The 60,948-nt window shown below is 43.0% G+C and overlaps 2 protein-coding genes across 5 annotated transcripts in view; both read right to left on the bottom strand.

Annotated features, from left to right (window-relative positions):
* Positions 1-739: 739 nt before the first annotated feature.
* Positions 740-24,279, bottom strand: IL1R2 (interleukin 1 receptor type 2). Its single transcript, XM_028728152.2, has 9 exons — positions 24,094-24,279; positions 21,314-21,441; positions 20,950-21,208; positions 15,349-15,523; positions 12,801-12,978; positions 11,106-11,171; positions 6,574-6,709; positions 4,615-4,760; positions 740-3,562 (listed from the first exon to the last, which is right to left on the bottom strand). The coding sequence occupies exons 1-9, from the start codon at positions 24,105-24,107 to the stop codon at positions 3,435-3,437; spliced, it is 1,230 nt and encodes a 409-aa protein (XP_028583985.2). The 5' UTR covers positions 24,108-24,279; the 3' UTR covers positions 740-3,434.
* Positions 24,280-34,487: 10,208 nt separating this feature from the next.
* MAP4K4 (mitogen-activated protein kinase kinase kinase kinase 4) overlaps positions 34,488-60,948 on the bottom strand; it is a 137,673-nt gene continuing 111,212 nt past the window's right edge. For 2 of the 4 annotated variants that reach the window (XM_028727931.2, XM_028727936.2), the window contains 15 exons: positions 60,512-60,663; positions 59,400-59,497; positions 57,653-57,661; positions 56,361-56,536; positions 55,083-55,203; positions 53,808-53,999; positions 50,630-50,744; positions 50,016-50,186; positions 49,367-49,510; positions 45,608-45,742; positions 43,330-43,430; positions 41,695-41,844; positions 40,326-40,485; positions 38,450-38,589; positions 34,488-37,649 (listed from right to left, as the gene is read on the bottom strand). In XM_028727931.2, coding sequence (XP_028583764.1) covers positions 37,566-37,649; positions 38,450-38,589; positions 40,326-40,485; positions 41,695-41,844; positions 43,330-43,430; positions 45,608-45,742; positions 49,367-49,510; positions 50,016-50,186; positions 50,630-50,744; positions 53,808-53,999; positions 55,083-55,203; positions 56,361-56,536; positions 57,653-57,661; positions 59,400-59,497; positions 60,512-60,663 — 1,948 coding nt within the window. In that variant the 3' untranslated portion in view covers positions 34,488-37,565. The remainder of the gene's footprint in view (positions 37,650-38,449; positions 38,590-40,325; positions 40,486-41,694; positions 41,845-43,329; positions 43,431-45,607; positions 45,743-49,366; positions 49,511-50,015; positions 50,187-50,629; positions 50,745-53,807; positions 54,000-55,082; positions 55,204-56,360; positions 56,537-57,652; positions 57,662-59,399; positions 59,498-60,511; positions 60,664-60,948) is intronic. The other 2 variants (XM_028727935.2, XM_028727937.2) reach the window with 1 other exon arrangement.

Below are 60,948 nucleotides of genomic sequence, written 5' to 3'. Positions count from 1 at the left end.
GACCATATAACACCAGTCCTGAATGACCTACATTGGGTCCCAGTACATTTCCAAGCACAATTCAAAGTGTTGGTGCTGATCTTTAAAGCCCTAAACAGCCTCGGCCCTGTATACCTGAAGGAGCATCTCCACCCGCATCATTCAGCCTGGACACTGAGGTCCAGCTCCGAGGGCCTTCTGGCGGTTCCCTCAAAGCAAGAAGTGAGGTTACAGGGAACCAGGCAGAGGGCCTTCTCGGTAGTGGCGCCCACCCTATGGAACACCCTCCCATCAGATGTCAAAGAAAAAAACAACTACCAGACTTTTAGAAGACATCTGAAGGCAGCCCTGTTTATGTAAGTTTTTAATGTTTAATGCTGTATCATGTTTTTAATACTCGGTTGGAAGCCGCCCAGAGTGGCTGGGGAAACCCAGCCAGATGGACAGGGTAATCATCATCACCACCACCACCAGCATCATCATCATCATGATCATCATCCAGTCTTCCCCAGCTTGGTGCCCCCCAAATGTTGAGTAATACAATTCCCATCAGCCTCAGCCACCACATGTTGGGTAGGACAGATGGGAATAGCAGTTCAAAACCTCTGAATGCTGCTCTCTACTATTAACAAGGCGTCTGACATGAAACTTTTTTGTGAAAGATAAAACAAAACTTCTAAGTTACCCATTGGGCCCCTTCATTTGTTGTGTTCTGTTTTATCTTTTACCTTCCAAAAGGAAAAGATAATAGAATCTAAAATCATAATTACATACAGAATTTATTGTTTGGAAACATGGTGGTTAACTCAACACAGACAATATCCTTCTGGGGATTACAACAAGGGACAGAAAGCATTGTTACGTTGCTGATCACATCATTTTCTGGAAAGAAGATAATGACGAGCCAAGTCGTTTCTGGAAAATCAACTTGGGTCTGTAATAATATTACATTTCCCTTCCCATTTTCCCCAAAGACAGCTCGTCTACCATGACAGCTGCCTTTCATTCTCTAGCTACCGACCTTTGAACAAAAGCAAAACAAAAACAGAGTCACCTATGGAAGTAATTATAGTTACATATGCCTTCTTTTCTACTAATGTAGAATCATTAAATGAATCCTTTGAAAATGAAGCAACTCTCAGACAGAGGTCACTGAACAAATATGGAGAGGTTTTTGGAAAAGCAGCCAATTTGCGGTTACTATGACATCAGCACCTGGCACTGAAAGAAGGAAGGCTGACTTCTTTCTTTCAGCAAAAGCGTTGCAACACAGATTTTATCTTTGTCCATAGGGTGCAGCTGCTAATCTCAGAACAAAAGCTTTCCAAAGCTTAGAACTACTAGAGCTGGAAAAAAATATCTTGGCTCCCAGACTGTTCCTAAGCCCTTTTTATTTAATGCATACACAGGTAAGACGCTGACAGATCCATACATTATATTCTAGTCACATTAGACACATTTGCCAGCATCCAAATATCTGAGAAACTCATTTCAAGAGAGCTTTTGACAGGTTTAGACAGCGCCTTCCAACGCCGCCTGCTGAACAGCTTTTAGAACTGAGGGGAGATTCAAAGCAGTTTGGAATATTGCGTAGGAAAAAAAGTTCAAAGTTATGAGGACATTCTAACGGGGATTGCACAAACAGTTCTTTTGATTACTGATCTAAGTGTTTTTATTCATTCCACATTAATAGTTTCAAGAAATGAGAGTAGTATTGAATACTCCTATTTGGGAGTGGAGTACTCCTATTCATAAAATGCTGCAATGTGGAGTACTCTTATTCGGGGTCCCTGCAGCTATGCATTTTTACAGAATGCATCATTCCACACCGCCTCCCCACAAGTGTCAGTCAGCCTTCCTTGCCCACTGAGCATGCCCAGTTTTTATTGGGCTGTTTATGGTTTGCCTCCCCCATTGGTCCCTCCCCCCTAAAGTTGTTTGTAGTTTTACAAATCCCAAACCTCCTGATACCCGCCTCTTGTATATGGACAGTGCCATTTTGGCTACCAAAGGATCCTCACTCAGTGGAATGAATTAGATAAAAGTAAATAGGATTAAGTAAGGAATACGTCCTGTCCCATCTTCTTCAAAGCTATTTAAAGGCCCAAACAACTAATGATGGTGCCTGACCTGGGAGCCCCAATAACGTCTAGAGTAGAAGACATAATTTCAAGCGCCAAAGAGATTTGTGGGCCCCTTTCTTCTGCCTGCCATTTCCCCTTCCCAATCTCACTTCCATACATCACTACTGGGAAAACCATGGTTTTAACTATATGGACTTTGTCGGCAAGGTGATGTCTCTGCTTTTTAAGATGCTGTCTAGGTTTATCTTTGCTTTTCTCCCAAGTGAGAGCTGGACCATAAAGAAGGCTGATCGCCGAAGAATTGATGCTTTTGAATTATGGTGCTGGAGGAGACTCTTGAGAGTCCCATGGACTGCAAGAAGATCAGACCTCTCCATTCTTAAGGAAATCAGCCCTGAGGGCTCACTGGAAGGACAGATCATGAAGCTGAGGCTCCAATACTTTGGCCACCATGAGAAGAGAAAACTCCCTGGAAAAGACCCTGATGCTGGGAAAGACTGAGGGCACAAGGAGAAGGGGACGACAGAGGACGAGATGGTTGGACAGTGTTCTCGAAGCTACCAACATGAGTTTGACCAAACTGTGGGAGGCAGTGGAAGACAGGAGGGCCTGGCGTGCTCTGGTCCATGGGGTCACGAAGAGTCGGACACAACTAAACGACTAAACAACAACAACAGCCCCTTCTAGCTCTGTACTTTTCTCCCAAACTAGCTCAATTCCAGTGTCAGAGCCTAGTTGAAGGGATAAAAGACCTGTGAGGATAAGATAGGTGAGGGAGCAGAGGGCTTCACACCCCTGGCCTCACATCCCTTTGGAAGAGCAATATTTGAAGGCATTGGCTTATCATCGTCCTATTTAGTTTGGGTCTAAGAAATCACAATCAGGAATATCGGAAGCTTCCTTATACTGAGTCAGATCAATGGTTTATCAAGCTCAATACTGTCTACACGGACTGGCAGTGGCCCTCTAGGGTTTCCAACAGGGACCTTCCCAGTCCTTCCTGGAGGTGACTTGGACTGAACATGGGGCTTACTTCATGCAAGGCCAACGCTCCACCACTTTAAGAGCCTACTAGATGAGCTATGGCCCTTCTGACATACCTTCTGCTTCTGCAAGGCCCAGCCTTATTTCTGACTAGTGTGAGGAGCCTCAAGCAGCAGATCTGAGAGGTAAATTAACTGGCAACAATTTGCAGTTTATTTCATTAATATATATTTTTACCACCATGGGAAATTACATCAGGCTTTCCTGCCTCTGCCAGCAAAATGTCTTGGGTGATTTTTGTTTTCATCCAAAAGGTTTCTTGATATATTGGAGCAGATTACTGAGCCGTTGGCTTGTTTTTATGCTAAAAGAAGAACATTTTGCCCTTTAGGATTTGGTTGCAATATATCCCCTTGCTGATCTTCTCTTCCAACATTTATGCAGGCACACTCCTCCCGCAATCGCGACAACCAGAGCCACAGGAATGAGTGCCAAGTACCAAGACGTATCACATTCTATAAAAATAAAATAAAAGTTGGTGTCAAGCTTTGCAAAGCCTAAATAAAAAAGTAGGGGTGTTATTTCATAAAGCCCACATATTTCAAATGGAGTATTGAATTCCCAGAAAGGTCATATGACATTTGGGGAAGAAAAATGGAAGAAACTAAGTTAAAATGTTTAACAGCATAAAAGAAGAGCAGCTCTGCTAAATCTGGGGAAATACCATATTGGCCTGAATATAAGCCTCACTCCCCCCCCCCCCCCAATTCAGAAGGGAGAGAGCGAGGAAGAGGAAAGGCCGCCAGCAACACAGTGCGGCTGCCCCACCCCCCACCCCCAGTATGCAGCCAGAAGCAGTGAGGAAGGGAGCGGCTTATATTCAGGTATTTTTTCTTTTTTTCTTCCCCCCCTCCAATTTTAAAGGTGCGGCTTATATTTGGGTGCAGCTTACATTCGGGCCAATACGGTATAATCTTGCCCAATATCCCATTTCCAAGGGAGGCCAGCCATATTTGAAGAAAGTGGATAGGGAGTTCCTTGATCCCTCTTTCATAATACAGTGTACCTCAGGTTACGAACTTAATTTGTTCCAGAGGTCCGTTCTTAACCCAAAACTGTTCTTAACCTGAGGCGCGCTTTCACTAATGGGGCCTCCTGCTGCCGCCGCGCTGCGGCTGCGCGATTTCCATTCTCATCCTGGGGCAAAGTTCGCAACCCGAGGTACTACTTCCGGGTTAGTGGAGTTTGTAACTCGTGGCATTTGTAACCCGAGGTACCACTGTACCTCGTGGAACCACTCTCTCTTAGCCCAACAAACACCCTTATGCTGTCCGAGAATTGTTCCATGTAGCCAAATGCTGTCTACACTGACTGACAGCGCCCCCCAGCCTTTCAAACAAGGGGTTAACCCTAGCCCTATCTTGAGTTGGAAGAATTAGATATTCTCTTTGCAGTTACCAACGCAGCCATGATGCGCAATCAGGTTCTCAACCCTGGTAACATCTTGCAGAGCTGAACCATACATTAACAAGTAGGGCAATAATAGTATTCGTACACAGACACATACCTTGTTGCTTTACTTGTGCTGCACGTATTTCATGCCCGAGACTATTATGGGCAACGCATGTGAAGTCTGTATTGAAGTCAGCTTCTTTCACAGGGTCAAAAATCAAGGGCACCTCAATGTAATTTTCATCATTTTCTACAAGTTCCCTAAAACAAGGAAACAGTAATTTATAGGATCACTTTTTAAAAAAATTGATAGCATTTCAAGAACACTGTAATTTGATTTTATTTTTTTTAAGTCTAGCATTGTGTGGCGGGTGGGTGGCGAGGTGCATAACTATGGGCACAGCATTTTATAGCACATGGGAATACGTTCATTTCACTGCAACACCCTGATTTTGAATATTTTGTATTCAAAATAGTAATAGTAAGAAAAGTGGGTTTGACAGGATCTCAGTTGTAATGCAGTTGTTAGTGTATCAGGGGCCTTCCAGACTGCAACCAGGGTGTTGGCATGCTTAAACTTTTTGGATTTCCCCCAGGAAGGAAAAATACAGATTCAATGGGAGGGAATGTGGGCTGCCATTTTGTTGCCAACAACATCATATGGACCCTGCAAAACACTTGCATGTAGGAGGAGCACCAATCCCACAATAACCACCTGTCTGGAAGCACTTTCAGACTAAAACCAGGACCATGCAGATTCATATTCTCATTCAGCCACGAAGTATACTATGGTGACTGAATCTGCTTGGAATGCGGCTTAAAGGTGAAAATATAATAAATGATGTAGAGAGGAAGCTCCAACCCAAGATAGGAAAAGAGGTATTAGGGACCTCATAGCTACTATAAATAAATTAAGATTTGCAGGGCCTGGTGAACTTCATCCAAGAGTACTAAAAGAACTCGCAGATACAGTCTCAGAGCCTCTGTCTATAATCGTTGAAAATTCTTGGCAAACAGATGAAGTCCCCATGGACTGGAGGCATTAAAAAAGGGAGCGGGAAGAGGAACCGGGAAATGACCGACTGGTCAGCTTGACATCAATACCAGGAATGGTTCTGGAACAGATAATTAAACAGTCTGTCTGTGAACACTTAGAAAAGGATGTTGTGATTACGAAGAGCCAGCATGGGTTTCTCAAAAGCAAATTATGCCGGACTGATCGTATTTCTTTTTTTTTTTATAGAGTTTCAGACTTGGTGGATCAGGGGAATGCTGGGGATGTAGCACATCTTGATTTCAGTAAGGCTTTCGACAAAGTCCCCCGTGATATTCTTGTGGAGAAGCTGGTGAGCTAAATGATGTTACAGTTAGGTGGCTAGCTGGAGGTGATGCCAAAGTGAAGTGTAAGTAAAAAGGTAAAGGGACCCCTGACCTTTAGGTCCAGTCGTGGCCGACTCTGGGGTTGCGGCACTCATCTCGCTTTATTGGCAGAGGGCGCCGGCGTACAACTTCCGGGACATGTGGCCAGCATGACTAAGCCGCTTCTGGCGAACCAGAGCAGCGCACGGAAACGCCATTTACCTTCCCGCCGGAGCAGTACCTATTTATCTACTTGCACTTTGACGTGCTTTCGAACTGCTAGGTGGGCAGGAGCAGGGACCGAGCAACGGGAGCTCACCCCGTCACGGGGATTCGAACTGCCGACCTTCTGATCGGCAAGTCCTAGGCTCTGTGGTTTAACCCCCAGCGCCACCTACGTCCCTTGAAGTGTAAGAGAACTACACAAAAATGGTCGGCCTCATATTGAATTGGGATGGGAGGAGACACAGAGACGCTTCCTTCTCATTGCTGAATCCAAAGCTATGGCAGGGCGGTAGTGGCTAGAAACCAAACAGAGGAGCAAGATCTGTTAATGCTGTGAGCCTTTTCATCTTGTGTATATATGTGTAAATAGAACCACATATCCCAAAGATACTGCCATCTCAAGTGACCTCCATTTTAAAGAAACTAAACCCAAGGTATGTGTTGGCACCTCTCACTGCTCAGAGATGGGGGTGAGCGTAATAATACTTACTGACGTTCTCCTTCTGTAACTCTGCCCTTTTGATAAAGCCTACCAATGTAAGTCTTGTTGGCTAGCCACCAAACCTCAGTATAAAAATGGCTGCTTTCTCCAGTAAGCACTTTGCATATCATTGTCAGTCGAGAACCTAGTTTTAAAAGGAAACATGGAAGTAAGAACAAACAAATGTTGAGTACTATGTTGAGCAATAATGGATATCACCACTCCTTAATTCTTAAGTCTTCTGAAGAGCTCAATACATTCTTATTTCAGCTGACATTCAATGGCCAGGATTAAGTAGGTGAATTTTTGTTTTTATTGCATGCCCTTTGTTTTAATTGTTACCAAATCAGACTCCTTGGGAAAGGTATGTTAGAAACTGAACTAAATAAACCAATAAGTCTACCCAGAGAAGCAATTAGTCATTATTTATCATGTAAATAAATGTAAATGCTTTTAGTAAAACAGGTGGAAGAAGAAAATACAATTCTCACACCACTTCTTCTGGAGTCTGATTACCTATGGACACTTAAAGTGTTGCAAATGTCTTGGTTTTTGGCCCACTTCCAATGCAAATATTGGGCATCCAGTTCAGCACTTGGCATACGCCAGTCAAATATTGTCGTTAAACACCGCATGGTGCCAGCAATGCCACGGTATAGACAGCAGCTTACAATTTTCATATATTTGTAAGATTTATATTCCACTTTTCATCACCAAGAAATTCAGGGTGGGTCACAACAAAAGAAATGTATCACCATTATAAGAGAACAAAGAAGACACTCATGGTGAGTTCTAGCACCTCTTTTTTCTAGGAAAATAGCACTGAATGTCCTAATAAAAAGAATGCTTTAAAAATAGGTAAAAGGTAAAGGGACCCCTGACCATTAGGTCCAGTCGTGACCGACTCTGGGATTGCGGTGGTCATCTCGCTCTATAGGCCGAGGGAGCCAGCGTTTGTCCACAGACAGCTGGTCATGTGGCCAGCATGACTAAGCCGCTTCTGGCGAACCAGAGCAGCACACAGAAATGCTGTTTACCTTCCCGCCAGAGCAGTACCTATTTATCTACTTGCACTTTGATGTGCTTTCAAACTGCTAGGTTGGCAGGAGCTGGGACCAAGCAACGGGAGCTCACGCCGTCGTAGGGATTTGAACCGCCGACTTTCTGATCAGCAAGTCGTAGGCTCTGTGGTTTAACCCATACTTGAGCATTATTTGGCGACATTTGACCAAGCCTTTTTTGACCAATCATCCAGCCTAGTAGGGGAACCAAGAAATAGGTGGATCAGCTCTAGAGCATTGCAATAAACAACTACCACACTCCAGAGCAGCTAACAAGGATCTAATAGAATCAATAAAATGCAACCGACCCCAACAATCTCAAGGCAAAAGTGACGGATAATTGTCCTGGCTGAGTGAAATACCTCCGGCATCCCCTGGATGAGCAACAAGAGCCCACAGAAGCAACATTTCCCAGAGATGCCTGAAGCCTCAAAATAAAAACACTTATTTAGTCAACATCCCAAAAAGAGGAGTTGGAAGAGATCCTGGTGGCCTAGTGAGTTTTTGAGCAGCGTCTGAACAGCTTCTTACAGAATTAAAACAATAAGAGTCAAGCTTGTTTAGCTGATGACCCTTTCTATTTATGCTAGCCAGCAACATGCGGCTTAACCACATCCTTCTTGACTAAGGCAAACATTCCAATAGCCTAGAATAGCATGAGTCACTGTACTTGTTTGCACATGGAATATTTTATTGCTGCAGAGAAGTTTTTGGTTTTTTTAATGACATTTGCTGGATCTCATTCAAAAGCACGGTATCAGCCGGAGATGGCCCTGTCTTCAAAGGGCATTAGGTACAAAATATCCTTCTCCCATGAAGACACAATAAAAATATGTGCTTTGTTTGAAAGGAAATCACTTTCAAACTCGTGCAAATATTTACCAATACCGATCACTTCCTCAACGCTTTTTTTTTTTTTTTTTTGCAAATATGCCAAGTTAGACTTGAGAACACAGTGAACCCTTTGATACATACCATCTGCACTTGTCCGAATGATTACCAAGATGCAAGAAAATTACACATGTTGTTGTAAAATTGTCTGACTGGTGATACAATTTGTTTATAATTAATACAATTTTTTTTTTTTAAGATGAAAAAACAGCCTAGATTTAGTGACAACAGAGGCCAGCCTAGAAACCTACTGCCTATCGATTGCAGAGGTCATGTTGACATCCTCATTTCCTTCTACATTTGAAGACTTGCTCACACAGAATCCATGGTAGCTCACTAGGCTAGGCCCCAGACCATGAGGTTCTTGGTTCAAATTACCCAGAGTCCCTGTAACTTGCATCAATTCTTTTTAGGACCACTTGTATATGTGACCACAAGCAAACATCTCAGATCAGGTTCTGGGCTCCATATCCCTGCCAGCTTTTGACCTCTAGGTTGCCACAATGTGTTATATACATGTGGCTGCCTCTGAAGATGGTTCAGAAACTTCAGCTGGTACCGAATTCAGTCGTTGCTTACCAGGGCAAGATGGTATGAGCATATACAGTGGTACCTTGGGTTACAAACACTTTGGGTTACAAACACTTCAGGTTACAGACTCCGCTAACCTGGAAGTAGTACCTCGGGTTAAGAACTTTACCTCAGGATGAGAACAGAAATCGTGTGGCAGCGGCACAGTGGCAGCAAGAGGCCCCATTAGCTAAAGTGGTATCTCTGGTTAAGAACTGTTTCAGGTTAAGAATGGACCTCTGGAACGAATTAAGTTCTTAACCCGAGGTACCACTGTAATGTCAATCATGGCCTGACTGAAGTGGCTGCCAGTTAGTTTCCAGGTCTGATTCAAAGTGCCATTTTTGATCTATGAAGCCTTAAACTGCTCAGGACTGCAATACTTCAAGGACCGAAGCGGCCTTTTCTGAGGTGGCCCCTTGCTTGTGGAAGACTCTCCCCAGGGAGCCTTGACTGGTGCCTTCATTACATATCTTTAGGGTCCAGGCAAAAATATTCCTCTTCTCCCAAACCTTTGGCTAATTAAACAATATATAGCCTTTTAAAACTGCTCCGGAGGGGGGGGGGCAGACAGTATTGTTTTCTTTTGTTACTACAGTATGCATTTCGGTGTTGTAGTACTGTAAACTACCCTGTGATCCTCAAATGAAGGGCAATATAGAAGTTTAATAAAAATAAAAAGATTTTGGTAGGAGGTCTGGTGAAAACCTTTAATGATGTGAGGGGGGCGCTTTTCCATTTCTTTCGCAAGACTGGTTTATCCAAAGAGCACACACATTCCTACATTTCCGGAATAGCTGTTAAACAGAAGAAATAAGTGTTCCATATTGATGACTTTTCCCCAAGCATATAGAACACTCTTTTCTGCACTACACAAATGTCATCTTTTTTTTCTACTTCAAGTGTCATGCATAGGTTCTCACAACGATATGGACCATATCTTTGACACCATGGTAGAGGAACAAAGTGCCAGGACTTTTTAAAGTGTTGTCCAAAGAAGAAAGGGGCCCCGTTTCTCGAGTCCAAGCAACAAAATGTCTTGGAAATTGTAGTTTGATGAGGGTGACCTGCTAAAAGCTCTAACACCTAGACCCTTAAAGGTAAAGGTACCCCTGCCCGTACGGGCCAGTCTTGACAGACTCTGGGGTTGTGCGCCCATCTCACTTAAGAGGCCGGGGGCCAGCGCTGTCCGGAGACACTTCCGGGTCACGTGGCCAGCGTGACAAAGCTGCATCTTGCGAGCCAGCGCAGCACACGGAAACGCCGTTTACCTTCCCGCCAGTAAGCGGTCCCTATTTATCTACTTGCACCCGGGGGTGCTTTCGAACTGCTAGGTTGGCAGGCGCTGGGACCAAGCAACGGGAGCGCACCCCGCCGCGGGGATTCGAACCGCCGACCTTTCGATCGGCAAGCCCTAGGCGCTGAGGCTTTTACCCACAGCGCCACGCGCGTCCCACCTAGACCCTTACACCACCGCTAGACAGAACTTCAGTTTCAAAAGATCCCTGGATAAGGAGAATTAGAGCCAAAAACCTATTTTCCTGTATTCAAGTTGCTCTTGTTCCATTTGTTTTAAAATACATGGAAGCCGCAGGTGGTTGAGTGGTCACTATGTCCCGCCAGCTGTTTGTTCAATCAAAATCACACCATTCTGGTTTCTGCCCAAGGAACTGGCAAGGAAAAGGTTCAGCTCCTCCATTCCCTTCTTCAGTTTTGAAGACATGAAGGAACAAGGGGGGCAGGGGGTAGAATCATGACAGGACACATTATGTGTAAGTTTGGTTTGGCCCGGTTGGCAAAAGGCTGAATTGTGGATACTCCTCAGGATGCAACAGACATCATTAGTTCTGCCACAATTATAGCAAAGTCAGTAAAGCCACCATTAGCTGTTATTATGGTTGGAACGACTGTAGTACTAAAACCCACTGGTAAGAAATTTAAAACTGAGTTATAATTCTTATTTTGTAACATAATGGTACTTTGTTTTCAGAAACTACTTGACTAAATTGTTGGCCTTACCGAGACCTGCTAATGTAACCTTTTCATTTGGGTAGACAATCACAGGTCGGCTTCTCTTCTTTTGGCCTAGTGAGAGTTTAGAGAAAAGATGTTGCAGAGAATTACATCTGCTTTTCTGATACAGCAATAGTTTATTTACCAGGATAAAGAAATAACTTCTCTCAAAAGAATAAGGCACGGCTGAAATGTAACTGTCATCACCAGAATGAACATCGACCAGAATTCCAGTGCGTTCAGAGATCTTGTCTCTCTCTCTTTCCTCTCTCTTTGCTCTGTGAAATTTTCAGAGGTTCTCAGCTTGTTTAAAATAAATTGAAATGAGGGAAGAATGTGCAGTTCTTACATTGATCTGAAAACACATTAAGCACACTACCACCCCCTGCTGGTCAGCCTGACTAACAGGTAAATTAACATATATTTCTACATTTATTTAACAGAGCAGCAGACAAAGAAACCTGTACAAATTTAAAAATAAAAAGGGGAAAGTGAGATAGATGTATTTATCTACCCTTTCCCACTATTAGTTAAATATTGCATTCCCCGAGCTAATGGAAATCACCTCCCAGGGCTCTCTTTTGGCATAAATTACTCGGTTTTGCAAGCGGAGGCATTTAAGCCACAAGCATTCTACCTCCCACAAAGGCTGCGAATTCCTCACACTTCCACTGGCCACTAGCCAGCGATCTTAGTTCTCTTCTGAAACTATTTCAAGCTCTTATCGGAAGCAAATAGCTGGAATGTTGTGCTGGATAAGCTCGGGGCTTTAGCAATTGGCAGTTGCAATGATGAGAAAGAGTAGGAGTCTTTTCTTTCGCTGCCAAAATACATCCCAGGAAAGCTGTTTAGAGTCAGGACATGCATATTCCGTGCATCTGCAGTTGGGCAACTTTTCTGACCCTGAGGGAGACATTCTTTTGACCTCAACAGAAGAGTGTTTTGGGCTGTGACGATACATGGGGAGAAGAGGGTTACCCATTTCCTTCACATCGGTGACCCCATACAAGAAAATTCAGCCCCACACAGGAGACTCAAAAATACAGTGGTACCTCAGGTTACAGACGCTTCAGGTTACAGACTCCGCTAACCCAGAAATATTACCTTGGGTTAAGAACTTTGCTTCAGGATGAGAACAGAAATCGTGCGGCGGCAGTGAGAGGCCCCCTTAGCTAAAGTGGTACTTCAGGTTAAGAACAGACCTCCAGAACAAATTAAGTTCTTAACCCGAGGTACCACTGTAGCCTTCTTTTGGTGACAACAGAGAACTGTTTTCAAGTCTCAATAACTCCCTGTGGAGCGGTAAGGGGCTAGATGGGGAGGCCCCATGGCTCGCATCTGGTCCATGGGGCATAAGTTCTCCACCTCTGGTCTAAACTGACTGGCAATGGCTCTCCAGGTTTGCAGTCTTTTCCTGCCTTGCATAGAAATGCCACAGATTAAACTTTATTATTATTATTATTATTATTATTATTATTATTATTATTATTATTATTTCGTTTGCATAGCTTGTGTTCTGAGCAATGACTCCTTGCTACGCATATTTCAACAATATGCACATTTGTATAATTGATCCATGTGGAAAATTCAAAGTTTACTTCATGCCAAATTTGTATTTTTTTAAGCAAAAGAAAGTGGATCATCTGTATGTACAGTCCTGCTCATCATTGCGTACTTTAGTAGTTCAAGAGTAAGCATTACCAGTAAGTGTTTCTAACCGAATGGTCCTGGTGATGTTATATTGTCCCGCTTCGTGCCGAAATGTCAGCTGACAAGTATAGTAGCCTGAATCATCCAAGGACACAGAGTTTATGATGAGATAATTTGTGCCCTTCAAAACAGCAAATTTTTTATTGTCAATGTCCAAAGGTATTGAGTCCTAGAAACAAAAAAACAAAAGTACACAAATAAAATGGGCAGCCGAGCATTTAGTAGCGAAATACAATGCTTCAGTGCCAAGAAGTCTTAAGGTGATTTTTTTCCAGTGAATTCTTAATGTCACTGAGCTAGTTTAACATCCATTGATGGCATTTTGGAAAGGCCATGAAACACTGGGAAGACTTTGCAGCAGGGGTCTGATTCCTGACAGATTCCAAAGCAGAAAAGTGCCTCAAATAAGCTTTTTATACACAATGTCCACACAAAGCTTAAATGCCACTGTTTATTACTGTGTACATGAGCACAGAGGATCTTACAGTAAGCACCAGACTCACACCTTCCCCCCCCCTTCTCCCCCCACAGAGTTGGAATAAGAGTTATTTTCATTTCCCACGAATCCTGGTTTATTACATTCAAACCAAGGGCAGTGGTTTAAAACAAGCTCTGACCAGTTTAAAAACAGGCCAATTTAAAAAACAAACAAACCATGGATTATGAAGCTGGCTTCCTTAACTAAGCAGGGTTTGCAAGTGTGACTATTTGGTTTACACTTTGACTCTCTTCAGTTTCCGTGTGGTGCCAGGAAAGGAGAGAGCTCTTTGTTAAAGTCTTGCAATAAGCCACATGGTTACACAATAATGACTAACTGTTGTAGTGGCAGCGTAAGTGGAAAATTCCATATTGTATTGATCAACCAAAGATAGATTAAATGAGGACAAGCCTCCGTTTCTGGTCCATATCACTTTCACATGTGTTCACCCAAAAAACTTTTCCATCCCATATGTGCACTACTGTTTTATTTATTTAGTTATTAAAAATCTGAACAAAAATCAACATTTGGGTGCTTATTCTTAACTGCATTTTCTCTTAAAACATGCATTTTGTTTTCTCTCCGGATATGTATCTTTAAACATGTTCTGATCATTTATATTGAACCGAAAATTATGCCAACAGCATCTGGAGAAGTGTGAGATCTGACGGGCGTGTTCTGATCCACACATTAGTCAGTCCAGGAATTGCAGATTAGGTCAGTTCATATCAGAATGAGCAATGATCAAATTCCTCAGGCAAACCTGATCAAAATGGTTCTCCATCACAAAATCAACTTGGCACGATTCCAGAATAACTTTGTAAAAGGATATTGTGATCCTGGGCTCCACTTTCCATTATTGGCCAGACACTATTATCACTAAATAAAAGCTCATGGTCTAGTCAGTTGCTGACAGACCTGGTTTCTGGTGAAAGGGCTATAAACTACAGATAAATTTAGCAGGGCTCTGCAGGATTTCAGAACTACTGCCCTCCAGTTACCAAGTCATTAGTGTCAAAATTAAATGTGCACCATGTGCACATTCATAATTCAATAAAATTTACACGTGGAAAATGGTTTGATTAGAATTTGGACAGAGTGGATGGCTTTAATCAAGAAAAAAGGAGGAAATTAGTTTTGGTGAACTAAATTAAGTGCTGGGCAGTTCCAAAAGAATAAAATATCCTCAGGCTTTGGACTCACCTTAGCATGGTTCTCTTGGATCAGAACTAATGTTGTATCTAGTCTAGCATTCTGAGTCTAACATGCTTCTGGACATAACCAAGGCACAATGGCAACAACCTTTTCTTTTGGCATCAGTATCTGATGTTCAGGGCTATGCTAAGGTTACCAGATTTTTTCCAATGAATCCAGGGACACTTTTCAGCTTCAGTAGGAATGATAGGATTTTGTATGGGGAATGATTTGTAAATCCGGGGACTGTCCCCGGGAAACAGGGACATCTGGTAACCTTAGGCTATGCTGCCTCTGAACATAAAGAACATTTGGTTTTTTGAAAGAAGAAAAAGTTCACGATGGACCTCTTCTTTGTGAAAACAGCTTGTCATCTTAAATGCAAGTATTCTACAAACAAAGCAACCTAATGAAACTTTCAGGCTATTGTATCAAAGCTTTAACTCAAGAGCACATCTTCAGCACATCTAATCTAAGGTCCTTTTTCAAAGCTACAGCTGATTAATCTGATCCTGGTTAATTTATGTCCCTTGAGATGTGGTTGAACTACAGCTCCCATAATCCTGGACCCCTGGTCATGCCAGCTGCAGATGGTGGAAATCTAGCAACATCTGGAGGACCATAGCAGCCCCGTCCCTGGCCTTAGCAGAGTTGGCCACAATTCAACTAAGATGCCAATTCAAATGAATGGGCTTAGGCATGTCATAGCATAGGACCCTGTGCAATCTCTACCATGCTGTCAACGTCTTATATTATTCTGCCTTTCGTTCTGAGTGCAGTGCAGATGATAGTCCCTTGTGGGTTTGGATACTGGAAGTAAAAGTTCAAATTCCCAAACTGCCATGAAGAAATTACCCATAATAATACCTTGTACCATTTGAGTTCGTAGTTTGTATTCTTTTGTACAAAGCTCGCCAAGGCCGGACAGACAACCTTTCCAGGACTAAATGTGAAGGCCTTCTGGAGATAGGAAATATTTCGAACAGCGCTTTTCTCCACAACTGTGAGATGAACAGACACATCAGCACAGTAAGAAGAATTCCTGTAGGCGGAGGGCAAATGGGCAGGGGGAGAGAAGAAGAAGCACGCCATTCATACACAACAAGGGGAGATTTATCATTGCCCCATAACCCACCATTGCTTTTTATTATTCAGATTTAACCATTTTGAACAATTAAGTACACACAGGACACTAAAATCACCGCCCTCTGAAAAAGCATCTGAAAAAGAGGCTGAGGGAACACTCCACAAGGGAGGGTGTTTGAAAAATGGGTGAGGGACTGCCAGCTCTGCAGGCAAGGGGTGACATAACTGGGCTCCTGAGCCCCACAGGGGTGCTGCAGAAAGAATGTACAGTGGTACCTCGGGTTAAGAACTTTGCTTCAGGATGAGAACAGAAATCGTGCCCTGGTGGCGCAGCAGCAGCAGGAGGCCCCATTAGCTAAAGTGGTGCTTTAAGTTAAGAACAGTTTCAGGTTAAGAACGGACCTCCGGAACAAATTAAGTTCTTAACCAGGGGTACCACTGTAGCTGGTCAAGGGATCTGTGGACTCAGAAAGGCCGAAAACCTCTGCCATATGATGTCAGGACTCGGGAGTTGTCCTGCTTCCTCTTGTGAGCTAAACAGCCAGAACTGAAAATCTGCCTTATTGACTTCAGTATAAAAGGGATCAATAAAGCTATCAGCTGACTTGCACTTAAATGGCAATCTTGGTGAAAATAGGAGAAGCCCAGGTGTTTGAGGGGTACCGATATTGGCAGCACAAGTTTGATCAGGCTGCAGGAATAGGCAGATAACCTTCAGAACAATCCAGTGGCCCTTTCACCAGTGTAAGTGTCACAGAGATAGGATTCACATCAATGCAAGGGCCATTGGGTTGCCATTTAGATGCTGTATAATAGATATGACCTATGACTCCTATGGAGAAACTGCCATGGATACTGGGGACTCAGCTTTGCAGCTGCAAATATAATGCTTTAAGTGTGTTTTAAGAGCATTATACAAATGTGGCACTAGATGGCAATGGTGAGCTTATGGCAAATTCAATATATATTTTCAAAACGTTTTTTTAAAAAAAGCATTTTCGCAGCGTTTTATATGTGTGCGTCTAGATTCCACCAGGGTGTAAGCAAGGAGCAATGCACACTTTGCGTTCCATTGATTTGGTTGTTGTTTTGTTTTGTGTGGAGGGTCTGATGAGGAATTTATGCAGTTGGAAAAATCTGCTTAAAAAACAAATAAACAGTCCTGTAATGCAAAGCCACCATTGAATACAGCTGTGTTGTTGTGTGTTGTTATTTAAAAGCTAGATTAAACATTTAAAATATTTTATCTGAGGCAGAAGAGAAGCCAAGGTCACCAACTGCAGAGAGTATGGATTTTTTTCACTGATGGGGGCCCTTCTTTGGTGTAATGTTTGAAATAGCCCCAGGTTTGTACATTGTCTAAAAGATCCAGCTATATTGATGTGCTATATACAATTCTGGTCTATCTTAATTCTTTTTTTCTCTCTTTTTAAAAAGTAATTGTATGACTGATTTTATGCTGTTCATCACCATATATTTTTTCTTAATATTGGTGGAATATAAGTTAGTTTGCACATAGATTTTCTGTCCTTAGAAGCCCTGACAAAATTGTTGTTTACGGTTCCTTGAGCAAAAGCTGTAACTATTAAACCAGCCTACATTTGTGATAGGGACGCGGGTGGCGCTGTGGGTTAAACCACAGAGCCTAGGACTTGCTGATCACAAGGTCAGCGGTTCAAATCCCCGCAATGGGGTGAGCTCCCATTGTTCAGTCCCTGTTCCTGCCAACCTAGCAGTTCGAAAGCATGTCAAAGTGCAAGTAGATAAATAGGTACCGCTATGGCGCGAAGGTAAATGGCGTTTCCATGCACTGCTCTGGTTTGCCAGAAGCGGCTTAGTCATGTTAGCCACATGACCCGGAAGCTGTACGCCGGCTCCCTCAGCCAATAAAGCGAGATGAGCGCCACAACCCCAGAGTCGGTCACGACTGGACCTAATGGTCAGGGGTCCCTTTACCTTTACCTTTTTATTTGTGATAAAGGGAAGTCCTTTGCAACCTGAGGACCGGGCTGAAAAAGGTGTATGTTGTTCGGCTCATGATTACTTGGCAAGGAACTGCATCTTGGATTTTTCATTCGCACATAATATCTTCCAGATGAATTTGCTTGTGGGATTAATATAGAGGCATTATAATGGAAATGACATTATGAAAGAAAACGACATCAGCCGCTGACTTTTTCACCGAAAAAATCATTTACATATCCTCTGCAATAAGTGACCTCTTTCTGCACGTATGCCAGTCCCCCTGAGGTTTACACTGGAAGTCTTGCATACTTTTCATTGCACATGTCTCTTTCCACTCAGTGCAGTAACTTCTGGTATTAAGTACATTGCAACACCACAGGACACTTGAGCACATCTGTGTTTCTCTACCTTGGGACACTTTTCTGTCTGTGCAAGACTGCTAAAATATTGCACAGAGGTAGTGTAAGAGCTGTTTCGTCACTATCAGGCTCAATAGCATCAGTATCACTCTCAGCAGAGATAATTTATTTTTGGGGGGACATCTTTTCTGTTTATTAGCAATGACCAATGTAAGACATTTGAAAATACAAGCCCATCCCCTTCCATCTTCCGTTTCTTACTGGAGGGCTAAATGTGATCGAAATTCCTTGCAGATGTCACTTTTAGCCATTGACTGCTACAAGGATTACACAAATCCAGATGTTCAAACAGGTGGCAACAGGTGGGACCACAAGAGACCAGTTGTGTCCACTTTCTGCACTCTAGACAGGCTCCCTATTCTAAACACATGCCCTGAACAGACATCACGGACAGTTTAAGGCCAAACCCTGCCAGCTGCTGGTGCCTATCGCCCATGAAGTGGTTTTTTAATTACTTCTTCCGCTTTTTAACAAAATGCAGACACTGAGGCTATAACTTGAGGAGGAAAATTGATGCCGTGGAGGGGAGGTTTCTTGACCTTCCCTTTCCTTGAGCCATTTTCAATAAAAATCACACCCATAAAGATGGAAAGTGTACGTTAGGCTGCCACAAGGCTTCTGCCTGGCTACTTGCATTCATCAAGCCCAGAAGGAAGCTTCTCTTTTCCAACCCCATATCGTGGACTATTCATTAAGTAAAGGTACAGGGACCCCTGACCATTAGATCCAGTCGTGGCTGACTCTGGGGTGGTGGCGCTCATCTCACTATATTGGCTGAGGGAGCCGGCATACAGCTTCCGGGTTATGTGGCCAGCATGACTAAGCCGTTTCTGGCGAACCAGAGCAGCGCACGGAAACGCCATTTACCTTCCCGCCAGAGCGGTACCTATTTATCTACTTGCAGTTTGACTTGCTTTCAAACTGCTAGGTGGGCAGGAGCTGGGACCAAGCAATTGGAGCTCACCCCGTTGCAGGGATTCAAACTGCCAACCTTCTGATTGGCAAGTCCTAGGCTCTGTGGTTTAACCCACAGCGCCACCCGCATCCCGGACTATTCATTAGCCCACACTAAAAACAAAGCAGCACTTAATGTGACCATTAATAACCACAATTGTAACCATTAATAAGTATGCATGGTGCTTTCTAGAGTGATAATGTTAATAATCATCAAAACATTGCAGGGTCTTCAAAGCTCATTTCATGCTCCTCTCCTTGCAAAAGACACAGATGCCCCAAGCTCTTTCCCTCAACTAGTTGCATTTCAGTGAGTGCTTTGCCCTTCCTCTTTCCATACCACCTGCAAAGTACCACATGCATAGGTAAAGGTAAAAAATAGGTAAAGGACCCCAGTCAAAGACGACTGTGGGGTTGCAGTGCTCATCACGCTTTCTGGCCGAGGGAGTTGGTGTTTGTCCACAGTTTTCCGGGTCAAGTGGCCAGCATGACTGAACTGCTTCTGGTGCAACAGGACACTGTGATGAATGCCAGAGTGCACAGAAACACTGTTTACCTTCCCAGCACAGCAGTACCTATTTATCTACTCGCACTGGTGTGCTTTCGAACTGCTAGGTTGGCAGAAGCTGGGACAGAGCAACAGGAGCTCACCCCATTGCGTGGATTTGAACCGCTGCAAGCCCAAGAGGCTCAGTGGTTTAGACCACAGCGCCACCCGCATCCCTCGTAGTGCCAGACATACACAGAGTTCAAGACATCCCCTTGCGGGAGAAACATGACTGTCCTCCTCACTCCACACATGAAACAAGGATGCCAAAGAAAGGAAGCGTAAGTCACTTCCACATTCTACGACCGCCATTTAAAAATAATAATAATAATGTCCAGAGCTGAGGAGCCATATCCTCTTGTGGCTAGGCTTCACATTGTATTTGTGATGGATGTAACATGTTGTTCCTTCTCTTGCAAGGGCTGCACTTCCCTCAGGAACAATAATGCCTGAGTTGGAAGTAGCCACATGATCCAATGCAGATATGCATTATTATAATGCAACACTGACTTTGGGGGAGTTGGTTTTCCCGTGACAGTCACACCAAGCTTCAGTTATAGGATCTGAGCCTTGTTCTTAGTAATGAAAGAATAGTTACACTGAAGCGTGCCCAACTCCTAGGGGCAGAGGGGTCTTTGGCCCCCTCAATATTTGCTGGCAGGGGATCAGGTCCCCTTAATGTTGAGGGGGTGGAGGAGGCCTAGCACAGCACAGTTCACTGGGTGGCTCCTCCTGAGCGTGAGAGAGGAAGCTGTTCCATGTTGGGTTCCCTGCTTGGCCTCTCCCTGAAGATGCGAGTCGCACATATGACATGTATGCATGCCACATGCCACACACACCAATATTGGGTAAAATATGGTACCTTTGGTACACCGAAGTTATGTGGATGAAGATGGCCTCAGATAAGGTAAAGGTAGAGGTACCCCTGCCCTTACGGGCCAGTCATGACCAACTCTAGGGTTGCGCGCCCATCTCGCTTAAGAGGCCGGGGGCCAGCGCTGTCTGAAGACACTTCCGGGTCACGTGGCCAGCGTGACGAAGCTGCTCTGGCGAGCCAGCACCAGCGCAGCACACGGAAACGCCGTTTACCTTCCCGCTATAAAGTGGTACGTATTTATCTACTTGCACTTAAGGGTGCTTTCGAACTGCTAGGTGGGCAGGAGCTGGGACCGAACGACGGGAGTTCACCCCGCCACAGGGATTCGAACCGCCGACCATACGATCGGCAAGTCCTAGGCGCTGAGGTTTTACCCACAGCGCCACCGCGTCCCTGGCCTCAGATACATTGCAGCAAAAAAAATCCAATGCATTCAGTCTCTGCTCTAAAGAGCTCTTACTTCTAGATGTATCTTACCTTCTCCAACACTTGATAAACAGTACCCCAGATCTGTCTTGTAAATCCATTGCCAGTAAGTCTTCAGTGATGCGTCAATACGCATGTTATCTGGTTAACCCTATGTAGCCTAGGCTAACAGTCTTGTGCCTTAGAATGCCTACCTTCGAGTGCAGATATATTCCCCAGAATCCTCACTGGAAGCTGGCAAAAACCAAAGAGCATCATCTTGTAATAGAATTCTTGTTTTTCTGTATCCTGCAGGGATAATCGTTGCTGAACCATTTTTCCCCCAGGTGAGATTCAAGGGCTGATCAAAAGCATCCATATGTTTGTATCTCAAAGGAGGGCATTTGAGGACCACTGGTTCTCCTGCCAGTACAAAAGTGGACCTGAAATGCACGGTGCGATCGTGGCAATTATCTACGTAAAAAAAAAAAAAAGAATGGCTTTGTATTAAAAAGAAGAAGAAAGAAACACTGGAGTGTTCTAAACCAGGACTTGGCTATTGATGGTTACTGCTTTCACCTGCACTTCCCGTACGCTGGATTCTGAAGGCAGAAGTATCCAGTGTATTGGCAATGAAAATACATAAGAGCCTGGGCACCATATTCCGTAGAAAACAGGAAAGAGAAAGATGGGTGACACCTTGGAACCTGTGAATGAGAAGAAGAGTGTCATAACAACAGAAGTGTTCTAAACGAGATGATGACTAAACTACTTTTTTTAGAACAAACTGTTAGGCATGAGAAAAGCCCGCCAGAAATATCTCTTCAACTGCCTGACAGCCTTGTCTCTGGAGCTCCTGAGCTTAAAACTGGGACTGGCATTGCTCCAGACTCTGGTGAAAACATGGATTAGATTCCCTTTACATAGTGGTGGCCAACCTTCTTAACAACTCAAGCCCAGAGTACAAAACAGTGTCTCTGTTGTGGACAGTGAAGTGCATATGCTGTACTGCTCCATCACAAGTGCTTGGAGTAACTTTGCTTCTTATCTATTGAACTTGGGAGCAGATAGTCTAGTACTGGACTGGAAGACTTCAGACTGGATTATGGCATAGATGAACTCATGGGACCCTCCTGTTCCATCCTGAAGTACCACAGACTCCGGCTGACTGTGGCAGGTTTGCCAGGCATGTTCTAAAACCAGGGTGACCAAATTGGTACCTGTCAGATGTTTGGAACGACCCCAAACACCATCTGATGCTCAGCCTGTATATATGTGTGTAAAAAAAACAACAACAACCCTCATATATCACAAAGGCACCACAGCTTCCAATGACCAATGAACCAAGACCAAAGTATTCTACGCTTTTAAAAAAAAAAATGTAAATCACTTTGAGGCTTCTTTTTGTAGTAAGTTGACAAGTAAACATAACAAATCAAAATAAATGTGTTGGCCCCCCCCTGAAGTCTCTCAACACTCGGAAGCTGGGCTGTGTGCAACTGGAGATGAACAACTTAATATGTTGTTCTTAATATGGATTACCTCAGGCATCCATTTTCACCTCAACTTTCTCCACTCCACATTATTTCTCCCAACTGACAGTTGACTGCTCTTCTCTGCTGACTAGAACCACCAGCCAACCAAAGTCTTATTGTTTTCCAGACCAATCAAAATGAATTTACGTGATCCAAGCCACATCTACAAATACTAAAAGTGATGATCTCTCTCAGTTTTCAGAATCTGCTGCCAAGCAGCTACTGCTAAACAGGCCTGCAATATAGTAACAGCGCAAGGTTGTGACTTTGACAGTCACACTCTGACATCAGCACAGACCACATAACCTCCCCTCCCGCCAGCACAAAACATACCGGTAATCATGGGCACAACATATATTCATATTTAAGTCCTGTGACCTCCTAAATTCAGGGGACTTAAAGCCAGGTGTTTCCAGTATTGCTTGCTGAAAGGCTTCCAAAACACTGTATTTTAAGCTTGTCATCATCACACAATCTTTTTTGTGCAACCAAAGTTTACTTTAGAAGGGATACTGTTTGCTAAAGAGAGATGGTTCTATTGCGAGCAAACCCAAATCTTTCCTTAGATTATTTATGTATTTAAAGTATGTTTGGGAAAAGACAAAGGAAAGCATGACTTTGGCTAGAACTCAACTTTCAGCAATTTAAAATTATTATTCTGGCTTATTATTCTGGTTTCTTATTGCCGTTTCCTAAACTCCACAGGAAGAAGCTTGCTGAAGGATGTTTGAATTAAGTTCATGGTTACCAACTATTAGGTATCTGAGCACTGAAAACGCATGGTCTACACATTACTCAATACATTTTGTGCAAGTTCATGGTTCCGGTTCCAATCTGAAACGTGAGTCATGTCCTCCAAACCAGGATATAAGCCAAAATAAAAATATGGGAAGTGGGCACACTGTCTTTCTCTAAAATTTAACCTTCTGAATATAGCTGACCAAGCTTTTTCTGTACCATCTAAAGTTCTTCTGGCAGCAACTCCAGCCACTGGCCAACCTTAGCCGCCTAGATTGTGAGAATGATTTTCCTATCCTTGGGGACATCAGGTAGAACCCAAGTCCATTGGCTCCCAGTGAGAGTGATGGATACATGATTGCTTTGGGCAAGGGAAAGGGGGATCTTTCTCTGGTGGGAAAGAGAGATACATGCACAGGGAAATGCTGAGGTGCAAATCAGTCCCCTTTGGCATAAAGTCAAGGGAGAATAGGCAACAGAATGTGGAAAGGGGCCAACAGAACTCTATGTCCTTAGAAGACTAGGAGTACAAAGCCATGTGCCGCAAATCTACATATAGCAGTTTATATGCATGGATGCAAATTTAGACTGACTTCTGTCCTATAAGCAAAGTTGCAAAAGCAGGAAGGGGCAGCAGATCCAGGGCTAAGAGCCCCTGGACCACCCACTAAAACACCCCACAGTGGGTGGTTTTAGTCCTGAGTTTTTGGAGTGGGCATTGTCCATTTACCTCTCAGCAGAACAGACACATTGCCACCCATTGCCCCATGCTGTAAACCGACCAATGTTGACTATATTTCATGCCCTTCATGCATGAAAACAAAAACAAAACCTCATGGAAGTCTTTCATTCCTTGACAAAAGGTTTCAATTTTTAGTCATATGGAATCTACAGAGTTTTACTTCACCAAATATAGTTCTGTGAAGACCTCTGCATACATATTATAGTCAATAAACAGTTGCGAGAACCATCAGCACTCATATGCTTGGTCCATTAGCTCCCCCGCCCCTACTTTTGAACAAACAATCAAACTGTCCATGCTTTTTTTTACTCTGCTATCTCCACAAAGAAGCATTTCACACTTACCCAGATCTCTCCATCTTTTGTCTTGGAACTTTTCAAAGAGCTGTAAAGTACTTTATCTTAATGGAAGAGTCTCAGCAGATGGACTTATATATATCTATATATATCAGAAAAACTTACGAAAACTTTCCCAAGTTGCCCAATTCTGATTTGTCAGAACAAAAGAGGTATGAGGTACACCTTTCCAGCGTTTCGAGGCTATGGGGAACAAAAAAACCCAATACTTGTTCAAAGCAAGGGGAAGTGACTTCCTTTTTTATGACGCTGTTTCTTTCCAGTGGAGGGAAAAACTTGCAATTAACCTCAGACAACAAAAGTCATTTTGCTGTTGCCAATCAGTTAACAATGTTAGCATTTGTAGGGCTGTCAGACAGGAAAAAAGAAATTAAGTTGATCTTCTATGTTATAACCATCAACTGGTTGCATTATTAATTTTTTTATTATTCATTAAATTTCTGTACCACCTTTCATGAGAAGACCACAGGATGATTTACAATATAAAAACACAAACATATGTAACAAAGTAACAAAGCAAAAACACCCACACAAGTTAAAAGGCCATAGATTGTTTAATTAGCCAAAAGCCTGGGAAAAGAGAAATGTTTTTGCCTGATGCCAAATATATATAAATATATATGAGGAGAGCATTCCACAAACAGGGAGCCGTTTAAAGCTTTATAGGTCAAAACCAGAATTGGGCCCAGAAACTAATTGGGAGCCAGTGCAGTCAGGTCAGGAATGGGATTATATGCTCATACCATCTTGGCCAGATGAGCAAACTGGCCACTGATTTCTGCACCAGTTTCCAAACTGTCTTCAGAGGCAGCCCCATGTATAACGCATTGCAGTAATCAAACCAAAGCTTAGACAGCAGGCTATGCTTTTCTAGATAGGGTGCCCAGCTGAAGCTGATGGAAGGCACTCTATGCCACTGAGACCACCTGAGCCTCAAGTAACAGCAATGGATTCCAGATATATACCTGCTCCTTCAGAAGAAGTATAACCCCATCAAGAGCAGGCTATCTTGCATCTATCCGGTCTAGGGAGCTGTTCACTAACAGTGCCTCAGTCTTATCTGGATTGAGCTTCAGTTTATTGGCTCTCATCCAGTCCATCACCAAGGCAAGACAACGGTCCAGCACATCCACTGCCTCACCTGCAGATGTAAATGAGTAGAGCTGTGTGCCACCATCATATTCTTGACAACCTACTCCAAAACTTCAGTTGACCCCCACTCAGCAGTTTCATGTAGATGTTAAACAGCATAAAGAATAAAATCAAACTCTGAGGAACCCTACTTTGAAGGCTCCATGGGTCCAAAGAGCACTCTGCAACCATCAGGCTCCGGAAATGACCATTGAAGTCAGACTGCAAAGCAGCAGACAGCCACTCCAGAAGGATAACATAGTTGTCGGTACTGTAAACCTCTGAAAGGTCAAGGTGGTTTAACAGGCGCACATTTCCCCCTGTCTATCTCCTGAGGGAGGTCATTATACAGGGAAGCCAAAGCAGTCTCTGTGCCAAAATCAAAGTTAAACCCAAACTGAATCGGATCCAGAAAACTGGTTTCCTCCAAGACCGCCTGGTACCAAAAACAAACAACAGATATGCTCTTTTGAAATACTGAAGAATACGAGGTAACTTGGCTGTAAACAAATCCCTCAAAACTTACAGTTGGTGTCTGCATAATTTGCCTTGTGTAACCAACCCTACCCATTTTCTTAGTAAAAAGCAACCTTCAACAATGGGAAGAAAAAGTAAAAGGTAACTCCTTCCCTCTTCAAAAAGGTTATAAATTGTCTGCTGTAAGCCAGAAATTAACAGGAAGATTCAGTTTAAGACTTCCTAAGGGGGGGAAATACCACTCCAAATGACTCAGAAATTTGTTCTGTGGAACAATTGTATCCACAGAATAAAGAATTTTATAACATTTTCCTTGTCTAATCTGATTCTGCACCCAGGGAGAAATCACGTAGCTCATTAAACCTCTCTTTCACTCTGTCATGAGCTGTGACTACCTCTGGCATTTATTTGTCATAAGTAATTGCTGCCGTCTGCTTTCCCCACGGACAGGAACATAGGAAGCCTGCCTTATACTGAATTGGGGCACTGGTCCATCTAGTATTGTCTACAATGGCTGGCAGAATAACATTAGAGCAGCCTGCTGGGCCAAGCCAATGGCCTGTCTGCTGCAGCATTCTCATAGTGGCCAACCACAAGCAGCTCTCCAGGGTTTCAGACAGGGGACATCCAGCTAGTGATGGGGGAAGAATTGTATGCTATTTACATTTAAAGGCAACTCTCTCAAAACTGCAGATTTCAAAACCGTATGAGAACCAAAGCACAGTCATCCATGAAAATTTGAACTTATCAGAATCTTGCAGGGCAGTTCTCCACCAAGCAATGTTTACTCCAATGCATATATCAGGAGAAAACATGCATTAAAAAACTGACAGTGAAAATAACATGCAGAATGCATATTAGCATTGCTTGTAAAAACGTTTGCTGCTTTGCATGTGTCTGTCTAGTCCCTGAACAGCCTGAGCCACGAGTGTGCATGGTCTCAGCATCCTCAAGCAACTGGATATAACTGGTCCAAAACAAGGGGAGGGTTTTCATTATGTGATAGCAGCTGGAACTAATAAAAAGGAAAGTGAACAGGCTAACTAGTCTGAATTCTCCCAATAATGAATGCTTGCTAGATCACTAAAATTTAAAATAGCCTGATTTCTGGGGAGTGTATATTTTAATTGGCTGGTTAAATGATACATGCATATTATTCACAAATTAAAGATCTATGACAAGCATTCATAATTTTATCCACTGTTTGCAAAAACATATGCACAATAGTGCTGGTATAACTCAAGTTGAGACCAGTCAGTGATCAGGTGGTCTCTGACCTGCAGGTTTTAATGGTGATGAGAAGCAGAAGACTTGAGCTTTCCATATCAGCTCTTAGCAGCTGGTAAGTCTTGGCTGCCTTTGTATAATAGAACAAAGTGAGCAATGTCTTGGAGCATATTAAATATCAGTTTCATGAAAGTAGAAACTTAATTGTGACAGGCAAAAGCAGGGATCAACAAGGTTATAATCTTATGGTGCAAGCTTTATTTTGTAATACAAAATTTATTTTCCTGTTCTTATGGCATTTTCCCTCCTCAGTTCAATGTTCCCAGTTCAACATGTGGTTGGCTGAGTTATTGGTGCTTAGCAAATTCACTGCAGAAGCAACTGATCACCCATTAACCATAAGAGAGTTATGGGAATTCGACTAAAGCTTAACAGGCAAAAATTAAGCAAAGCAAATGATCAGTGAAGGAAGACAGAACCACAATAACATTTCACCTGAGGCAATAAGATTATACCTAGGAACAAAAATATAGGGAAAATACTCATGACTGGGTTGGAGATTTAAAGGCTGGCTCCATGTCAACTTCCCAAAAAGGTCACACAGGAGCTGGGGGAAGAAACATAAGATCCCTGCTGGGTCTGATCCAAGGATCCAGAATCATTTTATTGTCTCTACCTTTATAGTACAGAAAACTTCAGTTAAGCACCATCTGCCCCTTAAGGTAGGATTGTACAATTGGCAAGATGTGTGGCAAGACAATTAAACTCAACGACTCTATATTGGCAAGACAGGATGCAGGGGTATTGCTTAAGTATCCTGCAAAGGTATGTGAGAAGTGTGAGAAGTATTTGTGAGAAATGTAGAGGGAATTGCAGGGGTTAGATGTTACCCAACGGATATTTCTTGGTGGGGGATGTGTCATGCCTATGGGCCCTTAAAACTTAGCACTGATTCAGTGGAAAGAAACTACAAAGGCCAGAATTGTCATCCTTCCTCTCCAACAGCATGACTTCTGTACGTACATAGGAATCCATGGGTTGTATCCAACAAGTTATTTCAGCTGCACAAGGATTTTCACTGGTGCAACACAACTCCCCCTCCCTCTCCTTCCATGCACCCCCAATCTTTTTGTGGTTTTCCCTAACGCTCCATAGCTCGTTTACACAAGTGAGCATGGGGAAAAGTCCTTGCACAAATGGAACAATTCCTTCAATGCAACCCTTTATATTTATTTACCTGGGTTTACAGCCCTTAATTGGAAGAGTACGGTATATTGGATGTATGCAATATCCTTCTGTGGACTTCTTTTTAGTGGGTTGGTTGGACCTACTCTTTCAAATATATTTATGGACGAGCATTTCAGGTTTTGACTTTATTCTTGCTCCTATACTTGGATTTAGTTTTTTGTTGCCACACAGTAAGTCACTTCGAAACACTTTGGTGCAGTGCTTTTTCCCCCCTAAACAAAAGGTTTAGGGGTACTCTCATTTTCCTACTCATATTGAAATACTGCCCCTCAATGAGGCCAAACTTAGATTCACAAACTGTTTAGGGGTGTGTGTACCCCACCCCCGAAAAAAGCACTGCTTTTGTGTAAAGAGGGCAACAAATAAATATAATAAGCTACAATAGTTATCTACAGGATCAGAATTCTTAATAGTGCTGTGCCAAAATTTTCTTCTGTCAATTCATGAGAAACGGAATTGTAGCTGAACATTATCAAAAGGCAGATAAAATGTCAGTGGAATTCTCATGGGTGAGGTGCAGGGTTTTCATTGCACTTACATTATTTTTGAGGTGGGTATTTGTGAGTGGAGTGCTGTTTCTTTCATTCTGCAAATGATGCCTACAGTGGTCTGAAAGGAAGGCTTCCTCAGGTAACTCCTGCTAGGATGCTTTTTTAAATCAACAGCAGTGTGGGCAGCTGGGGAGGCATCAGAATGCCAGAGAAATGTTTAATGGCAAAGGGCAGGGCAAAGGGCTCGGTCCCTGCTTCTGCCAACCTAGCAGTGCGAAAGCAAGTCAAAGTGCAAGTAGATAAATAGGTACTGCTCTGGTGGGAAGGTAAATGGTGTTTCCGTGTGCTGCTCTGGTTTGCCAGAAGTGGCTTAGTCATGCTGGCCACATGACCCGGAAGCTGTATGCCAGCTCCCTCGGCCAATAAAGCAAGACGAGCACCACAACCCCAGAGTTAGCCACGACTGGACCTAATGGTCAGGGGTCCCTTTACCTTTACTCCCTTGACTGCTTGTTAACACAGATCATTGCCAGGTATCAGCTGCTGGATCGAATGTATCATTGCCAAACCTCCTTCCACCTTCAGCAGGTTTGAAGCAGCCCTTTCATTTACCTGTAGGATCCATCAACACATTCTGCAATGCACTGCGCCCATTCAGTTAAAATCCACTGAGATTTGGTGTCTACAGTGTATTTTATTTGCCCAGCTCGTTTAAATTTGACCAAGCTTCTGGTGCAGATAACCAGTCCGTTCTATCTTGCATTTCTAGCCTCTCCCGTATTCTTGATGTGTATGCAGGATCTCTCTCTCTGGAATCTTTGGAGACCCTGATCTGCACAGGAACACATTATCTAAACATGCCTTACCAGATGGGATCCTGGAAATAGCATGTCCCGATGAACTTTTGGAAATATATTGAATCGCTCCCTCTTGAATAAACAAGTTCTGGCCAATGGTATTTTTAGAACAAATGAGGAGAAAGGGATGTGCAATTCTGCAAGAGCAGCAAAGAATTGAATTTCCCACAGTTATTTTGTCCCCCTTTCCCCCCCTTCAATAATATTTTGTGCAGCTGGATTCACTGGAGAATGCTGTCCTGGGCTTTTCAAGCTATGCAGCTTGACAACCTCTTTCATCCCAGAGGGCAAACAATCTTGGCAGAGCGCAGAGTTCCCTGACTAGGAGTGGACTCAAACAGAGTTTTGAAGATTAGAACTAATTCACACAAACCACAGCATTGGGACTGTGTGACAAGGAAATTCTCAGAGGCTGCCCGGCATAATATACCAAGCAGTTTATGTGAAAAGCTTGCCCACTTAGCATTTTCTTCGTGCTGTTTTGTGTTTTGTTGGCACCTGTCTGTCTCAAGAGACAATGGAGTGAGCCTCCAGGGGTGAAGTCAAATTGCTGCATTGGCAGCACCAAGGGGATCTCCTCGGGGCACAAGCCTGGCCCAGACAAAAGACTTCCATCTCAGCCTCACAGATGTGGTCCAAAGGAAAGCAGAACAATACGTTTGGCACCAGCTTGGCTGCAGGAGTTGGCAGGACGAGGCACCATCCAACGGCCTTAAGGACTCCACTCTGGATTTGTGTAGGGTTTATACCAGCGTAATGCTGGTGGTCAACAAAAGAGGTTCAAAGACTCTATCAAGGCAAATCTTTAAAAATGTAGTATAAACACTGACAAATGGGAAACACTGGCCTGCAAGCACTCCAGTTGGAGGACAGCCTTTACCAAAGGTGTCATGGGTTTTGAAGATGCTCAAACACAGGATGAAAGGGAGAAACGCGCCATGAGGAAGGCACACTTGGCAAACCCTCATCATGATCAACTCTTGCCTGGAAACCTATGTCCCTGCTGTAGAAGGACATGTAGAACCAGAATTGGCCTCCACAGTCACTTATGGACTTGCTTTTAAAACTGTGTTTATGGAAGACAATCTTACTCAGCTACGAGTGATCACCAAAGGAGGAGGAGGAGGAGGAGGAGGAGGAGGAGGAGGAGGAGGAGGAGGAGGAGGAGGAAAGAATTCAGCTTTTTCTTCTCCTGAAGATATCCCTATTCAGGGATGCTGAACTGCAGAAGGTAAATTTCTGGCATCACAAATTGTGCTACAATCTTCTGAATAGGACTCAACCTCCCACCATCCTTGAACATGATCCCTGAACAGATTGATGGTAGCTGGAAGCCAAGAAAATCTGGAAGCCAAGAAAAAACAAGTTTCCCACCACTGAATTTTCTGAGTTCGATAACTTGTGCTCCCTTCTCTAGAGCACCTTCTTTCACGTCTGTGAACTCTCGCACTACCCCCTAAAGAATCTCGCAGAGTGGTGACCTTTCTACTGGTGCCCCTATGCTATGGAATGCCCTTCCCTTTACCATATGGAAAGTAGCAACCAGTCATCTCATAAAGACGTATCCATTGACCCAGGTTTTCCCTGACCCATAAGATTGATCTGTGTTTATGTGCTTGAATCTCCTAAATTTTTGTTTTTATACTGCCATTTCATTGGTTTTAACCTGTATTTTTGTTTTAACGAAATTATTAGTATACGCCTACGGCATACCACGTTAAGATTTTTTAAAATATTAGGCGGTTTCTATCTTTAAATAATAAGTTTATTTATTCCATTGTCATAGTTTCTAGCCCTGCAGAATTAAAAATAAATAAATCAGTAAGTGCTATATTCTCGGCATTGCAACCTTAATTTTTGTTATAGCAAGCATATACTTCCCTTCAGCAGACTTCCAAAGGAAAAAGTTCCCAATGGTTTTATAAGTGCAATAAGATTGCTTTCAAAGTATTTTCCTTCTACAGTTTCCTGTATTGTATGAAATACCACCAGATAGTACCAGCGCTTTTACAGGCCCGTTTCCCTTCTAATGATAATCATACAGCTATGGTTGTATAGATTCTTTAGATGGAGTAGCTGCAGCACGTGCTGGGAATTCTGAGAGCAGCATGTGGAACAGAAAGTTACTTTCTCATGCGGAACACGTCCTCCCAATAGTTCATTTTAAGTAAGCATTTCAAAACTGTACCATGTTGTAATGGAACAACATGTCTAAGTGGTTTGCTGGATTAGGAAACAATATTTTACCCAATATTTCAGTCATTTTCCTACTTCCAGGACATCATCCACAGTGGCTGGATTTTTACTTGCATTGGACGTGGGTGGCGCTGTGGGTTAAACCACTGAGCCTAGGGCTTGCCGATCAGAAGGTCGGCGGTTCAAATCCCCACGATGGGGTGAGCTCCCATTGCACGGTCCCTGCTCCTGCCAACCTAGCAGTTCAAAAGCACGTCAAAGTGCAAGTAGATAAATAGGTACCGCTCCGGCGGGAAGGTAAACGGCGTTTCCGTGCGCTGCTCTGGTTCACCAGAAGTGGCTTAGTCATGCTGGCCACATGACCCGGAAGCTGTACACCGGCTCCCTCAGCCAATAAAGCAAGATGAGCGCCGCAACCCCAGAGTTGGCTACGATTGGACCTAATGGTCAGGGGTCCCTTTACCTTTACCTAAGGTTGAAAGATTTACAGACCGTCAGCTTACAAAATTTCAAGGCCTCCAAAGTTCATCAAGTCTAACCCCTAGTCAAAGCTCCTGTCGAGGAAACCAGTGCAAACCAGTTTTGCTTTGACAACGTGTAGGAGAATGGGCAGATCTAACAAGAATCTTAAATTTCAAAAACAGTAAACGTTGCATTTAAATATGTTCAAGAGTAGATCTGTATGTACACAGCTCCACATAAGCACAGGAGATGCGAAAATGATGGCAGATTGAACATCACGCAAGTTTATCTTTGATTTTTTTTTTAAAGAACAAAAAAGAAGCCTTAGGACTGCTAAGATATGCTTGAAAGTATGTGTGCAACATCTGCTGAAGTCTCATAAACGAGAGGTGGCTGAATAAGATTTTGCGGTTGGGACTGGGTTTTCGGTAGTGCCCACAATCAGGAAATCCAGAATTATGCAATAAAAAAATTGCACAATATATACATCTAACTGTATTCTGCTTTTCTTAAGAGCACAATAAATTTACTTTACTGTCAAGTCCATTCAGCCCTTGACAAGGGTCCCTGAAAAATTATACAGCCACGTTGAATTTTAAGGCTATGAAACTGTCTTATGTGGAAGTGAGGCCTTGTTCAGGACCCAGACAGAATCTTAGAAGATAGCTGATGTTGCTTCAGCAACCGACTATCTTGAGTTCTGTCCCAGTTTTAATACCCATCTTCTCTGAAATGTGTCTTTTCAAGCCTGAAGAGGGCTAGCAGTCTTTTACTCCATTGAAACAGGGGAAACTCTGCTTGTACCAGGACTTCTGATGGAAGTCCTCTCAAGCTAGATGTGAAGATGACATTCTTGGGCTGGGGGTACAACGGAACCATGAGACCTTCTTGCTAACTTCTTTTTTCTGGGTTTGGCTGCGTGTGCGGTTCCCCCTCAGAGCCCTCGATCTCACCACCTGAAGAACAGGAATGATCCCAGGGTCATGACAAATGCAAGCATCTTCCACAGAATCCTTGGGCCCAAGACTGAATTGCCACTCAAGCTATACACATTCTCTTTCTCTCTCTCTCTCTCTCTCTCTCTCTCTCTCTCTCTCTCTCTCTCTCCCAGCCTTTTAGGACTGCTAAGGCAGGTGAAATATTCAGCTGTTTCTTGTGACGGTTTAAAGCCAGAGTGCATCTGGGGCAGGGAATTCCATTTGGATTCAGCCGGAACTCAGTTTCAGCACCCCTCAAGTAGGCTCCATTGCCATTATACCAGAACATGGTGAGTTCCGGCACCTCCCCCCCCCCCCCCAGCCTATAAAAATAGGACGAATTAAGGGGCAAGGCTCTCCTCATGGCACACACTTCTCAGTTCTTCCTTGTGGTATCAGAACAACAGTGGTACCTCGGGTTAAGTACTTAATTCATTCTGGAGGTCCGTTCTTAACCTGAAACTATTCTTAACCTGAAGCACCACTTTAGCTAATAGGGCCTCCTGCTGCTGCTGTGCCGCCGCAGTACGATTTCTGTTCTCATCCTGAAGCAAAGTTCTTAACCCGAGGTAGTATTTCTGGGTTAGCGGAGACTGTAACCTGAAGCATCTGTAACCCGAGGTATCACTGTACTGTATGAGCTTCTGATGTGGGTTCGATGGTAAGGATGGTTTGAGGCAGACACCCCTCCAACTTGCCAATTGTATTCCAATTGTATTTAGACTTTCAATGCTTTGTTACTCTTTTACGTGTGTGCAATGTGTGAAGTAGATTTACAACCCAATGTGTGAAGTAGATTTATGGTTATTTCCCAGTTGGCGTTGTTTATTCTGACTTGGTATTCTGGGACATTATTTACGAATCGTTTTGTACCCCGAGTAGTTTTACTTATGAACTACAGATCACATGCCTTTTGCACACAAAACAGTTCCATCTTCTTGTTCCATACTGAACAGAAGAGCACAAGTTAATCACAGTAGTAACAGCAGCAGGTTGTGTGAAAACACCTTGCTAGTATATTTGCATCAGCTCTACTGAAAACTTTGGAGTTGGGCCTTGAAAGACATTGGTGGCCCATTTAATCCAGCTGTGCCATTCTAAATTGTTTCAGCAAAGCTGCACACAAAAAGCTGTTGTGTCTGTGTCTATCTACATAGCGTGTGAGTTTTACCAAGTATAAGATTTACAGAATACAATTTCACCCATGTGCTGCCAAGAGACTGTTGTTTCTTTCACTGCGATTTAGAAGAGCATACACTTCCCCCTTCTAAAGAAAAAAGAAAGTCACTCAAAATACTTCCACATACACAACTAGGTGTCATTTTTTTTCTTTATTTAAGGAAAAATGGGGAGAGGGGGACAGTATTTTATAATACACAAAAGACAAATTAGACAGCACTGCAAAAAGGCTGAGTGTTTCATTGCCACCAGTCTGCTTTGCAGCTCTACAATTAGTAATTTTGTCATTTTTATTATTGTTTAAGCATCTTTATAGTTGGCAGAGTTTGGGGTTGTTATTTTTTTTAAAAAAAATCACAAAAGTGTGTACTGCTACTACTATGAAAACCTAAACCCCACAAAATCACTTCGAAATAAACCATAAATATGTGATGCACATTAGTGTAACAAAACCATTTTTGTAAACATTTTCTCCAACATAACATGTGCATACAATAAAAAATAAAGCCACTGCAGTCATACAGTTAGAATTACTTTGACTTAAGATACAGAAAGTTATTACTTAAAGCTTAAAACTAAACTAGGAGTATTTTTATGCTTCACCAACAGCACTGCTTTAAAAATGGATTTCAACATTTTTTTATGTAGTGGTTTCGTAATACTGATTTGACTTGTCAAGTCAGCCACCCTGGCATTTGTGTGGGGTTTGGGGGCAGCGAGGCGGCTGCCCCACTGAACAAGTCATGCTCCCCACCCTACCCCCTACCCTCCTATTTTGTTGTACAGAATTTCATCAGCATATTGACCAGGGAGAATTCCTCCATATTACAACATTCCTACATTTAACAGTAGTCTTCTTTAAAATATAGATAGATAGCAAGGTGGCATGAGAAGAGAGGTCAAGAATTAAATCAGTTTTTAACCACACCGTGTCTTTTAAATATTTTCCTTTGGGGAATCTGGTCGACCAGGAGAATATGCTACAGTGCCATGTGAGAGAGACACCTATTGCCTCTGTCTGCATTGGTCTTTTGAGTCCCATTAATTCCTTGCTGTTCAAAGCAGAGCTGCTACTTCCACCTGTTTCCCAACAGGTACAATGAGAACTGAAAGCCACGTCTAGAATTAGCTCTGATGTTCAGTGCTATGCAAAACCCAAACCATTTTCCCCCACCCCCCTCAAATAGAAGAGACTTCAAAAGGTTTATCTGCCAACAATTATCTGTGTGTATTCTGCTATTTACTCCTTTTTGGGGAGAGGGAGACCTTCCTGATCTTGCAAAGAAAGCCCTTAGTAAATAAAAATTAGTTGGTCAAAGAAAGGAACAGCAGTCTGATTCCAAAAGAAAGGCTTACTGAGCAGCTGGTTCACCCAACTGGTACTGTTCAACACAAAGCAAGTTGTGTGACAAATCTCATTTGAACTATTGAAGCGTCTCGATCGAAGAATCACATTTAAATCTCTACACCTGTCATGCCATGAATAAAGGTAACCACAGCAGAAGACATAGCCCATGAAACACTGGACTCCAGTTCACTGGCTGAACAGTGAACTTAAGGCAGCTGTCAACAAAAGTACCCCAAAAGAGAGTTTTTTATTTTAAAAAAATCCCTTAAAAAAGAAAACCAACCCCATAACGATCGAATAATGACACTGTGCATTATTACATCACCAACAGATAATACACACTCAAGTTTTCTCAAGTAATAAACACATGTAGCCTTTAAACAAATTATTAGTCTTGAGACATTTATTACGAAGGCCAAAAACTTACTGATAAAACAAAACTGAGGGGGGTTTTTTCCCTTTAAAAAAGTGGGGCAAATGAGGGAAAGAGCCAAGAGTTGGATGTTACATTAAAACACAAGTATATGCTGTTTTTTAAAAAAGAAAAATGAATAAGCGGTATTAACTACATTCTTAAAATAGTTTTAGTGCATTGCATTCTTAGAAAAGGAAAACGTCACTTCCCCAAAAGTTTCCTACAACATTTAACAAGTTATAGAACTAGCCTAGCTATTGTTACTTGCCTGTTACTAAACCCCACATGTTAGGAGTAAAACCTTCTGAATTTTAGGCTGAATTCCTTAAAACTTCTATTCATGATAAAATCGGTAAAAAATAAAGTGAAAAGTTCGCTTTCAAAATTTAAGAAATGGACTGCTTAGGTTGCTGTGTCACCGCTACGAATCGATCAACCATCTCAAATAACTGCTTGTCTCTTCTGCTGAAACCCAATACAAAATTAACAGTCAAACCTTTAACCTGCTAGTTTTGGTATTATCAATAATTGGACATTAATATTTGTTCTCCTAAAAAAAAAAAAGTAGAAACCTAAACCACCTCTTTTACTGTATGCATTAGAAACCATGAGGTAGGCACAAAAATAAACATGTTTGGAATTTTCTTTCCCCAAAGGCTACATGCGCAGACTGGTAGTAAAAGTTGTTGCACATTTCAGGTTTAAACAAAAATTAAACCTTTAACTGAGGCAGTGCTAACACTGACATTTACCAAGTTCTAGCCTAATGAAGAGTCGTTATAGAAAAATGAACAATTCTATTTATTTATTTAAAAAATCATCCACGTGTGGTTTTTAGGCAAAACTCGGTACATAGAAAAAAAAATGACTGAACTCTTGGCCAAGCCAAAACTTAAAAAAACGTCACCCTATCTCCCCCTAAACCACTGTGCCTTTCACATTTTATAAATATTAATTTTAAAACCTGCATCTTCCTCTTTGCCCACATATTGTCACATTACAAAAGAAAAAAGAAAAAAAAGAAATGTCAATTAAATACATTGTTAATATTACTATATTAGATTTGCTCTCTGCTTCAGCAACACTGACTCCACCTACAACACTCTCCAGCTACCTTCTCATGCCTGCCTCCTTTCAAAAAACTTGCTTCTGATCCGCCTCTTTCTTTCTCACTAGGCAATCTGCAGGAGGGGAAGGAGGAAAAGGAGAGGGAGACCTGATTTTTCCTCTAGTGGGATCCCAAAACAGATAGCACCCAATGGCAATATCTTTACAGCACCAGCTGCGTACCGCAGCCTCAATTTTAAAACAAAAAGAACCCAACATCGGTGATGCCTCCACACGCAATGGCATGTGGCCCTACATCACGTCAGGCCTGTTCTCCAGTTGCAAATGGTTCCAAGTTATGAAGACTCCAGATGACAGCAATCCCTTGTCAAACTACAACAGCTTCTACCAGCTCAAAAGAGAAGTCCTGCCTAAGGTCATGAAATAAACTTGGCTGCTTCCTCCGGACCGTACAGATGCAAAGAAAACCTGTAAAGGAAGAGACACGAGAGAAAACAAAATGGGACTCAGGTGGTTTTAAAACAGGGTTCAGCAAACTTTTTCAGCAGGGGGGTAGTCCACTGTCCCTCAAACCTCGTGGAGGGGCCAGACTATATTTTTTTTTGGGGGGGGGGATGAACGGATTCCTATGCCCCACAAATAACCCAGAGAAGCATTTTAAATAAAAGGACACATTCTACTCGTGTAAAAATACACTGATTCCTGGACTGTCCGTGGGCCGGATTTAGAAGGCAATTGGGCTGGATGCCTACACATGTTTTAAAACAAAAACTAGAAAGAAGAAATAGTACTAATGGGACACTTTTAAGGCAGTAGGAATGAAGTCATAGAGCTTCAGTGGCTATGCTCTCAAAGCTTGGTGGAACACCAACGTGCAGAAGGAAAGCCGCGTGGAAAGGCCTGTCCTGTCCTTTTAAATATTTCGCCCTGCTGCCTCCAGATGTTGTTTAACTCAAACTCCTGTCAGCCACAGCCAACATGGTGGGAGCTGCAGTCTAACAACACCTGGGGAGTACAAGGCTGTAGGAATTCTTTTCTGCTTCCCTGCCAACGAAGAGCCCAAAAGAGTCATTGTGTGCATCCGTGGCTTTCCATATCTGATCCATATATCCATTCCTTTCCTCCCAACCCTAGTGAGAGGATTGTGGAATTGGGTGGAACACATTTTGGACTGATCACCAGCGTTCCTCCTATCTCTTCTCCACAATAATTTTGAAACGGGGAGCAGGGGGGAACCAATGTAAAGGAGGGCGAAATAGATCTCTTACCTTGTCATTGCGTTCACATAGAAACTTCAGTCTTTGTGCCCTCTTGTGCATAAATACACCATCCAAGTGTCCTGTTTCCACCGATCGTATCTCAATAGCTTTTTCTCCCCAGCCCATGATCTGATTGGATCGAATATACGCTTTACAATCAAAACAAAAAGCCACGATTAATCATCCTCATGATACAAAGAAACACAAAGTGGTTATATTATGCATTCCAACTTTTAATTGCAGCTTGTTGAATTGATAATATTTCACCCAAAGTAATCAATTCATGTAAAACCCATAAACAAAATTGTTATGTTTCCATCCTTGTTGCCGTGGCTAGATGGCTAGACAGCTAGATGAAAACTTGGCTTCTGTAAGCAAGCTTTTAGCTGATTACACTATACTTCCTTCCCAAGAGAACAGATATCTTTGAAAGTTTAATTTTCAAATACCAACAGCACCATCCTATGTATTTAATGGACTTTACTCCCAGGTAAGTGGGCATAGGATTGCAGTTTACGAGTTTCTGTCCTCAGCCAAATACATTAAAGATAACATAAAGGCTAAGGTGAAGAAGATCTCTTAGAATAAACCATAAAGCTTCCAATTCATCAAGACTATTAAAAACTTTTATTTGGATTAACAGCCTCTTGTTAGTAAAAGGTAAAGGTACCCCTGCCCGTATGGGCCGGTCTTGACAGACTCTAGGGTTGTGCGCCCATCTCACTCAAGAGGCCGGGGGCCAGCGCTGTCCGGAGACACTTCCGGGTCACGTGGCCAGCGTGACATCGCTGCTCTGGCGAGCCAGCGCAGCACACGGAACACCGTTTACCTTCCCGCTACTAAGCGGTCCCTATTTATCTACTTGCACCCGGGAGTGCTTTCGAACTGCTAGGTTGGCAGGCGCTGGGACCGAACAACGGGAGCACACCCCGCCGCGGGGATTCGAACCGCTGACCTTTCGATCGGCAAGCCCTAGGCGCTGAGGCTTTTACCCACAGCGCCACCCGCGTCTCACAGCTTCTTGTTAAGGACTGCTAAAAGAGCCCCAGGCAGGCTGTGTCATATGGAGACAGTTTGCCTTCCTGAAATACTACGGAAACATTCATGGCGGAATTTGTTTTGTCTGTCTGAAGTCTTTAAGATTAGGTAGCCGTAACTGGATGCAGGGACTGCATTATGCGACTCAAAATATACCAGTATTTATGTGGGGAATGCACAGACAAAGGATTCTTATTCTTCTCTGATTTAGCCAAACAATGGGATTTTTAAGATTTCTCAATTTCAGGAAGACATAAAGAGCATCGCTACAGACACAAACCCATGTGAAAATGTAACAAGGATCTCTGGATTGCGGTCTGTGTTTCAAAGTGGCTCGCCTCAAGCCCCATCTGTAAGGGACCAACTTGTAATTACAAGTAATATAATTTTAGCTCAGCCATAAACTCACTACGTGACTTTAAACAAGCTGCTCTCCTAGCCCAGCCACAACGGGAAGATAGTAATATTGGTCTACCAAACAAGAGTAGTCAGAAAGGCTTCTGAGAAGTACATGGCACATGTTAAAAGTAGGGCATCTGAACACTTAGAAAGAGCACTATATATGTCCTAAGAATTATTATGGTCATTATTCTGGAATATAAATGCTCAATAAAGCTACTGGCTACAGCCCCGAACATTTGGAGGGCACCAAGTTGGCAAAGACTGATCTATAATGAGCCTCCACAACATACAAGTAAAAAGGTACTTTACTGCTGTACAGATCTGTTTAACAAATGAATGACTGAATTCCAAGATAATAACAACAAAAGAAAAGAAACCCATCTCTCCGTTGGACCACATCATTTCCCTAGCAGTACAAGCAAGCTGGGGGTCTTGGCATACATACCCACTGATGTTGGCATTTCTCCCCACTGCAGAACCACATCTTTGGTGATCCTTCCATATGTATTAACATAAACTCCTTCATCTTCATAGCAAACAAGCAGCTCCATCCCATCCGTGTTTGGCAAAATGATGATTGCATGGGGCTGGATACTACTCTGGATCTGCAAGAACAACAGGAAGAACTGGATGTCACCTGCACTCTGAGGAACTGGAAGGAGTTGGGAGGGAACTCGGGAGGTCACCTGGTCCCCAACGCTTGTACCATGCAGGATCCTCACTAAAGCATCCATGACAGATTGAGTGCCCTTCAACCTCTCAGATTAAAGCAGACACAACCTCTGCTTAAAAACTTCAAAAGAAGGAGAGACCAAAAGCTCTTGAGGGAGTCTGTTCCACTGTAGCAGCAGCAGCAGCAGCAGCAGCAGCAGCAGTAGTAGTAGTAGTAGTAGTAGTAGTAGTAGTAGTAGTAAGGTAAAGGTAAAGGGACCCCTGACTATTAGGTCCAGTCGTGACCGACTCTGGGGTTGTGACGCTCATCTCACTTTATTGGCCGAGGGAGCTGGCGTACAGCTTCCGGGTCATGTGGCCAGCATGACTAAGCCACTTCTGGTTACCTTCCCACCAGAGTGGTACTTATTTATCTACTTGCACTTTGACGTGCTTCCAAACTGCTAGGTTGGCAGGAGCAGGGACCGAGCAACGGGAGCTCACCCCGTCGCGGGGATTCAAACCGCCGACCTTCTGATTGGCAAGTCCTAGGCTCTGTGGTTTAACCCACAGCGCCACCCACGTCCCAGTAGTAGTAGTATGTATGTATGTATGTATGTATGTATGTATGTATAAATAAATAAATAAATAAATATTAGTATTATTTATTGTTCATACCCCACCAATCTGGCTGGGCCTCCCCAGTCACTCTGAGTGGCTCCCAACCGAATATTAAAAACATAATACAGCATTAAACATTAAAAACTTCCCTAAACAGGGCTGCCTTCAAATGTCTTCTAAAAAAAGTCAGACAGTTGTTTATTTCCTTGACATCTGATGGGAGAACGTTCCACAGGGCAGGTGCCACCACCGAGAAGGCCCTCTGCCTGGTTCCCTGTAACCTCACATCTCGCAGGGAGGGAACCGCCAAAAGGCCCTCGGCGCTGGATCTCAGTGTCCAGCTCTTACCCTCAGGACCAATGACATTATTAAGTGCCCAACACTTGAGAGAAAGAGAACTCACTCACTCAATGGAAACTCATTCTTGGAACATAGGGACAACTCCCCTTCACATATGAATAAGGTTTAAACACGCATCTCACTCTTTTTGTAATGCAGAATGGGTTATGGAATACCGCACAATGAGAAATCTGGGTTCTTACATGAGTTGGGAGATAAATATCATACACTGATCCAGAGTCTACATCCACAGCATGAAATCCAGCACAGGAGCCATAGATCACCTTCAGCCTCTGACCTTCTTCCACAGTAAGATCCACTAATAATGGCTTATGTACCAAATCTCCAAATGACTGCAGTGCAAGCAATAAAAATAAAGAATTCACTTAGTACACTCCATTAAAATAGGTTTCCTTTAGAAATGTACACATGCCTCCATCCCCCTCCTCTCTCCTGTGTGAGGTTTCTTCTTCCATTAAAGTACTTATTTTCATGTAAAAAAAAAAATATGCTGTACAGAGGAACTATGTTTTTGCCATTTCTTTGGCTCTTTTAATGAATCAGCACCAAGTGGCTCCCTACAGGATCAGCTAAGTTTTTCCCTTTAAAAACCAAAGCAAAACACCAGGATTATATTTCCTCCTCAATATTCAAAATATAATTTATTCCTAGAATAAACGCTTTAAGTCAAAATATGCCAAATCAATCTCCCATATAAGTTGATGAATTCTGGAGAAAATGGTGATGAGCCAATTGGTTTCAATCTGTTCCCTTATTTCCCAATTTAAGAATGAGAGGGCAGGAACATACAAACTGAGAAAAACCACCTCCCAAGAAGGAAAGGGACTCTTAACTCTACTACAGTAGTTCCTGCTATGAGAGATTTGGTCTTCATGGTCTCCTGGTTTTTGTTTTTGTTTTTCAAGTAAATTTTTATTATTTTCTTTACATATTCTTTTCCCAACAAATCATATTATTACCATACATTCCCTTTGACTCTGCCAAGTCCCGACTCCCCTCCCTGCAATTGGTATATTTACCTCCTTTTTGTCGTGCACCTCATTCTCACATATATACATTGAAAGTATTATGCCAATCCTGACTCCCCTCCCTGCAATTGGTATATTTACCTCCTTTTTTGTCGCGCACCTCATTCTCACATATATACATTGAAAGTATTATGCCAATCCTGCTAGCGTCTTAACACTTTTACAGTTCTCCTTTAAATATTCAATAAATTTACTCCAGTTATTCTTGTGTCTTTGATCTTCCTGCTCCCGGATCCTCCCTGACAATTTGGCAAGTTCTGCATATTCTGTCAGCTTCACCTGCCACTCCTGGGTGGTTGGTATGTCTTGTGTTTTCCATCTTTGGGCCAGGAGGGTTCTTGCGGCGGCCGTAGCATACATAAACAAATTTTGGTCTCCCATTTTGATTTCCATTCCTATTAAACCTAATAGACACGGTTCCGGTCTTTTGGGAAAGGTATACCTAAATATTTTTTTGAGTTCATTGTAAATTGATTCCCAAAATTTTTAAACCTTGTCACAGGTCCACCACATATGAAAGTAGACACATGGTCTCCTGGTTTTTGATCTTATGGAATACTAACTGTCTAATTCTCCTTCATCAGGTAGCACTAAAGTTTGCATAAAGAGCATGTTTAAGTGTGCTACCAGTCACACACAACCCTCATCAAATACACAGCTCAGTGGTAGAGCATCTGTTTGGCAAGCAAAACAGGTTCAACCTTTGCATTGTCAGGTAGGGCTGGGGAATACAGTACATCGGTATTGACCAGCTATCTACGTTCCACACTTACCAATCTGAACCCTTACCTTAAATGCCATAAATTTGTGGTATGGTTTTGGTGCCCAAGCATAGACTTCTACTGAACTCTTCAAAGCAATTACTAAGAATTTGATTCTCTCATACTTCACTGGAATTAAAAAGGACAGAGAACATGATTTTTACATTATAATGGGGAGGTCATATTATTGTCTTAAAACTGCTATAGAACTACCAATTTAAAAATAATAATGCATATTGTCACATGTAATATGCACTCATAACTGAGTTAGCTTATGGTCTTCTCAAAAAAAAATATGAGCTGATGCTACATCTCAGAAAAGTGTGCTTTGGGGAAAATTTTGTATTTTATTTTCTTAAAATAAGGCATCTTACTTGCGTAGAATAAAATCCCTTAGGTTCACATTTCCAGTGTTTGAATGTATTAATTCCTACAACAATCAAAAGTTTATCCAAATTGCTATAACACTTTGGAGGAGCTATATCCTTATTAATCCAAGGGATTATGAAGGACATGAATAATAAAACTAATATTTAGCACTGTCGTGTTTTGTTTGATAGACTGACAAATTAGTATTTTATTTATATCTCACCTTTCTCCCTGACAGGGACTCAAAACCACTTAAAACAATTTTGATTGATTCAAGGGGTGCTTCCAATTGTGCAGCCCATCTTCTTAAAAACCTAATTATTTTTAAAAATGGACTTATTAAAAAAGAAAGAAAAACATTCTCTCCTGTCACAAAGAGGAAACCCAGGGCTTTTTTCCAGGGGGAATTCACCAGAAAAATGGAACTGATGAAACCTAGCCATTAACTGCTGCAACACATATATGCATCGTAAAAAAGTTCCCATCAAAGCTATTTTGTGTATATGCAAGTTTATGCAAATATTATCAACTGAGCAGCTGGTACCTTCAATGGGGTGCCAGCCTTAGTAATATTACATTTAACTCGTATATCATCTTTTTCAGGGAATTAAATCATTCTCATTACAGAGTTGGATATAATTTTTATAAATTATATAATGAAGTTCAGCACCAAAAAGGATCACCATTCCTATACATTTTTAAGTGCAGATATTTCTTTTTCAGAAAAGTTACTGTTAAAGTTGTCAAAAGTTGCAGTAATCTTCTGACCCCTCTGGTTGTGACATTTATTGACTCCTAAAGGGTTGGCTAGGGGACGCGGGTGGCGCTGTGGGTAAAAGCCTCAGCGCCTAGGGCTTGCCGATCGAAAGGTCGGCGGTTCGAATCCCCGCGGTGGGGTGCGCTCCCGTTGTTCGGTCCCAGCACCTGCCAACCCAGCAGTTCGAAAGCACCCCCGGGTGCAAGTAGATAAATAGGGACCGCTTACTGGCGGGAAGGTAAACGGCGTTTCTGTGTGCGGCTCTGGCTCACCAGATGCAGCTTTGTCACGCTGGCCACATGACCCGGAAGTGTCTCCGGACAGCGCTGGCCCCCGGCCTCTTGAGTGAGATGGGCGCACAACCCTAGAGTCTGTCAAGACTGGCCCGTACGGGCAGGGGTACCTTTACCTTTACCTTTAAAGGGTTGGCTTGGCTTTTTTTAAGCATATGAGGAGAAAAGGCTGGTTCAAATAATCCTTGCTATTTGGCAACAATCAGAACTCTCAATGGAAGGAGGGGGACGACAAATTACACAAAGGGAGGGAAGAGGGCGATAGTGGGATCAGTCAAAATAACGGTTTCAAGTTAAAACTAAAACCAGATCCAAAAATTGCAGGGCATCTTTCCTTTGCAAGATTTCTTGAAACCAGGAGCAAAAACACAGGCTTCCTGGTGTTTGTTTGTTTGCCTATCCCTCTACAGGATAAGAGGCCCATGGGCATTTCTCTGAAAATCTGCCTCCCAAAAATTACCTCACGTGGCTCCTGTGAACCAGTTAACCTCTGCCAGGTTCAGAACTGGGACAGTGGCAGGAAAGGATCTACAGAACCAAAACACGTTTGCCTTTACACTAGATCTAAGAGCATGTTGGGAAATGTGTTGCTCTCAAGGCAGGGGGAGAAGGGATGTGTGTATCATCCTCCGTTTTACACATGTTTCCTGTTAACATGTTGTCTCAGCGAAGATTAAAGCGACGTAAGAATGCATTCTTACAACATTCATCCTGGAATATATAAATAAAAGAGGCAGCTGTCTCTTTTAGACCTTGTGACTTGTTTACAGGAGAAGACCAAAAGCTAAGCACAATCCATTTCAACAGTTTCCTACCCTAGCCAGACCCTTCCATTACATAATTCCATCTTCACTGACTTTCATAAATGTGCATGATGAGTTACTTACCAACTTTATAGTGTACACAGCCTTCCAAGTCACCTACAGTTGTCCAGCCTTGTTTCTTTTCCACCTCAGGGTCATTGTGAAGAATTTTGTTTCTTAACCATGACAGATAATACACTCTCAATTTGTTTTTCTTACCTAGAAAAGTGTGGTAGGAATGGGCGATAAGGTACAGAGCTGGGATACAAGCCTCCACAAAAACACATTAGCAATCATAGATAAAATCCACTTTTTTTTTAAATTATGCCAACCATTTAAGCTCAAGCCCAAAGGCAAACTTTCCTTCCAGCTACTGCTACTGCCTGTTATGTTTTCAAAAAATCAAAACTCTACCTAAAGAAAGTAGGATGGACCAGGCTATGTTTCATGTTGACACAGTTCAGATTTAACATTTTCAGTCCTCCAAATAATGGTTTGAGGGATGAGTAATAAGCTCTGTGCTCACATACTCTTCTACATCAACTCTCGTATCAACTTCAGCCCTTCAATCGTGCTTTTGTATCATGTTTACCAAGCTGGCATTAAACCACAGTTTCCTGTGACCGATGTAACTGGAAATTGGGGATTTAGAGAAGCCATGATTGAAGCGACACAGTTTTGGGGTATGAGGGGAGGGATAAGCGGGAGGATGTGGTCCCAACGCTCATTTCTAGTTTAATAAACTATGGTTTACTAAGCTACAATTCACTGCTTCACAACTGAGTCTTGCTCACAGCCAACTCATTACTTCCTGGTTGAAGCTGGCTTCAAGTCCTAATTTGAAGGCAAGTGCAAAATGTTGCTTTATAAAGAGCCATTGGGGGGTGGGCGCTATCAGATATGGGGAATTCCAAATGCAGAATTCCAAATTCCTGTGGGGTGTAGGGAAGGTGAGGATTAGGAAGCGACAGAGAGGTCTGCTTCTGGCCCATGCCCAATTTGCCCATCAAAACTTGACCTTTTGAATCCTCCAGTCCAGTACCTAAGCCAAGAGGTCAAAACAGCAAACTCCTAAAGCTTACAACAGTTATGTTGTGACTGTAGCAAGGGACAAACAAGGTGCATGCAAACACCCGTCTCTCACAACCCGGCAGTACAATCTTTCAAGCCATATTTTTATTTATTTACCCATAACAAAAATAGTTTACAATACAAACAATACAAAATATTCGTAATAAAATTCAAATAAAATCAAACTTTTAAAATTGCTAGGCGTAATAACACAATATCAAAATATAGATAAAATCAACACATGCCAAAAAGACTGCGTCTCTGGCTAGACTTGCCTAAACAAACAGAATGTTTGCTTAGATTTGTGTTAATATTTGCACAATATTACCTCAGACTTTTTATTTATTTCCTATAGTAGTATTTACTCAGTTACAACATGTGAATCCATGGGAACTTGGGTTTGAACTGCATCACTGGAATAGTTTTATCGTAACAGACATGATGTGGGAAAAGACCTGTAGTTTTTTGTTTTTAAGCTTCTCATGTTGCTGATGGCGAAATACTGCGGTTAAGACTTGTGTGTGATCCTTTGTTTTTAACTGCGTCATTGGAGATCAAGACTCCTTGCCACATTCACTAGTTTCCTACTTGAATATTGTTTCCTCTTTTATGGCACGTTATGTTAACCCTTTAACTGCATGATCCTTAGTGACTGGGACATACCTTCAACCAAGTATATCATCAACCTTTTCCGCTCCACCTTTAACCCAAGCATGCAATTGGGAATCTATTTCTTACCCATCTTTTACTATCTATTTGCATGGTGGTAATGCTCGTTACGACCCAGCTTGGATTAGGCTGTACCCCATTAGTGGGTCCCAACCCAGCAGTAGCAGTAACAGCCGTTCAATGTCCTTATGTTTTGTGGGAGGTCACAAAGACTCTTTCATTAATAAACACAAGAGCTTAAAGGCAAAATGGTATTCCATAGAGAGAGGCTTCTCATTAACCGTATTTTTCGCTCCATAAGACACACTTTTTCCCTCCTAAAAAGTAAGGGGAAATGTGTGTGTCTCTTATGGAGCGAATGCAGGCGGGAGACTCTGCTCAGTACTCCCTTTAAAGAACCGTGTGGAGCGTGTGTGCGGCTCTTGGGGGCTTTTCTCCGAGGAGGGAGAAGGGCAGCCCGTCAGTCCCTTCTCCCTCCTCAGGGAAAACCCCCCAAGACCTGCACACATGCTCCACACAGCTCTTTAAAGGGAGCGTGGCTCTTGGGAGCTTTTCTGGGAGGTGGGAAAAAAGGACTGACGGGCTGCCCTCTGCCCCTTCCCCCACCTCCTGGAAAAGCCAGCAAGAGCCGCTGCCAGGCTCTGCTCCCTTGTAAGGGCTCCCTTTTGTCCCTCATACCGCTTTGCTGGGAAGCCAGCAGAAGAGGAGCTCTTGCTCTGCTGGCTTCTCAGCAAAGCGAGAGGAGGGACGGAAGGGTTTAAAGCAAGAAAAGCGAAAGCCACTTACATGCTCTGCGCAAAAAAAAGAAAATCTTGCTTTCCCCCTCTAAAAACTAGGTGCGTCTTATGGAGCGAAAAATACGGTATTTAAAGGTTCTTTTTGTAGCCCTACTAATTTCTTGGGTATACCCAGATATACTCAAATAAGATATACTCAGAGCAGACCTACTGAAATCAATAGACCTAACTTAGGCATGTTCATTAATTGCAGTAGATCATACTTCAGTAGGGTGTATGGGCTGCTAGGGGAGGGGTAGAACCTCTGGTGAGGGACATGTCATGCTCCTTCTGGAGCAGTTTGTTCCCCTTTGGTCCCCACTCTGCATTCAGGAATCACCAGCAGCTCCCAGAAGCTGTCACCATGGGACAGCAGTCACACCCCTGGAACTGTTTCAACTGCTTAGCTAAACCAGAAGAGGGCAGCTGATGGGGCCCCATTCCTTGGTGAGTTAGGAACTTCCCCTACATGCAAAGACAGGCTCCGGAGGATTGAGTGGACAAGACCAGTAGTGGGTCCAACGATCAAGAAGGCGGTTTCTGCACCTGCTGCAGAGGAAAGAGTGGGGCAGATGGGCCTCGTCAACTTGGGAAGGTAGCCCACCTGGAAGAAGGAAAACTCTAAACCTCTGCTGTCTCGTGGGATATCTTCGAGAGAAGAAAAGGCGAAGGAGTAAACCCTGCCCAAATCTAAGGTGGAGTCCCTAAGACAAGTCAGATGGCACCTTGTACACCTCATCCCAGCTACTCCTGCAGCCAAGCTAGTGCCAAACGTATTGCTCTGCTTTTCTTTGGACTGCATCAGTGAGACTGTGAGGGGTTTGTGTTGTCTGGGCAGCTCAGGACCTCCACACACACTGCCCAGGCCTGCGCCCTGGGGAGGTCACTTTGGTCTGCTAACACAATGGTTTGACCCCTGGAGGTGAACTCCATTGTCTCTCAAGACAGATGGACGCCAACAACAACTTTGATTAACACTTTAGTTAACTATCACCTTGGTTAATCAGGGATAGAGAACCTATAACCCTCCAGATGCTGTTGGACTATAATTCCCATCATTCCTCACTATAGACCATGTTGTCTGGGACAGATGAGAACTGTATTCCAGCCGCATCTGCACAGCCACAAGTTCTCCATATCCAATATTAAAAGTAGCATGTTCTCTGGAGGGACCTCTGATAGATTTATTGATTGATGAAACAGCAATTTAAAAGGGGAAAGAGTTAGCAAAAAGAGATAAAGGCATATAAAGTAGAGGTTTGAACCATTCTGTTATTCAAAGAAAGACCACAACATGGTTTTTTTCAAAAAGAGAATTCATATTTACCCGATATTGTCACCAAGACGTTGAGACCTTCAAGTACATCCATTTGCTGGAATCTTCTTCGGTTTATTAATGGATACACCTTCCCTTGGCCACTCCTGTCCAACAGCATCAGACCACTCTCTGTACCCACTAACAAATTCACCCCTAGGGTAAAATAATATCAAGTCAGAACACAAAGTTCCTTGATTGGCCAGTTCAGTAGATATCTGCAGTTCTCTGGGCAAACGCCAAACCTTTTCACACAACAAGAATGACCATGACACCAGGGCATGGAATACACACCAACATTCCAGAAATGCTGTTAAAGCAGTTTTTCCTTCCATCTAGATTTTGGATCAGGGTGGGTTTCATTTCCATGCCTGCCGTGCTCTCACAGAAATTGCATTCCAGGAATTTTCATGGAAATGTTCGCCCATACGAAGGTCTACTCTTGTGCAAACTGACTCATCAGTTTACTTTTAGTAAACTTCATGCATACTTCTGAACCTTTTGCCTGATAAACATACTGCACCTAGCAAGCTAATCTGAAAACACTTTCGACAACCATTAGTCCCAAATTTCCAATAGGTTTTTGGTTATGACCTTATGCTTCATCTGCAACATGTTCATATAAAAGGAAGGAACTAGCAACCAACAGTGGTTTGCATACCCCATAAGGCAGCACATAAGATCTCAGAATTGAATCTCTTCTTGTATTTGCGGATTTCTGGCGTGTCGCTTTGTGGCCGTGTATTTGTAGGGTTCACATTAACAACTGATCCTTTTCTGGTTGGATCTTGCCTTATTGCCTCTGACCTCATTGCTTCACTAGAGAATCCTACTGCAAAAAAATTGGAAGAAAGAAAGAGAAAAAACAGTTATCTTTTAGTATACATTTGGGCTCACACATGATATGCGCATCAAGTTGAAGAAAAATACTGTTAGGTACAGCATGTGAAACATACACAGCCGTACCTCGGAAGTCGAACACCTTGCAAATCGAACGTTTTGGCTCCCAAACGCCGCAAACCCGGAAGTGAGTTTTCCAGTCTGCAAACGTTCTTTGGAAGCCGAACGCATGACACTGCTTCCATGGCTTCCGATTGCGTGCAGGAGCTTCCTGCAGCCAATCGGAAGCTACACCTTGGTTTCCGAACATTTTGAAGTCGAACGGACTTCCGGAACGGATTTCATTTGACTTCTGAGGTACGACTGTATTGGGAACTGTTTTACGCATTTCAACAGTTACTATAAGCCTTACTCATTGGTGTTTATATTACTTACCAACAGAAGTCACAGTTGTTCCACTAGATGGAGATATCTGTAGTAATCTAGGGTCTATAAAAGGTGTAAAGGAGGTAGATTTGTGTTTCTGCAGTGTGTTACTAGCGGACTGAGTCTGCAATGTAAATTTCAGAGTCATTAATGGTTATAATATAAACAAATGGGATCACACAAAAAACCCAAACAAATAATTCCAGCCACTACTGGACAGCACTGTTTTAGAAGCCTTCTCGTCCCCCTTCCTCAAGTGCTGCCTACACGTGAGTAGCATAAACATTTTAAATAAACATTTTTCCTAAGCACTACTGTGAAAGTTCAGTCCAACTCACAGTCCTAATTTAGATGTTTACATAATGAGGCCTGTTCACCAAAACAAGCATACAAGAATGTCTCCTCTTGCTGAAACGTGTCAGGCTCCTATTCTGTAAATATTTCTTTATTCCACATCCAACATATTCTGCTTTTCATCTTTCTACTGTAATACTCCCTTGCTTTTGTTGCTGCTATTCTGTGTCTTCTACCCTCATCTAGTGACCAACTGGGAACTATAGTCTCTTCTAGTGCAACAAAACTTGAGCAATTAGGAACCAGGCATTCACTTCTACGTTTGATACGCCGTTTTAGCATCCGGTTAATTGCAGGGCAATTCTTTCCCTCTCAAATCTCCCTTGTAAACTGAGCCTCTTGCCAGAAAGCTGCAGCAGTTTCTTCCACCATCATTTCTCACAGAAAAATACTGAACATTTATTGAACAAGGGGACTTATTTGGGAGGGGAGGTGTGGACAGGGACACGAAGCAATATTCAGGCACCGGTGCACCCTGAAGTTAAAACACAATAAACATGGAAAACACAAACGAAAGGAGAAAAGTGAAACAATGAAACTGTTAAAAAGTGGAAGTGGGGTGACTTTAAAAATCCCTTGCCAGATTGTGAGAGTTAAGTGTCACAGGGACAACACTACACTTTAAGGCAGAATGACACGGGTTAAAAACAAAGTGTGTGACGTATAAAGACAAAAAAGGGGGGAGGGCGAGTTGATGTTTAACTAGGCTTTTTTTTCATACATCTGAAGTGTTGGCTCAGTTCTCTCTCCTACAAAACCTCTTTGAGACAGAGAGCCTTTACTGTGTCCCTCAAAGTGGACTTCATGCAACTAGGGTTTTAAAAGGAATTCTGCTTCCACCAAATTCTACAAGCGCTATTTCTCCACTCCAAAAACACTGCGGCTGTTTAAAAACATGGTATTTAGAACAAAGGAAGAGGTGGGCCTTGACAGTATTCAAACAACTGACTTCTACCCTACGGCAATATGCACTGGGTTTGATTCCAAACTTGCATAGAGTAGACAGAGCTCCATTCATTGTACATGTCCACAGGCAGAAGTGGGGGAAGAGATATTCAACGACCCTCCCTCATTTTCCACGCAGTCCCTCTGTGTGTTGCAGAAAATCTGCTCTAGAGGGTTAAAGTACCTCTGGAAACGGGCAAAAATCATCTCCTCCCTTGTGCCCTCAAGCAGGAGCCTCTTGTGATAAGCTACCGCTTTAACATGGGATTACTTGTGAAATTCCAAAACACTAAAATCCAGGAACAATTAAGACATGGCTGCCATGAATTTAGTTTTGTTATTTTTTAAAAAAAGAGTTTTTTCATTCAAGCGGCACCTACAAATATGCTGTGGTTTGTAAGGTGGCTTCTGTTTTCCAGTGCTAGAATCTGATTTCCTTGACCTTTGGCTTCAAGCAAACTATATTGATATTCTTAAGCATCTGATGAATTTTCATGCACACTGTCTCAATTTCACACTTTCTTAACGTTCTCTCTCTTTTTTCCCCCTCCAGTGCAACTTTGGGATTGAAGGCAGACTCCCTGGTAAAATCTCAGAGACTATCCAAATCAGTGCGGCAAATAACTGGCTTCCGACGGAAACCTTTTAAAAGAGTGTGATTTCGGGGTGCATCTGTACATCTGAAAGCCCTGGCAGAACAGCCTCGCTGCTTCAGGAGCGTTTTGTGGAGATTCGGTTCTGAGTCCTACTTTCCTTGTTCTGCTCATTTGTAAAAGCTTCTGAAAATAAATGGTGCCCCACCCTTTAAAACCTGCACATCCCTAGTCTGTTGGAAGTATTTCTGTTTAGGTTCCTACCATGTGTACAAAAATTCATATGGAAGAGCTCAACGTATGCTTTTCCCTACCACCAGAGGGCACCTTCCAAGTGTATCGACACGTCTTCGCATGGAAAAGAGTAGCTACCGTATTCTTTGCTCTATAAGACTCACTTTTTCCCTCCTAAAAAGTAAGGGGAAATGTGTGTGCGTGTTATGGGGTGAATGCAGGCTGCGCAGCTATCCCAGAAGCCAGAACAGCAAGAGGGATTGCTGCTTTCACTGCACAGCGATCCCTCTTGCTGTTCTGGCTTCTGAGATTCAGAATATTTTCCTCCTCCAAAAACTAGGTGCGTCTTGTGGTCTGGTGCGTCTTATAGAGCGAAAAATACGGTATGTCATAGGAAAGCTGCCTCCAATTTTACAAAATGCCTTTCAAAGCGGATCTGTGCCATCAAAAACCGAGACGGATCTTTTCACACGACATTCCAAAACAATAAAACAAAACAGAAACAAAGCTATCGAAGAGCCGGCTGCTTCATTCCCTCTCCCCATCAAGAAATTTCCAAAAAGCAGCCTCTTGTGGTAAGGCTGGAGAAAGCTTCCTTTCTAAGACAGTGCACTCCTTATCCCCAAAGCAAGGACCCCACTACATGCGCAGTTACTTAGTAGTATGCTAAACCAGGTAGTATTGTCATCTGAAGAAGCCAGATTACCCTAAGTGTGACCTCTCCAAGTAGGCACTCTCCCCAAAACAGCGTTTAAACAAATACCAACAGGGCAATCAGTTTAGCTTATCCAAAAGCCATGCAATTAATGACTTGTATTAAAAAAAGGGGGGGGAGCAAGAGTAGTCAACTGGCAGGTTTGGGGTAAAACTGCTCTAGAGTTAAGGGGGTTTTGGTACGTAAAGAGCTGAAATGTGTTATTTTTGAGGAGTGAGGGGTTAAGTGACAGGAAGAAGAAGAACAGCAGCAGCAGAGAAGGGACGCTGAGCTGGAGCTCCTGGGGAAAAGCTAGCTATGAAGCAATAACCCTATGAAAGCAGCCAGCTGTGGGGGCAAGACATACCTCATTAGTAGTTAGCTTGTCCTGGGGTGTCTGTGGGGACATGGTGGGTGTCGGCTGGCTGGAGGATGGGGAGGAAGAGGTGGAGGAAGTGGAGGAGGAATGGCTTTGCTGTAAGAGATCTGGCAAGAGGTGAATGCGACCGGCAAAGCCATTGCTCTCATGATGGCTGGCACGCTTTGTGTCAACTGTACTCTGCAGAAAAAACAGGCACACTTGTCTTGCTCAAGTGCTGCGTAAAGGTCTCTCTGTCCCTAGAAAGCTGGTCTACTTTCAATGCTTCAACCAATGCATAACATCAACCAAGCCTTGATGCCTCCATTAGAAAGGTTGGTGGCGGTGAATTCAGCCACACATTACAGGAATGTTTGGGTTCCCTGGCAAAGCCAGCTTTGTTCACCAGCAAAATTAAGCTCTTGTTGGCCAAATTCGCAAGACCACATCAACCTGCACGTTCCCTAAGGTTATTTTCACTATCATCTTATTTTTATTATTTAGTTCTGGTTTTTTAAGACACGATCAGATGAAAGTGCTTGAAACATCTGCTGAATGTCCTAATTTAGTTATCTGAACAATATGCATGACATTTTAATACATCCTAGGGGGTCTAGGGATGTTCGGCTACAGAACTGGAAAACTCGGTAATGAGTGAGGTTCATATTGTACAAACTACCACACTAAACAGACCCGCAAGTTCAAGACAAGGGAAGAAATGCCTTGATAATTCTGTGCATAACATTTCAAGACAGAAAGACCATGTGACCTGATAGTTCTGTTGCTAAAGATAAGAAGGTCTGGCTTCATAAGCTGTCTGGGTAGGAAACCTCTTGGAAAATGTGTGTAAGCTGTTCTGAACTCCTAAGAGGGGCACATGGTGCATTTGTAACTGATTTAAAGCAAACTAGGTGATCTCTTCTTCTGCTGTATCTGGCTTGCCCACAATTAGTTGTTTTTTTAAAACACCTTTTAAAGGTTGAGAATCACATCAGAGATTCCTTCCAGTGGCCTGTGGCTCTTTAACCTTTGTGTTGGTCCAAGACTAAGATAAACTCAGCACAGTGCTGTGAAGTGTCACTACAATGCACGTAAGCACAAACATTGTGTGGAAACTATTACTCCCTTTGCAGGCCTGAAATGTCTGCTGGTTCAACAAGAAGCTATTAACTGTGTCTATATGTCCTGCAACTGATATTATGTAGGAAGAGAGTATGAAAGAATGAGTGAGTTAATGAGGGTGGGAGGAGGGAGAGGAAAAACTACACTTGAAAGAATGCATACCTGTCGGACGATTAAAGTGCCCTCCTTGGAAGGAGTCATTGCAGGTTCACTCTCCACGTCGTCGTGCACAATCATAGTTTTCACGGACTCTGTTTCCCCATTGCTGAGGTTTAGAGTGGATCTGTTTGGTAAAGGAGACATTTTGATTACGTCCACATGTACCCTTTCTGTTTCTATTCTGATTCTTCAGTATCCACAGTAATAAAAAAAAGGGGGTAAAGGTAAAGGACCCCAGGACAGTTTAGTCCAGTCAAAGGTGACTATGGGGTTGCAGTGCTCATCTCGCTTTCAGGCCGAGGGAGCCAGCGTTTGTTCACAGGCAGCTTTCCGGGTCATGTGGCCAGCATGACTAAACTGCTTCTGGTGCAACGGAACACCGTGACGGAAGCCAGAGCACACGGAAACACTGTTTACCTTCCTGCCACAGTGGTACCTATTTATCCACTTGCACTGGTGTGCTTTCAAACTGCAAGGTTGGCAGGAGTTGGGACAGAGCAAAAGGAACTCACTCCGTCGCGGGGATTTGAACCACCAACCTTCCGATCGGCAAGCCTGGCTCAGTGGTTTAGACCCACAGCAATACTAAAATAATTTCACAAAAGGATGATTTTAACAGTAGTACTAGGATACGTTTAATTGTGGAAACCTTGCCTATCTGGAAAACCTTTATTTGCAAACTCCCATTCATTTGGGTGCCTGCAGTGAACAAGAATTTTTTGGGGGCGGGAGGGGATAGTATGTTAGTATGACACACACTCTTGTGTTTTTAAATTGTAAACAGCCCTGTAATCCTCGGATGGCGGGCTGTACAGAAATTTAAATCATCATCAGCCAGACAGCCAGGTAGGGAAGCTTTTGTAAACTGGCTAGTAGCTTCTCAGGGAATGGCGAGTCAAATATTTGTATTGAAACTGAAACTAATTACTGTATCGGTGCCTTCAAAACATGCACTTTTCAGTTATCTATTCATCTTACTTTATCCACATCTTCAAGATATATTCATTTTCCTACTATAGGATATTGTGAACCCTTATATAGCAGATTGCCAATGTTATGTTTATATTATGGAAGGAGACACACACAATCCTATATTCTGCAGGATCATAGAATTAGAGAAGAACTAAAAGATAGCAATGGTTAAACACCTTTCACGGGTCCCAAATTCCATACCTGAATACAGTATTGGAAGCCCTACCAGAATTCACAAAATGAAATTGACCTGTAAGCAAAAGTTCCATTAATACATCACATCAGGAAGAGAGGGAAAGGAGAACTAACACTGCTCTAGCATCTTCTGGTCCCGAAGTAGATTCATCAACTCCTTCCTGCTCCATGTCATCATCGTCTTCATCAGTTGTTCCCGACTCTTCACTGGATGATGAATAATCAGTCACTTTATGTGGAGGCCGCACATCCTCGACTGCCCGTAATTCCTTCGCCAAATCAGTTAAATTCTAGAAGGAGCAGAAGGAAAAGCACAAGGTGAACAACTGCAGAAAAGGATGCAAGCAGATGACTGCCCATTTCGAGTTCCAAAAGCTGGATCTATTTAGTCACAGCTGATGCTTTTGATTTAAAGACCTATGCTATTATTTCAGAAAACTTCTTTAAAAATTCTATTACCGTATTTTTCGTCCCATAGGACGCACCTAGTTTTTTTGGGGGGGAAATAAAGGAAATTTCCCCCCCTTTATTTCCCCCCAAAAAAAACCAGGTTGGGGAACAGCGGTATGGCGGCGCTCCGCCTCCCTGCTGTCCCCCGAGCTTGTGGGGCTGGCGCTGGGGAGAAGCGCGCTTCTCCCCAGCGCCAGCCTCCAAACCAGGTCAAGGAACAGCGGGATGGCGGCGCTGTGCCTCCCCGCTGTCCCCCGAGCTTGTGGGGCTGGCCGGTGTCTGCCCGGCGCGAGGGGCGCTCTGCTTCAGGGCGCCTTGCACGCCGGGCAGCAGACTGCTATCCGCAGCGCGGGGAGCGGGATGTCTGCCCGGCGCGAGGGGCGCTCTGCGCACCGACCCCTCTCGCTCTCCAAGCTTCAGCGAAAGCCTGTATTCGCCCCATAGGACGCACACAGATTTCCCCTTCATTTTTGGAGGGGGAAAAGTGCATCCTATAGGGCGAAAAATACGGTACTTCTTTGGTGTGCATGGAGCAAAAGGGTCAAGCAGCTTGATAATTTTAATTGAACTAAGTGTATTTCAAATAGAAAGTAACACACTTCACTTAAAAAGGCAGGTGCCAAACTGATTGCTGGGAAGTTTGCCTAGTGTCTTTCGCCATTATCAAACACTAACAGATGGGATGGTGTGTCCCCTTCCTCTCTGCTCTGCTGCAGTCCCTTGTACCCCCATTTTTGCTCTGGAAGGGTTCCCCAATCCTCTGGAACAGATCTGGGGAGCATATAAGGTCTGCAATGGGAGATGAGATGAAGGGGAAATCCCATTACATGAGTGGAAGAGCACTGTTGGGTATCACCCAGGTGTCTCGGAGCAAAGCTGTGCAAATGTTATAATAATTACAAAGGCAAGAGGGTTCATTGCTCTCAGTAGCATTAAACGAGCAGTTGACTGCTTACCACTTCTCCCTGAAGACCAGTCAGACGAACAGGTTCAGCAAATGGACATCAGGACAAGAGTGAATGGAGTGCAATTGGGGGGAAAGAAACATTACAACACAAGTTTAGTATAGGAAGAAAATAAATCCAGTCTTCAAGGTGCTAAAGCTGTATCACTAGCTTGCTCAAAAACTGCCATTAAGGAATAAAGGAATAGAACACAAAACAACGAGCTACAACAATATTATGAGTAGGAATCAGGACAGTGTTGGGGAGATAACGGAATTTCTTTTTCAACCATTCTACACATACACACGCTAGGAAAAATGGTAACCTGAAGGGGATAACTTGAAATGCTCTGCTAGATATTTGGAAGGAACAACAAAAAAAGAGTTGTTATGTGGCATTTACTCATGGTGTGATTGTTGCTCTGTTTCAGTGATGCATTTTGATAGGCAATATTCATTTAAAATGAAGAACGCTGTACTTTGAAAAAGCAGGAGTTTTCAGTACAATTCTAGAAGTAGTCGTTAGCTGTGCCTTGCTATTTGTTTGAACAGAAGAGTGCTCGCTCAGGATTATCATCTGCCAACCAGTAACTAATGACCAGGCCAAGGCAGCAAAAAGCTTGTACTATACTAACTACACACGTTCACAGACCGTCCAAGCAAGAATCCTTGTAATTGGCTTTGCCACATGCAGACTTTCTCCAGTTTCTTTGATCTAATTTGTATAGTTAAGAGCTACAGCTATTTCCTTTGCAGACGGTAAGAGCACAACATGTGTGGCTGGTGATACAGTACAGGATGCATCTTAATAATTCAGAGAGAATGACAATGTCTTCATAATTTCAGGACTGAACTACATATTGGGAAGGTGGCAGCGGGCTCTTGGACCACAGAGCATTACGCTTCCTTCCCTAAGCCAGGCCGAAGCTTCCTGGGCTTTGGGAAGGTAGCAACAGGGGAATGTTTAGGGAACTAGTCTAGTCCCCCTAGTCCACCAAAACTACCATCTCTTGTACCAGTATATTCTAAAACTATTTGCAGCCATGTTTCTCTTAATCCCAGCAACTTCATTTTCCAAAAACAGTATAAAATAAAAATTCAAATATGGCTGTTTTCTGTACTTCAGAAATGGTTATCAAATGGTTACTGGAATTGCAGCTTCTTGCCATAGATAGCTAGGATTGCTGCAAAATCTGATAGCTCTTACTATTACTAATATATAACTATGGTTGCCTATTAGGAAACTGAACTATGGAAAAGTGCCCTGCTCACTTTGAGTAGAGATTTAAGCAATGCAAGAGAAGCGTCATGTACAGAAAGCTTCTATGTGGACACCTCCTCAATACATTTGAAATCTATCCATTTAGAAGGGTTTGTGTACTTTTTCCAGAATATGCATTAAATGAACTGTGCATGTGTCCAGTGTGGCTGGGGAACGGCAGCATGATGAGCGTGGTACAAATAATAAAATGAAATAAAATAGTAAAAATAATTTCCAGGAAATGGATTAGCTCGTTGTGGTGTTGCTTGTTTGTTTGTTCACAGGATTTAACTTGAGTGAATATCTAATGCTGGATTTTATGAAAATAAGTTTTTCCATGTAACTTTTCAACATTTCCAACTTTTTTTTTTCCTTCTTAACTCTCCACTCCTACACCTTAAACGTATCAGTAGGCCGTCTCTTATGTAAAACTTCACACGACAAGCTTTTATGCTATGTATCAGACACAGATGAGGAGGTAACAGTCTGAGAGCCTCACCACAGGTTTACTAGGTCTGAAAGCTTCCTTCTTCTCTTCTGGTTTTTTTGTTGCGTTTTCACTACGTTGCGATGGCGAACCTTCAGATTTTGACGATGCTACATGAATAAAGACCAAAAAGAGGTAGGGAAAGAATAAATTAGTTAATCGCAAATTAAGAGGAATGTTAAAGCAATAGGAGTTTTAATATTTCAATGCATCTTATTCCTCCATCCCCACTGAGATACCTTAAATTAATTAATCAGGGGTGGGGAACCTGCAACCTGTGGACCAATCCTGGCCCTCTAGTTGGGCCACTGTTTCTCAAACTTGGGCCTCCAGCTCGTTAGACTACAACTCCCATCATCCCTGGCTAGCAGGACCAGTGGTCAGAGAGTTGTAGTCCAACAACTGGGAGTTGATGGGAGTTGTAGTCCAACAACAGTTATCAAGCCCCAAGTTTTAGAAACACTGAAGTAGGCCTTTGAAGCCATTTCCCCTGGTGCCCACCCACCTATCAAATAGCTGCTGGTACTTATGGGCAAGGAGGGTGGGGTCCATTTCTGCGCTGGCTGCCCCTATCTGTTCCTAGCAGGGAACAGGGAACTTCGGCCGAAGCGTCAGGGTTTAACTCGCTGCTCATCAGCTGAGAGGGGGTTAAATCCTGCCATGGCTGGCTGTGCACTTTCTCTCTGCTTGGTACAAAAAGCAGGTTGGTGGGTAGGGGAGAAAGAGAGGTGCTTTGCAAGCCCTATGTGAGACGCTGCCTTCTGCAGGCATCAGCTGCAAGTCACTCTCGCAGCTTGCAAAAAGCCAGTTTCTTTCTACCCCATCCCCATCAGCCGATGGCAGGTTAATGGGAGAGTACAGCCTGGTGGGTGCTGGGCACTTTGGAACCCTGCACGAGGGATTCTGACAGTTGGGCAGGGCAGCCAGCTGTCAATCATATGTGGGCATAATTGTGTCATGTGACCGACAGGTAGATTGTTCTTCCCACCTGTTGGAAGTTGGCTTGCAGGGAGCCAAAAAGCTTCGCCACCCCTGGCCTGAGTGAACCAACAAATACGAAAGAAGAATGCAGATTAATCTGTAGGCTCCTAAGGATAAAGAGAGAGGAAAACGTCGTGTCTTACATCTCATTCGGAATCTCTCTCCGGATCCACTCTGGGACCCAGGATGTGACCCGGGCTGTGAACTGGAATTGCTGGAACCAGAGGAACTTCCACTCCCAGGTCTTGGCACCAGCTTCTCCACTCTTTCCCAGAGCAGGCGAGGCTCTATATTGCTATGTGGAAAAATAAAAATAAAAGGTGTTTGTTTTTTAAAAAAACCCACATTGATCAAGGTTAATATTTTATTTTATTGCCATAACAATGCTTTTTTCCCCAGAAGACATTCTTAGTCCTCTGTCACTATCCCAGTATGTTTCCGAGCACAATTCAAAGTGTTGGTGCTGACCTTTAAAGCCCTAAAGAGCCTCGGCCCAGTATACCTGAAGGAGCATCTCCACTCCTATCGTTCAGCCCGGACACTGAGGTCCAGCTCCAAGGGCCTTCTGGTGGTTCCCTCA

The sequence above is a fragment of the Podarcis muralis genome, chromosome 4 (genome assembly GCF_964188315.1).
Source record: "Podarcis muralis chromosome 4, rPodMur119.hap1.1, whole genome shotgun sequence".
Classification (NCBI taxonomy): domain Eukaryota; kingdom Metazoa; phylum Chordata; class Lepidosauria; order Squamata; family Lacertidae; genus Podarcis; species Podarcis muralis.
Note: the sequence above shows the minus strand (reverse complement) of the source record. Positions and strands in the feature narration are given on the sequence as shown.

Bases quoted from the DNA above. Each gene is read 5' to 3' on its own strand.
- IL1R2 (XM_028728152.2), bottom strand. The intron at 12,979-15,348 runs GTATTATTATGG...TTTTGTTTCTAG, and splicing joins ACGAACTCAAATGGTACAAG to GACTCAATACCTTTGGACAT. The intron at 11,172-12,800 runs GTAATGCTTACT...AACTCTCACTAG, and splicing joins TCGGTTAGAAACACTTACTG to GCCAAAAGAAGAGAAGCCGA.